The sequence below is a fragment of the Lathyrus oleraceus genome, chromosome 6 (assembly GCF_024323335.1).
Source record: "Lathyrus oleraceus cultivar Zhongwan6 chromosome 6, CAAS_Psat_ZW6_1.0, whole genome shotgun sequence".
Classification (NCBI taxonomy): Eukaryota; Viridiplantae; Streptophyta; class Magnoliopsida; order Fabales; family Fabaceae; genus Lathyrus; species Lathyrus oleraceus.
The window spans coordinates 1,726,186-1,798,274 of NC_066584.1; the positions used below are offsets into that span (position 1 = coordinate 1,726,186).

The 72,089-nt window shown below is 33.7% G+C and overlaps 4 protein-coding genes, 1 non-coding gene and 1 pseudogene across 7 annotated transcripts; 5 read left to right on the top strand and 1 right to left on the bottom strand.

The window, feature by feature from the left end:
• Nucleotides 1-3,740: 3,740 nt before the first annotated feature.
• Nucleotides 3,741-4,520, top strand: LOC127091451 (uncharacterized mitochondrial protein AtMg00810-like). Its single transcript, XM_051030094.1, has 2 exons — nt 3,741-4,055; nt 4,386-4,520. The coding sequence occupies exons 1-2, from the start codon at nt 3,741-3,743 to the stop codon at nt 4,518-4,520; spliced, it is 450 nt and encodes a 149-aa protein (XP_050886051.1).
• A 3,791-nt stretch (nt 4,521-8,311) lies between these two features.
• On the top strand, nt 8,312-17,093 carry LOC127093449 (vacuolar protein sorting-associated protein 35B). Its single transcript, XM_051032375.1, has 22 exons — nt 8,312-8,645; nt 8,729-8,825; nt 8,946-9,069; nt 9,526-9,714; nt 9,959-10,046; nt 10,245-10,301; nt 10,395-10,484; nt 10,588-10,710; nt 11,158-11,232; nt 11,298-11,357; nt 12,151-12,267; nt 12,387-12,626; nt 12,704-12,769; nt 13,009-13,098; nt 13,188-13,277; nt 13,742-13,831; nt 14,062-14,130; nt 15,089-15,169; nt 15,255-15,362; nt 15,773-15,876; nt 16,567-16,680; nt 16,757-17,093. Exons 1-22 carry the CDS (start codon nt 8,553-8,555, stop codon nt 16,965-16,967), a joined length of 2,376 nt encoding a protein of 791 aa, XP_050888332.1. The 5' UTR covers nt 8,312-8,552; the 3' UTR covers nt 16,968-17,093.
• Nucleotides 17,094-31,265: 14,172 nt separating this feature from the next.
• On the top strand, nt 31,266-35,419 carry LOC127093450 (UPF0329 protein ECU05_1680/ECU11_0050). 2 transcript variants are annotated; one of them, XR_007792555.1, is made up of 4 exons: nt 31,266-31,502; nt 31,597-31,995; nt 34,102-34,348; nt 34,729-35,419. XR_007792555.1 is itself a non-coding variant. In XM_051032376.1 (3 exons), exons 2-3 carry the CDS (start codon nt 31,612-31,614, stop codon nt 34,270-34,272), a joined length of 555 nt encoding a protein of 184 aa, XP_050888333.1. In that variant the 5' UTR covers nt 31,266-31,502; nt 31,597-31,611; the 3' UTR covers nt 34,273-34,622. The 2 variants fall into 2 exon arrangements, 1 of the variants encoding a protein (XP_050888333.1); XM_051032376.1 differs by lacking the exon at nt 34,729-35,419 and having other exon boundaries at nt 34,102-34,622.
• On the bottom strand, nt 34,102-39,865 carry LOC127091466 (ABC transporter B family member 13-like; annotated as a pseudogene).
• A 4,454-nt stretch (nt 39,866-44,319) lies between these two features.
• Nucleotides 44,320-44,392, top strand: TRNAK-UUU (transfer RNA lysine (anticodon UUU)). Its single transcript has one exon. It is a non-coding gene; the product is annotated as a tRNA-Lys (tRNA).
• Nucleotides 44,393-47,977: 3,585 nt separating this feature from the next.
• On the top strand, nt 47,978-52,678 carry LOC127093451 (synaptotagmin-2). 2 transcript variants are annotated; one of them, XM_051032377.1, is made up of 12 exons: nt 47,978-48,250; nt 48,410-48,508; nt 48,596-48,646; nt 48,746-48,869; nt 49,646-49,764; nt 49,861-49,962; nt 50,042-50,116; nt 50,419-50,495; nt 50,593-50,839; nt 51,358-51,708; nt 52,015-52,146; nt 52,252-52,678. In XM_051032377.1, the coding sequence occupies exons 1-12, from the start codon at nt 48,140-48,142 to the stop codon at nt 52,378-52,380; spliced, it is 1,617 nt and encodes a 538-aa protein (XP_050888334.1). In that variant the 5' UTR covers nt 47,978-48,139; the 3' UTR covers nt 52,381-52,678. The 2 variants fall into 2 exon arrangements, with proteins under 2 accessions (XP_050888334.1, XP_050888335.1); XM_051032378.1 differs by lacking the exon at nt 48,746-48,869 and having other exon boundaries at nt 48,223-48,250.
• Nucleotides 52,679-72,089: the final 19,411 nt, after the last annotated feature.

A 72,089-nucleotide genomic window follows, 5' to 3' on the forward strand; every position in this document is an offset into this window, starting at 1 on the left:
TGTCTGAATTGAAAAAGAGTATTCTTGAAGAGGGCCATAGGAGTGGATTGAGTATCCATCCAGGTGCAACTAAAATGTATCAAGATTTGAAGAAGTTGTTTTGGTGGGCTGGTATGAAAAGAGATGTTGCTAAGTTTGTGTATGCCTGTTTGACCTGTCAGAAGTCAAAGATCGAACATCAGAAACCGGCAGGTATGATGCAACCTTTGAAGATTCCTGAATGGAAGTGGGATAGCATTTCCATGGATTTTGTGACGGGATTGCCGAGGACGGTGAAAGGTAATGATTCTATTTGGGTGATTGTGGATCGATTGACTAAGTCGGCGCATTTCTTGCCGATGAAGATTAATCACTCTTTAGAGAAGTTGGCAGAGTTGTATATTGAGGAGATAGTGAGGCTGCATGGTATTCCATCCAGTATTGTGTCTGATAGAGATCCCAGATTTACTTCTAGATTTTGGGAAAGTTTGCAGAAAGCGTTGGGGACTAAGTTGAGGTTGAGTTCAGCTTATCATCCTCAGACTGATGGTCAGACTGAAAGAACTATCCAATCCTTGGAGGATTTGTTGAGAGCTTGTGTGTTGGAGCAGAGTGGCTCTTGGGATAGTTATTTGCCGTTGGTGGAGTTTACTTATAATAATAGTTTTCATGCTAGTATCGGTATGGCTCCATATGAAGCATTGTATGGTAGGAGGTGTAGAACTCCATTGTGTTGGTATGAATCAGGTGAGAGGGTTGTACTCGGACCTGAGATTGTACAGCAGACGACTGAAAGGGTTAAGATGATTCAGGAGAAAATGAAGATTTCTCAGAGTCGTCAGAAGAGTTATCATGATAAGAGGAGAAAGGCACTTGAGTTCCAAGAGGGAGATCATGTGTTCTTGAGAGTTACTCCGACGACAGGTGTGGGTAGAGCTTTAAAGTCTAAAAAGCTTACTCCGAGGTTTGTGGGTCCGTATCAGATTTTGAAGAGGGTTGGGGAAGTGGCGTATCGGATAGCTTTACCGCCGTCGCTTTCTAATCTGCATGATGTGTTTCATGTATCTCAGTTAAGAAAGTATATTGCGGATCCTTCGCATGTTGTTCAGTTGGATGATATCCAGGTGAGGGATAATTTGACCGTTGAGGTGTTGCCAATTCGGATAGATGACCGAGAAGAGAAGACCCTGAGAGGTAAGAAGATTGCTCTAGTGCGAGTTGTTTGGGGAGGTCCAGCTGGTGAGAGCTTGACTTGGGAGCGTGAAGATCAGATGAAGGAGTCGTATCCGGCTCTATTTGCTTGAGGTATGTTTTCGAGGACGAAAACTTCTAAAGTGGGGGAGAGTTGTAACACCCCGATTAAAATAAGAGAATTATTTAATTGAGTTAATAGTATTTTATTAATTTAATTAAATAAAGTTGAATTATTGGATGATTATTATTATTATTATTATTATTATAGATATTATTTATTTTAATAATAATTAAATAAATAATATAATTGGAATATGAAGAGTGGAAGGGTAAAAGTGGAATTGGGTAAAAGAGGCCAAAGGAGATAACTGAAGGTTTTCATTTTCACGTATTTTGCCTCAGAGTCAGAAAAGGGAGAAGCGCTGAAGAGAGAGAGAAGGAAGAGGAAAAGGCCAAAGATTGCTCAGAGCTTCCTTCAATCCAAAGAGGTAAGGGGTCTGAACCTTATTAAACAATAATATGCTGAAAATGATGGAATATTGTATGAACGAAATTGGGATTTTAACCGAAGGAAATTCGTAAGAATTAGATGCAATAGTGTTAGAAATTGTGAGATAAAATAGGGTATGATTCGTGTTAGGTGATATGAGTGATTTTGTGTGAAATTGGGACTGTGAACGGTTGAATTGGACAGGTTCGTAGCAGAGAAAACCCATAGCAGATCTGGAAAACTGGATTCTGGTCATACGCGTATGGCACTAGGCAATACGCGTATGGGAGGGCTTAGGAAAGGGAGTTTTGGCGCTGGTACGCGCCATACGCGTGTGATACGCGTATCCCTGGATGTGGTACGCGTATGGGGTATGTCATACGCGTATGAGTGAAAGAGATGGAATTTTGAACGTGAAATGGTCTCTGGTGGTACGCGTATGGGGAAGTGATACGCGTAGCATACGCGTATGGGAATGGCCAATACGCGTATGGATTTGGCCAAGCGTGGGCAATACGCGTATGAGCATGGGCAATACGCGTATGGGCAGACTTGTGGTCTTTTCTAGCTGTTGTGGTGCAGTTTCGGTTGTTTAGGCTGAGCAAGGTAACTTAGCTGATGCATAGTATACGAGGGATCAATTCCCGTTGCTTGAGTGGTATAGATATTAGTAGAGTGCGATAATACTATGTTTGATTATGTGGCATGATGTGATATGCTCTTATGATAGAATGTGTTAATGATGATGATAATATGACTATATGATGCTGTTGTTGCTATGTTGATTATGATGAATGCTTGGTGTGCATGCATTCATGAAAGGCCGATGCCTAGTGATGAACGGACTGAGTTCCAATGATGTTGTTGACTCCGGGCTTGTTGAGAGGCTTGGTTCCTTGCGGGGAACTCGGATTCTATGGTGATGAATCTGGGAGTGGTGATCCTGTAGTGGTCACAAAATGGGTATACCGAGTCGTGTTGAGTCATGCATGGGTGTGTGCATTGCATTTGCTGTGTTGTGTTGTTGATGTTCATGAGTTTATGGATTATGATGATTATGATGAATTGTGTTGGCATATGTGAAATATATTTATGTTTATATTTCTGTCGTTATATTATTATTTAATAATGTAGTTCTCACCCCTTCTGCATGTGTTTATGTTCATCTATGATGAGCAATGTGCAGATAAAGTGGAGTAGCTATTGTTGAGGTTCGAAGAATAAGTGTAGAGTTATTCTACAGAGTCAAGTCAAATGCTCTGGTCATGTGACACCGGGGATTATGGGATTCGATAGCCAAATTATCTTTATTTATGTTGTTTATGTTGAATAATTGTTGAGATGTTTCGTTGAGATCATGTTGACACATTATTATAATAATTATGTTGTTGTCCGCTGCGAATTTTTAAATCAAATAAATAATATGTTTTATGTTGTGATGCGATAAGTGTTATGTTTTAAGAAATGTAAACTCTTCTACATGTTGTACTCTGATAATCAATTTAAATATGTCGTTTGGGGTAGAAGGGTGTTACAGAAACCACATTAGAAGGGAAAGGAGAAACTTTACAAGAGAATGGTTCAATGCTACTGTTGTAATATGTTTGACCACTTTGCTAAGGATTATTGATCAAACAAGGATAAGAAGTCAGAAGAAGCAAATATAACCAGATGAGATTATGATGATGAACATGTGTAATTGATGGCTTATGAATCTGATGATGATGATGAACCTGTACGATTGACGATTTCTAATTTTGAAGGAGACTCTGAATATGAGTATGACTCTTAATCTGAAGTCGAGTTTGATTCTTAATATGATTCAGAAGCAGAAGATGAGTTAGAATCTGAAGGTTCTGAAGAAATGTTAAAATCTGAGGGTTCTGAAGATGAGTTAAAGTTAGAAGATGACTCTGAAGCTGGAGATGGAGCTTATGAAGGTGGAGCCTCTGAAGGTGGTCTAACTTCTGAGGGTGATAAAGCATCTGATACTGTTCCATAATCAGAAGGAGATTCTGAACAAGTTCAGAGGCCACAAAGAATCAGATAAATTTTAATAAGATTTTCAGAGTTTGACATGGTGCAAGATATTGAAGTAGACTCTGAGGGAGAAGTCATTCAGTGTTTCATGTTAGTAGACTATGAAACACTGAGAATTGAAAAAGCTCTCAAGAAGAGAGTGTGGTTGAAGGCCATGAAAGAAGAACTTGAGCTTCTGAAAAGATTTGAACTGCTGAATTGTAAGGTTGTTGTCACACCACTAAAAACAAATCACAAATTGGATTCTGATTCTGAAGGTGATGTTGTAGATGTCACAACTTTCAAGAAATTGGTTGGTTTTCTGAGGTATCTGTGTAATACTAGACATGACATTTGTTATGCAGTTAGAATGGTAAGTAGGTTCATGAGTAAGCCAAAGTGATCTCATTACCAAGCTATTGTCAGGATTCTGAGGTATATTAAGGGGACTCTGAAGTGTGGAGTTTTGTTCCCTTATGGAGAAATGACTAGTCCAAATATGATGTGTTACTCAGACTCTGATTGGTGTGGAGACAGGTTTGACAGAAAAAGTGCTTATAGATATTTGTTTAAATATCTTGGAGGTTCTATTTCTTGGTGTTCCAAGAAGCAACCAGTTGTTGCTTTGTCAACCTGTGAAGCATATTATATTGCAGGTATTGTGGTTGCATATCAAGTTGTTTGGCTTCTGAATTTACTGCAGGATCTGGAGATCAAGGTAAACAAAACTCTAGAGTTGATGATTTATAACAAGTCTGCAATCAATCTTGCCAAAAACCCAGTGTTGAATGGGAGAAGCAATCATATTGAGACTAAGTATCATTTTATGAGAAATTAGATTTAGAATGGAGTGCTATAAGTTATGCATTGTAGCACCCAAGAGCAGCTGATAGATGTTCTGACGAAAGCGATCAAGGCTAATCAATTTCTCCACTTAAGGTATGGAATTGGTGTTATTAATTTTGATTAGTTAAAATTCCTTAATTATGGGTTGATGTTGAAGGGTAATTCAATATTTTAGTATTTTGCCTATGTGGCATTATTATTTTTGTACATATAATACTGTAGTTGTCAAAATTTGTATTCACTGAGTGGAACTTCAAATGTCGAAGTAAGGTATGGTGCTACATCAAAGAAAGTATGCCAAAGAGATACTTAAGAGATTCTGGATAGATGATTCGACAACTGCATCTTCGCATGTTAAACCAAATTTAATGTTGGAGAAGCATGGAGAGGAAGACAAAGTCGATGTTACTTTGTTCAAACAAATTGTTTGATCTCTGAGATATATGTGCAACAGTCGACCGAATATAGATTTCTCAATCATATTAGTAAGTAGATACATGAGTAAACCAAGGGTGTTACACATGAAGGTTGCAAGAAGAATCCTGAGATACTTAAAAGGATCGACAAACTACATAGTTCTATTTTGAAGAGACTCTGAAATCAAAGAAACTATTGTTACTTGCTATTCATATGTTGATTGGTGTGGAGATAAGGAAGATAGAAGAAGTAGAACTGGTTATTTCTTTCAAGTATTTGGTGCCCCAATCTCATGGTGCTCGAGAAAGCTACCTGTGGTGGCATTGTCATCGTGTGAGGCTGAATATATAGCATAATCATATGCTGCATATCAAGCAATTTGGATCAGATATGTGCTTGAAGATATTAAGGTCAAAATGAAGAAACCTCTAGTCTTTGGTGGAGGGTTGAGGTTACCACACCATCCGAGTGTATCCATGGTCGTCCTAGGAGACAATTATAGGCATGCTATATGTCCATTAAATAAAATGTAATGAAGAAGATATGAGGCCCAATCTTCATAGGAATGTCAACCTCTCCCACCACTGATTGTCTCGAGCCATCAAAGGATCTCACTATCAGTGAGCTCGACTTCATCATCAATCCTTTAATAGTCAGCTTGGATAGCGAGTTCTTAGGTGGAACATTCAACGACGAGTCAGTATCCATCAACACTCTGGATAAAATTGTATCTACACATTCAATTGAGTTGTACAATGCCTTGTTGTGGTTCCTACCCTCAGGTGGGAGTTCGTCATCGTTAAAATCCAAAGAGCTAATTGAAGAAATATTGGCCACCACTGCATCAAATTGGTTCATTGATATCTCTTAAGGGACATATGACTCCCTTAAGAACTTCATAAGTGCCTCCCTGTGGGCCTCATAACTCATTAGCAATGCTAACATGGAAATCTTTGAAGGTGTTTGGTTGAGTTGATCCACCACCTTGTAATCACTCATTTTTATGAGGCGAAGGAATTCCTCAACTTCGTCACTAGGAGTTGCTTTCTGAGCTACATTCTGCCCTTGGTCCTCATTCACCACTTATTTACCCTAGGCCTTGTTCGAAGATCCATTGTTGTTATTGTCCGGGGAGGCACTGGTGCAAATACCCTACCACTTCGGGTTACACCGACTGCTCCAGCAATGTTAACACTAGCTTCTCGGGACTCCACCGGTTCATCCTCTACTTTTTGTCCATAAATATAAACCGTAGAGTCATAATTCCACGAAGCTGCCTTCATCCTCCCGAAGGGGAATGAAGTTGGTACAATAATTACAAGCGGTGTACCTGAATATGCTTTTGCCGGTATCGAAATCGGATCGTAAGGAATCTCAAAAGGCACATGAGTCAAATCATAAGGGATCTCAATAGTATCCACTTCTTCCATAATAGACAATTGTTCTACTAACATAACCCAATGGTTCATCAATCTCTAAACATCAACCTTCATATTTAAATAGACTTGAGGATTCATCAACTAGTCTTCACAATCCATATCACAACCAGGGAATACCTTATTCATCAATAATTGCTCCTTCACAGTAGCCAACAGAGTTTTTATATTGTCTACACTGGACATCATATTTTTACCTCCATATTCTTCTAACATACTGACAGAAGGGTCAGCATGAGGTGGCATATGATTGTTGTTTATGTTGGGATCATTAGGTCTGAACGTAATGGCCTTAGCGTCAAACAAATCCTGCACCTTGTGTTTAAAGGCCTTGCAATTCTCAATCTTATGATCGGGTACCCTTGAGTGGAACTCACAATGAGCATTGACATGATATCCGAGAGGAATAACAATTGGAGGCTTCAACTCCCTCAACTGTACCAAAGACCCCTTAAGCAGATATGGAAGTAAACTACCTTAGGTTATAGGGATGAGATCAAACTTCCTCTCATGCCTCCTCTGCCTTTGTTAGCCTATATGATAATATTGTTGTTGTTATTGACGAGCGTATGGTTGCTGGTGCGGAGCTGGCTGCTGATCGGCATTATGCTCTACAAGGATGGTATGGGTTCATTGTTGATATGGATTAGGTGCCACGACAACTACTTACTGATAAAGCGCCTGATATGCTTTACCTTTTTCCTTAGAGACTGATGCATTATTGGTTTCTCCCTCCTTTTTCTTAGCAAAACCAGAATACAGTTTCTTGGCCCCATTAGACGGACCAACATCACTATGAACTTTACCATTTTTTAGACAACTCTCGATCCTTTCACCGACAACCACCAGATCTGAAAAACCAGCAGAAGTACTTCCTATCAACATTTCCAAGTAGGGCCCATGAAGAATGCCCATGAACATGTCTACATGTTCTTTCTCAAGAAGAAGAGGTTGGACTATTGCAGCCAGCTTTTTCCATTTTTGGGCGTACTCTTTAAACGACTCATCCGTTTTATGTGTCAGGCTTTGGAGCTTGGTTCCTATTCGGAACCATATATGTATTATACTGATAGTGTTTGAGGAATGCCCCATCCAATTCCTTCTAGGTTCGGATAGATGTATTATCTAACTGCATATACGATTCCAATGTATTGATTTTATTGAAGAAATGCTACTGTATTGGTTTTGGATTGCTGATAAAATTATTTGTACTTTTGATTTGAACAGTTATAACAATGAGGCGGTTGGAGCTCAATTATTCTATTTACACTTTTGCCTTTTTGAGAAAGTAATGGTAGACTTTTATTTGGTAGCATTAAGAATAAAAGTTTTCTTCTCACTTTGTTTGTTCTAATTTGATATATCTATTTGATTTCAGATCTATGTGTAGGAAACTATGTGAATATATATATATATATATATATATATATATATATATATATATATATATATATATATATATATATATTTTTTTTTTTTTACTTATTATTAACGATTTGCAAGATTTTTAACCTCCGAAAACAAAACTCCTGCAATTTAAATATATTTTTTTAATGCATATACTGCTTCAGATTTGTACAAATTGTCTTCTTGTCATGCCACGTCAGTCGAAGTTAACGATTTTTCACAAAATTTAATGAAAATAATCAATTTGACTAATATAAATATTCTTAAGAGATTAACCTGAAACATTTTCTTTTATCAAAATAAGCTCACTACAATTTATTAATCAAAGTTGAATTAAATTCTTAATTTATCATATAATATTTTTTAAATAATAAACTAAAGTAAAATATTAAATTAACCTATGAGGCTTCTTAATTAAGTATACCTAAAAATTAACACTTATGATGAAGTGAGTAAAATATCAATTAAATTCAATCAATTAAAAATATCGTAGAGGAAAGTGTCTCATTGCTCAATGCACTTGAGGTTTACTTTCACCAAAAACAGTTAAACATAAATCACTTTTGTCGCAAGTAGCAGTTAGCTTGGCGTGTCACGCTGTTGGGTTGGGTGGCCTTCGTATTTACCACTCCATTCACCGTGATTCAAACGGCGTCACGTCAACTATCTTCTCCATAGATTCAATTCAACTGTTCATGTTTTGAAACCCTAACCTCTTCTCGTGGTGTCGTCTTCTCCGAGCGATCTCACAAATTCCATCAGAAATGATTGTAAAAGACATCCACGACGAAGAGAAATGGCTCGCCGAAGGGATCGCCGCTATTCAACACAACGCATACTTCATGCATCGCGCTCTGGTAGTTCTAGTTATAGCTATTGTTCATAATAAACTAATTCTCAATTTGCTATTCTTTTTTCATGAATTGAATCGCATTTTCAGGATGATAACAATCTCAGAGATTCACTCAAATACTCGGCGCTGATGCTTTCTGAACTTCGAACTTCTAGGCTCTCACCTCATAAATATTATGAACTGTGTAAAATTCTTCGCTTATTCATTTACTACATTTTGCTCTATCTTTTGATTAGGTTTGATTCAACTGTTGTTCATATGTATTTTGTGTTTTTATTTTTATTTTTTTATCCTTCTGCTTAAGATATGAGAGCCTTTGATGAGTTACGGAGGTTGGAGATTTTCTTTAAAGACGAAAGTAGACACGGAGTTTCAATAGTTGATCTGTATGAGCTTGTTCAACATGCTGGGAATATATTGCCTAGATTGTAAGTGGTTTTTGCAATCAACTTTGATTTTTGATACTTTCAAACATTGCCTGTGCTTCTTAATTGAACTTGAATATTTTTGATATTTCAACTATATTCTTGCGGTTATTTCTGATTGGCTTCGATGAATGAAAAGGATGCTTGATTGTGTGATCCGAGTGGGGTTACACTACAGAATTTAGAGAGAGAAGTTAGAACTATGAGAAATGAAAATGATAATATTATTCATTTGTTTATAATTATGAGACCATACAATGCATGTATAAGTTGATGCGCACTCAGAGTAAGATAGCTACATCAACCACCCAATAATCGTGCTACCAAATAAAACTAATATGATATGCCTAAAAGATCTTTCTAGAGTAAAGTTGTCGAGTCATTATTCTTTTGGTTTCAAACACCCTATCACTGTGTTTCTGAATGAATGTGACACTATTGCTCTTAATGTACTATCAGATATCTTCTTTGCACGGTTGGATCCGTTTACCTTAGATGTAAAGATACTCCTGTGAGGGACGTTCTTAAAGACCTGGTGGAAATGTGTCGCGGTGTTCAGCATCCGATCCGTGGTCTGTTTTTGAGGAGTTACCTTTCTCAAGTTAGCAGAGACAAGTTGCCTGATATTGGTTCTGAATACGAAGAAGGGTGAGGCCCTTTTTACTTGGTTGTAGTAATGCATTAGTAGTTTTTGAATATGTTGTGTTATTCTATATTCCTAATTTACTTATAGATAGCTGTTGAAATAATAACATTTGATTCATAATACTTCCCCTTCTACATCATACATGTAACTATGTCTTTGGTTTCAATTTGAATGTGGAAAATTTTATATTTTGGCAAAGCAAGAATTTAATCAAAGAGTATTGAGTATGGATGCTTTTGCCTGCAGGGATTATGGCAGTGTGAAGGATGCAGTTGAATTTGTCCTAGAGAATTTTTCAGAAATGAACAAGCTCTGGGTTCGATTACAACATCAGGTTCTTTGAGCTTCTTTCACTCTTATCTTGTCTTACGAGATACATAGCACCACAGTACTTGCATGCCATAGCCATGGAGGTAAAAATAAATCATGAAAACATGATTTCTGGCCATGCAGGTGTTATGGTGCTTGTGAATCATGCTTAATCTTTGGTGCTCCTGAGCTCAGGACTTCAATTGGGCTTTCTGGTCTGCAGGGACCTGGTCGGGTAAAAGAAAAGAAGGATAAAGAAAGGAACGAACTTCGTGATCTTGTAATACAAAAATATGACACTATCTCCTTATGAAGCTGTGTGCTAGACCTTTGTACAGATAAGTTACACATTTTTCTTGTTTCAAATTATTAGGTAGGGAAAAATCTCCACGTTCTGAGTCAGATAGATGGTGTGGACCTTGAGATGTACAAAGAGACTGTCCTTCCGAGTGTTCTAGAGCAGGTCTATTAAAGTATTTTTTCTCCCCAAAAAGTATATTTTCCCTCTTATTTTTATTAGCCTTGATTTTACAATGGCTCTCAATGGTCTAAATTGGCTTGAGCAGGTTGTCAACTGTAAAGATGAGCTTGCCCAATTTTATCTTATGGAGTGCATAATCCAGGTTTTTCCAGATGAATACCACTTGCAGACACTTGAGACACTCTTAGGTGCTTGCCCTCAATTGCAGGTGAGCAACATGCTTATATTGGAAATAAATGACCCTTTATGCGTTTGTGATTTGAAAAGACATTCTAGTGGTGACCGGTCAACCTTGCGTGTGAGGAGTGAACTTTTTTGCCGCGTGTAATCTTCTTCACGGAAGAAATTTCAATGATCACATCTATTATCCGAACACTTTTTGAAGAAAATCATTTTAATGAAATTCATTTTATTGTATTAATTTCTGAAAATTTAAATTTCTCAATCCAAAACAATCCTTGTATATTTTTTATTTCTTTAATGTGCTCCACTAGTGGTGGGTTTCCTTGCATGGATGATGAAGAATTTCACTGAATGCAGTGGTCATTCATATGTGGGGATAAGTGAAAAGTGAAGGCAGTGCAATGTTCTTTTTTCTTCCTTTCTTAATGTTGAAACATTTGCCCTGCTCTGACTGACTGGATTGTCTTTGCAGCTCACAGTAGACATCAAAACAGTGTTAGCTCAGTTAATGGACAGGTTGTCAAATTATGCTGCCTCAAGTTCTGAAGTAAGTATTGTGCAACTTTGTCATAAGTTACGCTCCCAATTGTTTATTGATATAGTTTGTCTCAGGTATTACCCGAATTTTTGCAAGTGGAAGCATTTACCAAACTAAGTACTGCAATAAGCAGGGTAAGCTGCATTTTCTCATGTTCAAAACTTTTACACAAACCTGCTCTGTGAGAACTAAGAAAAAGATATCCCGATATAGCTACAGACTATGAATGAGGGAACAAATGTGATGATTTTCTCCAATGTATTTTTTTCCCTTTGTGATTAATTTTTTGCAGCAATTCCTTTGAACCAAAACTGAATCATAAAATTGTACCTCTAGAATTCATGAAGCATGGTTTCTGTACTAATATTTCTTTTTCTTGTTTCAAAGTTCTTCCTCTGTTCTTTAATAACTGCTGCATTTGTTGGGAAAAAGTTGCTCCTGTTTAGTTGTCGTTCAAAATTCATTGCATCATTAATTACTAGTTTGTCAATAATGCCCTTAACTATTTATTACTGAGAGAGAAATCAATGAAGTGAGATAATATAGTTAAGGGTATCATAGGAAAAACAAATAATTCCATTAAAAGTAACAAAATTTATTGATTGTCCTAGTATGTCTAAATAATCTTTAAACAACCACTTAAAAGGAATGGAGGGAGTATTAGAAGTTGTATGGGTTGGCAGTGCACTCATGGAGTAAGCCAAAGCTATATAATGTTGTCATCCTGCTTTCAGTTGGTGTCACATTATAGTCATTTGGTTTTAATAGGATTACACCATGTTCCATTTGGACCAACCTCCCAAATAAAAGAGAAAAGTCGGAGAGAAAGAAAGGGACAGTGTCTCTTCTTTGTGCCTGCTAATTATGCTTTTTATTGTGTGGGCTGTGGATTTGTAGTCCAAGACCATAACCTGCATTTGACTGCAGGTGATAGAAGCACAGGTTGACATGCCTATTGTGGGTGCAATAGCTTTACATGTATCTCTTCTTACATTTACTCTCCGTGTTCATCCAGACCGACTTGATTATGTGGATCTAGTACTGGTATGTTATTTTTCAAACATCACTGACAACATCTTCTTGATCTGCTATTTTCATATGATATTGTGTGGATAGCATTTTCATTTAGTAGCTAAACTGCCTCTTTTCTGAAATTAATGCAGGGATCATGTGTCAAGAAGCTGTCTGGAAAACCAAAGCTTGATGACAGTAGAGCAACAAAGCAAGTTGTTGCACTGTTAAGCGCCCCACTTGATAAATACAATGATGTTGTGACTGCACTGACACTTTCTAATTATCCTCATGTAATGGATCATCTTGATAATGTGACAAATAAAGTCATGGCTCTGGTTATAATCCAAAGCATTATGAAGAATAACACTTACATATCCACTGCTGATAAGGTACATTACATTACCTTGCTGTTGGTTAATCATAACAATTTTATCTCTATGTAACAATATTCTATTTGCTTTTGTAGGTTGAAGTTTTATTTGAATTAATAAAAGGGCTTATAATGGATTTGGATGGAACATCTGAGGATGAGGTATATGCCTGATACTATCATTGTTTTTTATCTTTTGCTTGTAAGGTACAATTGCTATATGTGCAACCTGTACATTTTCAAATGTATCTTGAAAATTCTTTATTTGACCAAACCAAACTTGTTAAATATATCTGTGTATTTCTTGAAACTTGTTAAATATATCTGTGTATTTCTCTAATAAGCATATTATTTGCTCAACCTTGACCCAATTTTGATACTTTTTTTTATCTTACCCATAGATCGACGAGGAAGATTTCAGTGAGGAACAAAATTCTGTTGCTCGCCTCATAAACATGCTTCATAATAATGACCCTGAGGAAATGTTCAAGGTAAATACAAGTGTATTAAGAGTCTTATTCAGTTCTCAGGTGTTTCTCTATCAACTCCTACACCTAACTTGTAACCCACTCTACTTCAGATAATATGTACAGTAAAGAAACATATTATGAGTGGAGGACCGAGGCGCCTACCTTTCACTATTCCTTCTCTTATATTTTCTGCACTTAAGGTATCTTTCTTCCTTTTTCATACAATACTTTAGATGTCTTCATTGTCTACTATATTTACTTAGCATGCTTCTTAAGCAGAACTCTACATTGTGAATTATTTGGATGGGGCTGCCAGGCATTGTCGGGTCCATGTTCCATAATAAATACATCAATCGATTATATATGGCTTCTTTAATCAACCCCTTAAGTTAAGCTTGTGAAAGCATTTTGTACACATTTGCAAAATGTTGTACAATGGCAATGACTTCAACTTTAGAGTGTCAAAGTTTTATATTTATGATTTAATGGTCAAATCTCAAATTCTCTTAATGTTGTGTGGCTTTTATCGTGACAAATATTATGTCATCATATTAGTTATTACATAAATTGTACGCCTCCCTTTCTAATTAGATTTACATATTATGTGTAAAGAGCTCAGCTCTTTCTGTCTTGTTTTTCAATTTTGAATCATGCTTTACTGCAGTTGATCAGACAATTGCAAGGCCAAGATGGAGACATAGCAGGAGAAGAAGAACCTGCAACACCCAGAAAAATATTTCAGATTTTAAATGAGGTGAATTAAAAATGTACTCTGCACTTCAAGAGTAATTTAGTTTCGCATCACAAGCCCATACTTACAACTTTAAAACATTCTTCATTGAACTATCTTGAAACTTTTTTTTTTATAAAATTTATCACATTCTGTGTAGTACACTAAGTCATATCTGATGTAGATGTTTTTTTTTTTTTGCATCATATAGTATCATCATCATGTGATGGAATAATAACAGTATTTTGATACAGACCATCGAAGTTTTATCTTCTGTATCATCGCCTGAACTGGCCCTGAGACTGTATCTGCACTGTGCTGAGGTATGCTCGAACTTACAAACTTAAATGGTCAAATTTGTTTTGCTTTTGTTTCCCCCTTCACTATCAAACAGCCATCACAATACAAAGAAATGGGACTACATATTAAATTGCGACTTGAACTTTCACTTCTCTCCAGATTTAAACTTCTAGTATTGTGATAACTGATAAGTATCTAAGCACCTCTAGAACCCATCCCTTAAAACAAGGGGGAAGAACCAAGTCTCTAAATCACTTCACCAAGCACCCATTCTATTTGAGGCGGGATTCCCATAATATACCCAAATCTCTATCATAGCACCCGATCATATTGGGAATGGAAATAATGTATTATTATTGAATGAGTAGCAACAAAGTGGTTGACCTTAAGTGGTTAGTGAGTGGAAGTTAAGATTAAATCGAAAGCGTTTGTTTGATCTCTGGCTGGAACAATCATTAACTAGGTTTTACTTATCCCTCAACTGAACTCCAAATTACCACAACCCTTTTCTCCTAGAAACCTGAGGATAAATGAATATTAAAAAGAAATGCATAATAAGAACATACAAACTCCTGAATTTTTGAGAGATCCAGACTCCCAATTGTAAACTCAATAATTTCCTTCATGTCCTTCTCAAGCCATATTCTATTTATAGTCCACATGCCTAGTTTATTCCTTCTAACTAAGCCCAACAAACAAAGTCTTTTAGCTAACATCTCAATTCACTAGCCTACCATATTGTTGTAATAAACTCTTCTGATAACTGTAGTAGGGGTTATGGATTAATTGGGGCGAGGGAAAAGTTCAAGATGCCAATTTGCAAAAAGGCACAATGTTTATGCTCTCTTTGTAATCACATTAATATTAACTTTATTGTTTTCCTGACATTATTATGGTTTCTTTATCCCAATTAAGATAAAGTCAGTCATTTGGGACCATTGTTTTAGTGACTTCTTAATACCTATTTTCTGTGATTATCAGGCTGCTAATGACTGTGACCTTGAGCCCGTTGCTTATGAATTTTTCACTCAGGCATTTGTATTATATGAAGAAGAAATTGCGGTACTTGCTAATATGGCCATCTTTTTTATGATTTTCTTTGTGACCAAGATGTCCTTCTCTAATCTCTCTGTATATAATGATTCAGGACTCTAAAGCCCAGGTAACTGCAATACATTTAATTATTGGGACTCTCCAGAGAATGAACATCTTTGGCATTGAGAACAGGGATACATTAACACACAAGGCCACAGGGGTATGTTACTGATTACTTGTTTTCCTTTCTCTCTTTTCTTTTTCTTTTTCTTTTTCTTTAAAGGTGTGTTTTGTTGTGAGATGATAATGAGAAGAGAGAAAGAATGTGTGAAGAGAAATAAATGTGAGAAATAGAGTAGGTTATTGATGTATCGATTGAAATAAAATAAATATAAGAGGAATAGAAGAGAGATAAATGTTTTTATCTCTTTCTCTGAGCTTGTCAGAATAATAATAAATGACTATATTGAAATGTTACACCTCCAGTAACTCATTCCCTTCCTTCACCAATCAGTCATGCATTTGGATAAAAATTCATTATAAGTTAAAGTTGTATGATGAATTTTCTCAAGATTACGTCCATTAGACAAATGGTCTGTGAACCTTATATGACATTCTATCCTTTTGCAGTATTCAGCAAAGCTTTTGAAGAAACCTGATCAGTGTCGAGCTGTCTATGCATGCTCACATCTCTTTTGGGTTGATGATCAAGACGATATTAAGGATGGAGAAAGGTATGATGTTAAATACTCAAGTTGGTTTAATTGGGATGATTTTATTGATTTCATTCATTGATGCCTATTGTGTTTTCTGAAGTAATTATGTCCTATATACCCTATAGCATTGGGGTTCATGAAGCATTATGTTATGGCCCTTTGTCTTGGATCGTGTTGATACAGTCCTAGTCGCGGTAGAAGCTTTGCTTCGACCTATGGCGAAGGCAGAAGCGGGCTCGACCTTGACAGAGCCTCTTAAATTCACAAATACTTTTTTGATAATAATTATTGATGATATTTATTGATAATCTGAATGCCTTTAAATAGGCTTACAGTAGAATAAGAATCCCTACTAAATTAGGTCAATAACTACTTTTCTCTAAAATTACTTAATAGGTAGATTCTGTTATGACCCCTAAATCCTATCCTAAAATTACTTAAATTCAAATTTAAAAATTCTGTTATGCTAACTTATTAAAATTAAATAAATAATTAAATCCTACTCGGCAGAATTAATTCTAGTCAGCAGCAGAATTAGAGGTCTTCCTCTTTTGATACTGCTTTCCCACAAATGCATCCGTATCATATTATTGCATTATTTATCAAATGTAATGTCACTGCATCATTGATGTATGGGCTTATGAGCTACCACTTTTCTTGTCTTGTGGTTTTTGTTTTGGAGATGGGTTGTTGACAGTCTGATTACAGGGTGCTGCTTTGCCTCAAGCGAGCTTTGAGGATTGCAAATGCTGCTCAGCAAATGGCCAGTGTAGCCAGGGGTAGCAGCGGCCCAGTTACGCTTTTTGTTGAAATACTGAACAAGTCAGTCACCTTCAGCTATTAACTGTTTGGTGTACTATTTTCATGGCTTTTTTACTGACGGATAGTTATGTTCCAGGTACATATACTATTTTGAGAAAGGAAATCCACAGATCACTAGTGCTACTATTCAGGGGCTTATAGAATTAATCAAGACTGAGATGCAGAGCGACTCTGCATCGGTTCTTCCAGTTTCAGATGCTTTCTTTGCTAGCACACTGAGGTACATTCAATTTCAAAAACAGAAGGGCGGTATACTGGGTGAAAAGTATGATTCTATCAAGGTTTAAATCACTACTTTGTGCTGAACTAACTTATTTTAGATGATGCTCAAATGTATAATTATGCGGAATACCCATCATGTATATCAGTGTTCATCTTTATCCCAACAACAAAAAAAGGTTTATCAATGTTCATCACTTATGCCTTAAAATTGCATTATCATCAAGGTCATTTCTACAACACATTTCTACAACACAGTTTGTATATGCATTTGAATGGTTCATAATGGGATGTCTCTTGACCGTGCATTTAAAATGTTTGCAGTGGCAACAGGGTCATTTTACAGCATAATTGACATTTGCAGTTTAATTGAATATTTGCAGTTCTCTCGGCAAAGATTGGTTCGAGTAATAATATGCCAGGTTCATTTAATTAAAAAAAAAATTGGGTTAAATAATCATTAAAAATATGGTTAATATCCTATCTTTCCACTATCATATGCCATTTAGGGCGAATACGAAAAAAGTCCTCGGTTAATTACATCTGTCATATATATTTTTTCTCTTCTTTTTGGCCTTCATTCGAGTCATTCACCATCGATGACGTGACCTTCACACGTGGTTTGGATTTTTTAAACAATTTTTATTGGATATTATTAAGATACCTATGAGCTATCGTGGGTCCCGTCTAATATTCCCTCCGTCCCGGTCCAATTCCCTCCGTCCCAGTACAAGAATAAGTGATTCATTTGAAATAAAAGAGTGTTTCAAAATGAAGGATTCATTTTAATTTTCAATGTATATTTTTCAATTTTACTCTAATTAATATTATTTTTATCATTCTCAATACTCCCTCCAATCTTATATATAAATAAAATTTTCTAAATTTTTTTGGTCTTAAATATAAACAATTGTCAATAAATTTATGCTCATTTAATGTTTTCATTCTAAAATTATTTATGATTAATTACTTAGATGGCAAATTAATTAAGGATATATTAGTAATTGAGTTATTTTTTTTTACATAAAATCAAGAAAATTAAATGCATTTAACTATCATTCTTAATAAATGTGAAAATTGTCTTTTTTTTTTCTTATAAATCAGATTAAGGGTATTTTAGTAAATATATTATTCTCTCTTTCAATTTTTTTTAATATGTTTGAAATGGTTAGGGTATTTATTATGAGACCGAGGGAGTATAAGGATTCTGTTTTGAAAAGTGTTTTATTGTTTATGAATTTCATAGAATTTAAAACATAAATCAGTGCGCATAAACCATTATCCATTGATCCAAATATTACTTTCAAACAAAATGAAAATATAGCTAAACAACTTAAGAAAAACGAAGATGTTCCTTTTGTTATCTTCTAAAATTATGTTTTCTTATATTCAAAATGTTAAAATAATAAAGAATATCAACTAATTTAATCTGTAACTTCAACACCGTACTTAGTCATTGCAATTTTTTTTTCATCCTACAACTAACTGCATGAAGAAATATGCTAGAGTTAATCCAATTTTCAAAATGCAAAATACATGAAGAAATATGCTAGAGTTAATCCAATTTTCAAAATGCAAAATATATAATCTGAGATTATGAAACATATATATAAAATCTTATCAATTATGAAACATATCAATTATCAAAAGTCTCCATTTGAATCAATATGATATGTGAAAATCAATGCAGTCTCATATAGAATCAACAAATCTGTTAAAGAGTAAGTATGACAATATCAAACATTTTGAAATGAAAAACATTTACATTTATTCATCAATTAAAAATTTCTTAATGCGTATAAAATATATAACTATTTTTCTTAACTAAGTATTCATAAAAACAACACTAACAAAAAGAAACATAGTCAAGATTTATATTAGTATTGGAGCATCAAACAAAAAGAAAAACTTGTTTAACAACTAAGTTAGTGTTTGGAAGACCTCTTTGTACACTATATTGGTAGTAGTCGTACATGATTCATTGTCCTTGTTGTGTATTAGTATTTTTAGATCATTTTTACTCTTCACTCTTGGAAGTGCCACATACAATTGACCATGATTAAAAATAGGAGTATGCACATATAATACAACATTCGAGGGATATAAATTATGTTACCAATGTCCTTTCCAGACATAATTTGGGCCTCAATGACGTGATTTGCTAACCTTGTCACGATCAACCTTGTTTCATTATATAAATCTTCGACTTGATCCAAATTTTTCATTAGCATAATGGGGTTTCAACTTTCAGTTTAATCTTGTGATTTGATAAACCTGATGTTCTTAGAGAACTAATTTTTTTTGGTATTAGAACCTCATAAGCTTGATTGTAATTGACTTCAGTTATATCAATTCAATCAGAACTTAGATACTCTTTTTCTTCTCCTTCAAAATTGAATAAAAAGAAAACATTAAAACGTTACTAATATAATATGATAACAAAATTGTTAAATGCAAAAATTAATGTAACTAAACAATTTGTACCTGGAGTCAATCCTAATACATAATGATTGATTTTTTTCACTACTTCAATGGTTAAAGCAAGTATAGCTCTGCATTGTAGGAACTCTTCACTTTTGTAATTTTCTAATAGATTAGGATAAATGCTCTCAACAATTGACCTTATAGGATCCTCAAAGATGAATATTGAGAGATCTTGAGAAACTTCTCGGACAAACCATCATTTGGTTCACAAATCTTACCATCACCCATATTTAGAATTCATTTTGAGTTTCCGAACCTTGTTAGAGTCGCATATTTTTTGTCAGAGTAGGAACTTGACAATAATCCCATACATAAGATGAGCAAATGAAAGCATGAACTATTAGATCGACCTCCTCTTAGAACAAGAAGAAGAATTTGTCTAAAATCTCCTCCAAAAACTACTACTTTTCCATCAAATATGGTATTTCCAAGACCTTGAAGCTCATGACATCTTTAAGGGTTTTATCCAAAGCCTCAAAACAATTTTTATGAGACATATGAGTTTCATCCCATATTATAATCCTCTTACCAATAATTGTGAATGCTCACTATTTTTATCAATGTTGCAAGTAGAGTTATTAAGTGTTGGCACAAGAATTTTGAACTTTGAATGTGTTGTCCTTCCACCTGGAAATAATAACGATGTCATCCCACTTTAAGAAACAACAAGAACAGTTTTTTTATGCGAACGCTGTTAGATGCCCAAAAGTGCTTATTTGAGCTATCATATGTGGGCATCTTTCACTCTATTTCCCTGCTAAAATTGTCAAAATCACCTTGGTTTTTGATGAAATGCATTACATTGATAAACAAGCTTGGTGCCTTTGATTTGTGTGTTATTGTGCAGAAAGAAGACATGAAATAATTGAAATTGAAGACACAAGAAAGTTGGCAAAGGAACCAAAGCAAACAAGCATTCATCAGCCTGCTCGCTAGGCGAGGGCTGTGGCGAAGCACTGGTTCGCTAGGCGAGCGCCAAGCGAAAAGCTCCAGTAAATTGTCAATAAATTCGCCAGGCGAGCTGACAGCGAAGGTGGTAGCGAGTTTGTTCTGTTTTAGTGAAAAGCGCAGCCAACACTCACTCGCTAGGCGAAGCTCTAGCGAGTCCCCAGCGAGCATTCCAGTAGCAAAACCTCTCAACCTCGCTGGGGCGAAGGTTGAAGCGTGTCCTTCGCTAGGCGAAGGTATGTTCGCTAGGCGAACATGACAGTTCAGCAGACCCTGTTTCTCTGGGCGCAGGTGCCTTATGTGCCCATATTAGACCCTCGCTAGGCGAGCCATTCTGCTCGCCTAGCGAGCATAACAGCCCAGCAGAGGTCTATAAGTAGCAGGTGCCACTTTTGAGCACCATACCTAGTTTTTACCTCATTTTTCCACTTTTGTACTTTTGTTAGATATTTTTACAGCATTATTCTTGGGAGCTTTTATGCCCTAATTTTCATTTCTCTTCATCTTAGAACCATCTTCTACAAAAAGAAGGTGGATTCCCATCCAACTTCGATTATCCGACTTGGATGTTGATCAACCTTCTTTCCTTACTTGCCGACCAAGCTACCATGAAAATGAGTAGCTAAGTCATCCATTTGTCAAGGTTAGATGTAGGTGATTACTAGCTTTGTGTGTAAATGTAAGGATCCTCATATGTAAACTCTTTAATGGTAAATATATGATGAAAACTTTGTTTCTATTTAAAACTCTTTGTGTTGGTTTATGATCGAGAGATGTTTACCGACTCTTGACCTAGGTTTTCATCCAAACTTGTTTGTTAGCTAGAGATAGTAATGAATGATTTTGTTCACCATAAGGTTGAACCAAAAAGTTGTCATTTTGATAGATTGTGTTCGAGAGAAACAATGGATCAAAATGGCAAAACTCACAATGTGTGTTCGAGAGAAACATATTGAGAGGACTTTGTGAAATGATTTATCATCTAAAGGAGTTTATAAGATTGTTGACCGAGCAAATACATGCAAAGTGATCATTGAAACCTAACTTTGGCAATATTTCTCATTTATTCAAACCAAAACTTTTACCGCAATTTATTACTTTTTATGCAAGATAACTTGATTAAAACCAAAACCCTATTGTTACATTGAGCTAAGATTAATACAACCATCGAACGGCGGTGATATCTTACAATCCCTGTGGATACGATAACAAAAACCCGACACGAAATATACATTCAACAAAATGGCGCCGTTGCCGGGGATTGTAAATTGATATTGCGAGCATCGCAATGGTTGTTTAAGTTTTAGCTTGTGAATTTTTGACTTGTGCTTGTAATTTGTTTGGTTTAGTGTGCAGCTTACGTTTTATGCGAGGGCAAATCCCTGTGGATGAACTTCTTTTTGATCCCGAGATCGAGAGAACCGCAAGGAGGCTCAATAGCAAAACGAGACGTAGGAGGCAACAGGCTAGACAACGCCAAGAGCAAGGAGAAAGTTCTTCAACCACAAATCCACCACCATTCATACCAAACATGGAGCCACAACCACCACCACCTATTTCTACTCCATGCATCAATAGTCCAAGGAACACCGCTCAGTTTGCCAACCACACAGGAAGGCAAGCTGAGATGAAAACGGGAACTCTGAATTTATTATATGGGAGTCCATTCACCGGAATGGACCATGAAGACCCATTTGCTTTTCTCACAAAATTTTATGAGATAGCATTGGCTGCCGGAGTGGATCAGGCTCAGGAGCTTCCGTTGTTCAGACGATTATTTCCCCACGCTTTGCTCGGTAAAGCAAAGGATTGGTACCTAGATCAAACACCAGCCGTAATGACAGACTGGAACGTGTTAGAAGAGAAATTCATTGAAAGATTTTTCTCCCATAACCGATTCATGGAATCAAAGACGGCCATCTCGGTGTTTTCACAAGGAACCAGTGAATCTTTGAATGAAGCGTGGGAAAGATTCAAGTCCATGCTTCGGAAATGTAAAGGGCATGGATTTGATGAAATGACTCAAATCCATATCTTCAGAAATGGACTTCAACCAAACTGCAAAACGTTGTTGGATGCTACCTCGGGTGGCTCTTTATTGTCAAAAAGTGCCGAAGAAGCCACAAACATCATAAATCGAATGGCTTTAAATGATCTTCAGAGTCAAAGTCGAGGAAATTCTTTGAAGAAGGCGGGAGTGCTTGAGCTTGGGACGAATGATGCCATCCTTGCCCAAAACAAGCTCATCTCACAACAAGTGGAACTCTTAACGCAACAAATCAAAGAGTTAAGAGAACCGTCAAAAGCTAAACAAATAGCTTGTTGTGAACTTTGTAAAGGTGAACATGACACCGGATTTTGTCCACCTCCCGGTTTTGACGAAGTAAACTACATGGCCAATCAACGGGACTATCAACCGAGACCACAACAACAACAACAACCTTATCAACCGCACCCTCAAAATCAACAACAACATTACCAAGGGAACCAAGGGTTCCAACCTAGAAGCAACTATTATCATAACCAAGGTTATGGAGGTGGTTCTTCTAGCCGTCAAAACCCTCCGCAAAATCCTTATCAACCACAACCTCAACAACCGCCGGTCGTAAATTCTAAATTGGAAGAGACATTGACGCAATTCATGCAAATGTCAATGGCTAACCAAAAGAGCAATGACGCGGCCATAAAAAATCTCGAGACTCAAGTTGGGCAACTTGCTAAGCAACTCGCGGAACAACGGTATGTGGCCAAATATTGTAGAGCAAAGACTACCGGTGGCAGTGCAGCCTCAGGAAGTACCCGGGCTTCTGATGGTCCTGGTACTTCTACTCCTAGACTAGATCCATACGTCCAAGCTGTGTGCAATTACAGTTTGGAATGGATGGCGGCATCCCAGAGAGCTATGATTGATATGCACGACTCTATGCAGCGGTTGCAGCTGCAAGGAAGTGGTGCCCATGCTTTGATGACGCGTGAGCAGTTTCTGCTTCACGCCAACTGGCCTGTGGACACGCCAGTGTATAGTGAGGGGGTGGGCGCTGATGCTGATGATGCTGATGATGATGAGGATGTTGATGATGAGGCTACCGGTTCTGAGGCCGGTAGCGAGGAGGAGTCCTGAGCCCTTAGTGGGTTAAGTTTTTGTATTTTTTCAGTTTTTATGTCATTTCTATTTGTATTTTCGGATTTTGTATCTTGATTTTGGTGTTGTACTATTGGGGTGTTTTGTCCCCCATGAACAAATTTATATTTTCAGTTAATGTTATTTATTTATGTTTTTAATTTTGTGTGTTTAATAAATTTTTGGTTGATTGAGTGGCAAACCCTTCTAGATTGGTTGCTCCTCAAGAAGTACCCAATGAAGGTGCATCCGAGCTTGGATGGCAATGATAAGAATAAACAAGTGAATGAGGCTAAGGTACATGGTTACCTTCGGCTAGAATTTTAGAATGCATTAGGAACTTTACTCTTTTTGGTAAATTGAATATTGTCTTTTTGCAACATAATTGAATGAATGTTTCATCTAGAACTTAAAACCACAAATTGTGAGGAAACCTCCATTGTACACTTAAATGCTGGATTCTAATAAGTTTTGTTGATTCATGAGATTCATGCTTTGTCTTTTATTATTGTGAAATTGTGGAAGCAATTAGAAATGATCAAGGCACTTGTTTTCTTTCGAGCACAACTACATCCAAAAACAACTTACCTGTGAGCAGAGAGAGTATTTGTTAACCCCTTTGAGCTTAAACACTTGAATCTCGGCTTGAAATAAAGCGAGATCTCAAAAATCTTTTTTTTACAACCCGGAAAATCTTGATTATTGTTCTTTTGCCGTAAAAAGTTAAGAGCATTCACTTAGGGTGAGTAAGAAATAAGTTGGGGAGAACGAAAAAGAATCGGTAAGTACCACAACTCTTGAAAAAGAAAAGAAAAACCGAGCAAGCATAGAAAAATATATGTATAGAAAATATAGAAAAAAAAACATCTGTTTTGTATATTTGATGTGATAGAAAAGAACAAAAATAGAAAGAATGAAAATGAATGCTTGCTTGGAAGAAAAATAGTGAAAAATAAAAATTGAGTTGTGGAATATGTGTTGTGAAGGTTTCAAATAAGAAACAAATGAAACAAAGTCGAGTAGTGTGAATAATACTGTGAATGTCTCTTTTGCATCGGCACTTTTGTTTCAATGGCCTTAGAAATGACCCTTGTTTGTTAACCTAACCAAGCTTCAACCGAAAAGCCCTTAGTGATCTTTATGCTTCCACAGTACCATTTATAATTGTTAGACATTGTATGAATCTATTTGATTTCTTCATTGTTTGTTAGAGAGTGAGATTAATCCCGCGGTTGCAAAGCGTAAAATCTTCATTCCTTATTCGAAGAGGAGAGATAGGATGATTCATTCAGAATAGTACTGTTGTAGATAGATAAATATTTTGCATTGCTATTTAAGTTTTAGTTCTTGTGTATTATTTTATTCAAACCGTTGGAAACTTGTATTTGCTGATTTCACTTGTGTTTGAGCCGTTTATCCAACTTCGGAGAAACCATTTTCTTATTGCAAATCCTCTTGTCCTTCAAGAGGCATACTTTGCTTGAGGACAAGCAAGAATCTAGTTGGGGAGAGTTGTTAGATGCCCAAAAGTGCTTATTTGAGCTATCATATGTGGGCATCTTTCACTCTATTTCCCTGCTAAAATTGTCAAAATCACCTTGGTTTTTGATGAAATGCATTACATTGATAAACAAGCTTGGTGCCTTTGATTTGTGTGTTATTGTGCAGAAAGAAGGCATGAAATAATTGAAATTGAAGACACAAGAAAGTTGGCAAAGGAACCAAAGCAAACAAGCATTCATCAGCCTGCTCGCTAGGCGAGGGCTGTGGCGAAGCACTGGTTCGCTAGGCGAGCGCCAAGCGAAAAGCTCCAGTAAATTGTCAATAAATTCGCCAGGCGAGCTGACAGCGAAGGTGGTAGCGAGTTCGTTCTGTTTTAGTGAAAAGCGCAGCCAGCACTCACTCGCTAGGCGAAGCTCTAGCGAGTCCCCAGCGAGCATTCCAGTAGCAAAACCTCTCAACCTCGCTGGGGCGAAGGTTGAAGCGTGTCCTTCGCTAGGCGAAGGTATGTTCGCTAGGCGAACATGACAGTTCAGCAGACCCTGTTTCTCTGGGCGCAGGTGCCTTATGTGCCCATATTAGACCCTCGCTAGGCGAGCCATTCTGCTCGCCTAGCGAGCATAACAGCCCAGCAGAGGTCTATAAGTAGCAGGTGCCACTTTTGAGCACCATACCTAGTTTTTACCTCATTTTTCCACTTTTGTACTTTTGTTAGATATTTTTACAGCATTGTTCTTGGGAGCTTTTATGCCCTAATTTTCATTTCTCTTCATCTTAGAACCATCTTCTACAAAAAGAAGGTGGATTCCCATCCAACTTCGATTATCCGACTTGGATGTTGATCAACCTTCTTTCCTTACTTGCCGACCAAGCTACCATGAAAATGAGTAGCTAAGTCATCCATTTGTCAAGGTTAGATGTAGGTGATTACTAGCTTTGTGTGTAAATGTAAGGATCCTCATATGTAAACTCTTTAATGGTAAATATATGATGAAAACTTTGTTTCTATTTAAAACTCTTTGTGTTGGTTTATGATCGAGAGATGTTTACCGACTCTTGACCTAGGTTTTCATCCAAACTTGTTTGTTAGCTAGAGATAGTAATGAATGATTTTGTTCACCATAAGGTTGAACCAAAAAGTTGTCATTTTGATAGATTGTGTTCGAGAGAAACAATGGATCAAAATGGCAAAACTCACAATGTGTGTTCGAGAGAAACATATTGAGAGGACTTTGTGAAATGATTTATCATCTAAAGGAGTTTATAAGATTGTTGACCGAGCAAATACATGCAAAGTGATCATTGAAACCTAACTTTGGCAATATTTCTCATTTATTCAAACCAAAACTTTTACCGCAATTTATTACTTTTTATGCAAGATAACTTGATTAAAACCAAAACCCTATTGTTACATTGAGCTAAGATTAATACAACCATCGAACGGCGGTGATATCTTACAATCCCTGTGGATACGATAACAAAAACCCGACACGAAATATACATTCAACAAACGCAATGCACTTGATAGAGTTTTTTACATGAAAGTTTTTTCAGTGCCTCCGTAACCATATAAAAATACCCCCGACCTCTTATGTTATTCACTGCTTGCAAACAACATCGACATTATAATCATGTTCTTCATAAATTAGTCTATTGCCTATGTGCCTTGTGACATATGAATTTGGGTAAGGCATACCGTTAAAATCCTTCAAACTTCTTCGATTTGCTTGCAATAGATTTTCAATTTCAATAAGTGTAAGAGTTCTTAACTCTTCCTCTATCAATTCCAACTCTATGAATATAAAAAAAAAACATAACTTCATTTAAATCAGAAATAATAAGGATAGATAATTAGTAAAATAACTATGAATTTTATAATTATATTTGGTTCAGAGAAGTGTTATACATATTTTGGTTTGAAGTCTACTTTAAAACAATCAAAAATATTAATAAATGTGTTATGCAAAATCTCTTAGAGCCTACATAAAGATTCAATATAGTGATTACTATTATAATCTTTCATAAAAACAACAAATTATAAATAAAACTAAAACAATACATCAAACATTAATCAAACACTTCACAATGCCAATAAACTATAAGCATCATATAAAATAGTATACTATCAAAAATATAATAATAATGTATCCCTGTTACTTGACTTGTTTCTTTGTTTGTAGAGAATACTTTCACCTAGCCAAAACCAAATTCACTCCCATACTTGACGTGGTATATTGATGGTACTTGATTGAAGAATAGTCACAAATAACTTCCTCAAGAAATGAATGGAACAAAAATGGTGGTCAATGCAACTTTAGAGGTGAAAAGAAGAGGTTTGACAAAAGTAAAGAGCAATGCTTTAAGTGTCAAAGGTTCGGTCATTTTGCAAGAGAGTGCAATACAAACAAGAAGGAACCTCAAGAGGATAAAGCTAAGGTTACAAGGTAAGAGTTTGATGAAGATAATACACTCTTGGTCATGATCATAGAATGAGAATGCAACAGCAGCAAGTTGCGGGACAACAACATCAACAATTTTGGGAATGCTGCAAAATTGAGTTGTAATCAGTTATATGATACGGTTAACCAGTTACATGCAGAGGAAAACACCATGATGAGTACGAAAGGAGTTTAGTGTAGAGAGGAATGATACTAGGTCTGGGTTGCTCTACTCATATGACGAGGAGAAGTGTTTGGTTTTTTAAAATCAATCATTCCATGAAGAACAAAGTAAAGTTTATAAATGAGACCACTTTAGCGACCGATGAGATCAATGATGTTTAGATCATGAGAAGGAATGTTGGACATTCCTTGATTAAAGATGTATTGTACATTCCATAAATCAAATATAACCTTCTAAGTATTGGTCAATTGCCTAAGAAGGGTACAAGATTCACATGGAAAACAAGGGGATGAGCATTATGGATGCAAAATGAGCTTTGGTACTTAAAGTGCCTATGGATGCAAATATAACCTTTAAGGTTGAGTTGAAGGTTTTGGAGCATAGATATGTCTTGCTACAAGAACATGTAGAGAAAAGTGGATATGGTACTATCGTCTTGGGCATCTCAATTTTAGAGATCTCACAGACTTGCAAAAGAACATAATGGTAATAGGATTTCCATTGATAAATATATCGGCTGAAATTTGTGAAAAATATGTGCAAGCGAAGCATTATAAGGGTAAATTCAACAAGGATACAAGTTGTAGAACCAAGAATAACCTTAAGGTGGTGTATTCGAATGTGTGTGAAGTGATGCAAGTAGATTGAATTGGTGGCGATAAATACTTTGTCACATTTATCGACGATCATAGTAGAAAACTATTGTCATACCTAATCAAGAGAAAGGATGGGGTATTTGAAGTGTTTAATAAGTACAAGTCCATGGTTGAGAGGCAATGTGTTCACAAACTCAAAGTGTTTAAAACAGATAGTCGAAGTGAATATATCTTAAATGACTTTGAGATGTTTTGTGATCAAGAAGGGATTGTACATGAGGTAGTACCACCCTATACACCACAGTGAAACAATGTTGTTGAAAGGAAGAATCGATCGATCATGAACATGGTGAAAAGCATGTTATAGGGGAAGAACTTGTTGAAAGAGTTATGGGGAGAAGCAATATCCACATCTGCCTATTTTTTGAATAGGTGTTCTACATAGAAGCTTAAGAAGGTAACACCGGAGGAAGCATGGTCGGGATTCAAACCGAATCTGAACCATTTGAGAGTTTTTGGCTCTGTAGCGTATCGACATGTTCTGGGACAACATAGAAAGAAGCTAGATGATAAAGGAGAAGTGATGATACTTGTAGGGTATCACTCTACTGGTGGTTACAAGTTGTTTGCTGAAGCTAAAAGGAGGGTTATTATTAGCCGAGACGTCATTGTCAACGAAATCAAGGAGTTGTATAAGCCTGTAACTAATTACGCAAAAGCTGTAACTGGTTACAACTTTGAAAATTTAGATTCTACAGAAACAAAAAGAGAAAAAACTCTCGTTGTCGTAGCCCGAATTGAAGAGAATGTTAGAAGATCAACAAGACAAAGATGTTTGCCTCAAAGACTCCAAGATTGTGAGTTGTTCTGAGACAATGGGATCAATAGTGATGGTGATTTCGTCCATTTTTCACTTATGGCTGAATCCGAACTCGTTAAAACAGAAGAGGCTTTAAGTGATCCAAAATGGATTTGTGCTATGAAGGAGGAGATGGAATCCATTGAGAAAAACAATACTTGGGAGGTTGATTTACCGGATGGAAAGTAGCCAATTGATGTGAAATGGTGTTCAAAGCAAAGGAAAATCCCAAGGGTGAAATAATCAAGCATAATGCTCGATTGGTTGCTAAGGGATTTTTGCAAAGAGAAGTCATAGCCTTTGAAGAGGTATTTGTACTGGTTGCTAGGATTGGAACCATTAGGCTTGTTGTTGGTATTGAAAATAACCACATTTGGTCCATCTACCATGTCAAATCTGCATTTTGGAACGAACTGCTTGAAGAGGATGTATATGTAGGACAACCCCCTGGTTTTGTTATGAGAAACTAAGAGATGAAGTTCTACAAGTTGAAGAAAATGTTATATGGTTTGAAGCAAGCTCCAAGAGCTTGGAATAAAATAATATATGGTTTCTTAAAGGAGGTTGGCTTTAAGAAATGTGTATTCGAGCATGGAGTGTATGTGAAGACGGATACGAGTGAAAAAGTGATTATCCCTTGTCTATATGTAGATGACTTGTTGATAACGGGAAACAACACAAATTGTATTTCTAAGTTCAAAGGTGAACTTATGACAAAATTTGAGATGGTCGACCTTGGTCTCATGACATGCTTCCTTGACATTGAGTTCCACAAGTCTAAAAGAGTGTTGTTAATGCACCAAAGAAGGTATGCTATTGAGATATTGAAGAAGTTTGAAATGGAACATTGTAATATTGTCATTACTCCAGTTGAACTAAGGTTGCATTTGTATAAGAATGAGGATGAGCAAGATGTTGATCCAACTCAATATAGGAGGTTGATTGGATCCTTGCGTTATTTGTGCAATACGCGATAGGACTTGGCTTTTAGTGTCAGTATTGTGAGTAAATTCATGGGGAGATCGAAGGTGTCTCACTTGGCAGTAGTCAAGAGGATCCAAGATTTGTCAAAGGTTCTGTTGGCTGCGGAATTCTCTTTCCCGCAACAAATACGGGAAGAAAATGTAATTTTCTTGGTTTTATCGATTCCAATTGGTGCGCAGATAAAGATGATTGAAATTCTACATTTGGATACATCTTTATGTTCGGTGGAACACCAGTCTCATAGTGTTCAACGAAGGAATCGGTAGTTGCACTCTCATCTTATGAGACCAAGTACATTGTCGCTTCGTTATGTGTGTGTCCAGTTGTGTGGCTTATGAATCTATTGGGGGAGGTGGGCAACAATGAGGGTGGGGTTATCACACTCCTAGTTGATAACGTTTCCGCGACTAATCTTGCTAAGAACCCAATTGTACATGGGATGGGCAAGCATATTGAGATGAAGTTTCATTACTTGAGGGAGCTTGTTAGTGAAAGAAGGTTACGGTTGGGACATTGTAGAAGTGAAGACCAAGTGGCTGATTTATTGACTAAGGAAGTCATAAATTATGTATTCAAGAGGTTGAAGATGAACATGAGCATGGTAGACTTAGATCACTTGAATTAAGGTGGCGCATTAAAATTTATATTGGTAATTCAAGTGTTGTAATCAGTTAACACGAGGGTGTAGCCTGTTACAGCAAAGTCAATTTCACTCCTGAGTTGCAAAGAAAGACAAATTTTTGAAGTTGTATCTGGTTAACCTCCGACGTTAATCTGTTACCAATGAATGTAGTTTAATTCACTTGTTAGCCGTAACCGGTTAACCAAATGGTGTAACCGGTTACAAGTCTGAGTTTGCTATTTTTCTGTTTTGCAATTGTTTGTTTTGGATTCCAATCAATTTGTAATACTCTTATAAATGTGTTGGATGCATTCGCATCCAAGAGTAATGCAATTATCATTCTCATCCTCAACTCTCTCTCTTAATTTTCCTTATTCACTTCTCTAATTTTAAATTTCTCCACCATTATTCACCAATTTTATGGTCCAAAATTCTAAAATAGATGTTATGATATTTATTCTTTAAGACAACTTTATATAAAAAAAGATTTTAAAATCTCTAAACTCATGAATACAATTACACACTATTCTAAACTAAAATTTCACTAATTTGATCATCATAGTATTTGCATATTCACCCCTAGTATCAAAGGCATACAAGAATGATCATCTCACTAAAATTAGTCAATATCATCACCATTGTCATCAAAACATGTAAAAAAAAATCCTCCAAATTAAATATCAACAAACTTATTTATTTAATAAAAATGTTGAAATGAAACTGAATATGATAATATTCTTTTCTTAGAAAATCTTTAAAGTTCGTGAATTGAGAGAATTGTTGTAGAGGTTTCATTGCTCACGAAAACCCAAACAACCCAAACCCGTAGCGCTCAGAACTAGGGTTTCGAATTTTTCTTCTTCCAAGGTAAGTAAATTCCTCTCCTTCCAGAGCTAGAGGCAATCGCTGCAATATATTTTTCTATGATTTCTCAAGAGAAATTTGTTATTATATTTTGCAGTACGATTTCAATTCAATGGTGTGGAGGACTTTGTTGCGTTCACACGCGCGTTCATTTGCCACACGCGCGTCACAGTCCCACCATAACAACCACCGCGAAAATCACAAGTTCCTATCGCCGAGCTCCTTTGTTGGAAGCTGGCAAGCTCCGAAGGATCCTAAGGAAGCCGAAGCAATGCTTGCTCAGCTTCGGAGAGACTACGCAAAGCAAGTGAAAGAGGTTCGGAAGGAATACATAAGAGAAATGGAGGCTATGGCGTTGGAGAAGCAACGGAAGGACGAGGCTCGGCGGGAATCGCTTAGAGTTGCTAATGAAGAGCGTAAGAAACTTAAGGCTCAGGCTGCAGAACTTAGAGCTCAAGAACGTAACATTGCTCAACAACAGTTTCGAGAAACCCTTGTAAGTCATCTTTTCAATTTATTAATGAATGTGAGGATTTTTTTTAGATGAATTGAAGATGATGAAGAGTTTATTATGGTTTGGATTAGGTATTGTTTGGATAAACAACTTAATTAAGCACTTATAGCATAATGCTTATTAGTATTACATATCTAATGTATGCTATTTATATAGCAAAATATAAAATAAAGGCAAACTATTTTTATATTTGCAATAAGCTTTTCTCATCTGCTATACAAAAAAAACTGTGGAACTAAGCTACAACAAGCTTATGGACAAATCATAAGTTGTCTGCATACGCTCTCCTAAATAGTTTCACGAGTGTTTATGTTGGTAGATAAACTCAAATAAGCCAATTGAAACGGATAGAAGTAAGCTGAAAACAACTTATGGACAAATCATAAGCTTTTTTCATAAGCTATCCCAAACAATTTCCCAAGTGTTTATGCCAGGAGATTAGCTCAAATAAAACAATCCAAATCCTTTTCATTTGTATGCATTGTGAGTGTAACTTATATTCAATTACATATTCCTGTAGACATATTTATGAAGATATTTTAGGAATGATCTGACAAAGTGATACTATGGTGTAATTTGTGTATAAATATATTACATTGTCTGCGTATATAAATTAATCTCATTACAATTTTGCTTCAAATATACAACTATTTATATAAATTAATCTATCATTACAAATTTTGCTTGTAATGTAATGGTCAAATAGGGAGACATCTATTTAGATTTGCTTTTCCTTGGTTTGAAGTTTGGATATATTGTTTGAAAATTCGTTGTTTATGTTTGATTTTTTATTTATTTGCACTTGTTTGTTTTCATTACTTGTTATTAGTTAGTTTAGTTGTTCTTGGTTTTCATGAGGTTTATCACTATGATGTCTGCTGATGTTGACCAGCTATTTAGGAAACGTAGCATTCTCATTAACTAGTAAAGATCTCGTACAAGAGCACGGATCTAAGAAAAATAGTGGAAAACATCTGTCTGAAATTTGAGCACGTGTCATTAGGGTAAACTTTTTGTATGATAGGTAGTCTCCTCCTTCTGACGGCTATGATAAGCTTTGTATTAGTGTTTCATTAGTGCTGTCCAAATCCTAAGCATGTCTTTTATACTGTCCCTGTTTTAATTTGACATGATATTAGACTCTTGTAGTCTTGTTGTTGCTAGTTTACAATAGGCTGGTCACTGTTGTTTATGGGCTGGGTATATGTATCACAACTCAAAATCACCTGCCTAATGACTTCGATGAGAGTATATGTCTCATTTCATTACTGTTTAATTTAATTGAGAAGGTAGCTGTTAAATATATAAAACCAAATGGATGTTGGGGTTGTCTAACTCTATAGTTAACTTCCTAGCAACATGTAAGCGAGTGCAAATGGTCATAAGCTGGACAAGAGTAAAATGAACCTGAATTAACTTGTGTCTCCTTTTTTATGTTCATATTTGAGATTTTTAAATTCAACTTGTTCTTTTTTAACTTGGTCTAAACTTAAAATTTTAAACCTTGAAGTCTACTCTTGATGCAAGATAATGTTCTGTTAATATTCTTGTCCTCTAACTAACCCCTAAATACATTTATCATGCCTTACTCTCTGAAAAGTGAAAACATTCTATATCTACAATATGTCTCTTTGGTTTAATACTTACATAGACCTATTTTTGCTATAGTTAAGGTGGATTTCACATTGATAATATGCAGGTTGGAGAGTCAATGAACTTTAATGACTAGTTTTACAATCATAAATTAAGCGTCCATGTTGTGTTATATGCATACCTCACAGTTTACCAGTCTTCATATTCTAACCAACATTATTGGTATAAAATTTCCAAGACAAACCAACCACATTTTTTTGTCTTTGTACTACAACTATCTCTTAATTGATGCATTTGTCGTCCATACTGAAAATCTATATTCAGATAAGTTATGTAAGTTGAACTTATTTCTTGTTTCCTTTAATTTTATGTTTGAGAGAAACTTTGATCTAGTTCCTCTACACAGTGTTTGTTTCATATTTTTCAATAACCTAGTCATTGTTGGTATAGATTTTGCTTATTGCTATTGATATATTTCATATGTTCGTGAATCAGTTAAAAGAGAGAGCAGAGAAACTTGAAAATTGGAGAATGAAAGCCAAAAAGCATGATGAGAAGAAGGCCGAGAAGAAAGAATTATTGCATAAGCGAAGTTCATTGTGGGTTGATGAAGCCGAACTAGAGAAGGAAATAACGAACGTTGTAATTGCTACAACATATCTTTGAGCGGTTGAGCCCCTTGCGGTTTCATATCTACTGGGCGAGCCCCAATGTTCAAAGAAGCCTCAGCAAAATAATTCTTGTATGTTGAGTATAATATTATGTGCTTAGTTGTCGTTTTACACTAGTTGCATGATAAAGCATGAACACAAGTCTTTAGTGGGTTGGTTTTTCGAATTTTGAAGTAAGTGCATAAGCATGAATTGCAAACCATGCTGCAATCTTTTACATGACTTGGTAGAACAATCAGGTGGTGGATCTCATGCAGATTCCCTTCTGATTGGGAACATTGTGAAACAGTGCTTTGATTATTTTCTTAATGGCGTTTTGTTAATTCAAACGGGTTGTTTTGTGGATGATGGGTATGCATAACATGTGTTTGAATCTAAAATTCAATATTTACTTGGAGAACTCCGAATGAATTCACTAACTGTCTTCTTCTTGATGCATTTCTTGCTGTAGACAAACCAATTGCTTTTAGATGCTTCCGGGGTTAGCCATCAGCCTCTCATGACTTCCCATTTCTGCAACCTTTCTGTGTTGCAGCACTGCAATGCTGTCTGCGTCTCGAACAGTCGAGAGCTTGTGAGCTACCAAAATTTGTCATCCGACCTTCCATAAGCTTATCAAGAGCTTCTTGGACAACTCTTTCTGATATTGTGTCCATGGCATTTGTTGCTTAATCTAACAGAAGAATGGATGGGTCTTTCAGAATAGCTCTAGCAATTGTTACCCTTTGTTTTTGTCCTCTTGATAACTGGACTCTTCTCTCACCTACCTCGGTTCTGTACCCTTCAGGCATTCTACTAATGAATTCATGAGCATTTGCTGCTTTGGCTGCCTTCATTTAAACAAAGAGACATGTCCCGTCTATGCTCACTCGCACGTTCCGCTTAAGCATGCTTAAAAATGGGTCGGAGCCGAGTCAACTTAGGAAGTTGATTTCAAAATCTCACTCCGTCCTATTTATTGGCTGGCTAGCGAGTTGACGAGTTGACCGTCGAGCAAAATATATTGTAACACGTTTTTCAATTAGAAATCAAATGTTTGGTAAAAAAAATTAGAAATCAAATTTAACATTTAGAATTTTGATATAATTGAACCTGTATTAGCAGAAATACAAAGATAAGTGATATGTTCAGATTCTTTTCTATATTGGTAGTGATGAGGAGAGTGTAGAGATAATTTTTCAAGATTGGAAATAACAGTCGAGTACAACAAAATATGTATGAAACTAATCCAAGACAAACTACATAATTAACAAATTCAACATCATATTATTTTATTGTATGGTTCATTATTAGACAAATAAATAAATTAAATAAAATAAATATTATGAGATTTTTTTAATGCACTCTATAATTTAGCAAGGCATCTTGTGAAAAGTCAAAAATACCTCTAAAATTTAGAGATTATCTGAGATTATCTTCAAAAACACTCCATGTACATTTTCTTTATAGATTTGTTTTTGAGTCAGGTCTTAATTTTATAATTAAATTTAGTTCAGAAATGTATTTTCTTTCGGAATGTCTAAAAAAATAGTATATGTTTTACTATAACAACTTTTATTTTCAATTGATCGTTATATAATTTAATATGAATAACAACTTTTATTCCCAATTAATCGATATATAATTTAATATGATGTAGAATATTCACAATAAATAATTATGAGATTTTAAGCATTATCACATTAAACTAATTTTTGGACAATTGAAATTGAATGTTTGCCTATTGACATAATTACATGGTTTCATTTTTCAGATTGATGTAGAAGAGTTATTAAAGCGAAGAACAATTATCTAAATTGATGAAGAATTTAAATGTTAATTAATCATTTTTTCATTGTTATTTTTCTTTGATTTAATTTGTTTTATTTGCATTAAAAATTGAAAGTCATTGCTAATTGTAATATCTGATTATAACTTATTTTAAAACTTAAGAATGTATATGGGTTTATTTACTAAACAACTCATTTATTTTTAAGAATGTGATTTGTTTTTATACAAATTTAACATATACAGGTTTTGGAAACACTTCAGAAATGTATTTTCAACTTAAATTTAATTATAAATTGAAGGTGTAACTAAAAAAGAACGAGTTGTGTGTGTGCATGAGCTACGTCTAGAGATATATCTTCGAAATCTGAGGAGCGTTTTTCTATTTTTTATAGGATATTTTTCCATCCATAAAAAGAACGAGTTGTGTGTGCATGAGCTACGTTCAGAGATATATCTTCAAAATCTGAGAAGCGTTTTTCTATTTTTTATAGGATATTTTTTCACCCATAAAATAGAATGAGAAATTCCTAATATTATTATTTTATTTGATTCGCGGGCCAGCCCGCCTTGTCTTCGTCCTGACCCGTTTTTTCAGCGAGTTGAACGAGCTGAGTCAATTTGTTTAATTAAGTTGAAAACTTCAGTTCAACTCAAATTTAACATGCACAGGTTTCAGAAACATTTTTAAAATGCATTTTCGAATTAAATTTAGTCATAAAATTATGGATGTGAGTAAAAAACGAATGAGTTATGTGTATAAAGTGCGTTCGACGATATTTCTCTAAAATCTGAGGGATATTTATTGATTTTCCATAGGATATTTTTCTACCCATAAGGTGGGATAAGAAATTTTCAATATTATTATTTTATTTGATTCGCGGGCCAGCCTGCATTGTCTTCGTCCTGACCCGTTTTTTGAGCGAGTTGAACGAGTTGATTTAATTTGCCTAACTTCGGTCCAACTCAGTTAAAATTGAGACCTATTTTATTATCTCTAATTTCCAATTCATCCTCTTTTCATACTTTAGGTTCTCATAATTTGTTATGCCTGTTTGAATAGAAACATGATCTTAGATGAAATATTATAGTGAAAATTGATTTATGTAACTAATCCTATTAAGTAGGATAAAACTGTATTGTTGTTGTATATTTTTATAATTTGTTCCTGTGAACAAAACAGGTTCTTGTTGAACCAATCTTATTCTTTGCCTTAATGATCCTCCTTAAATTTAATGTTTCTATCGCATTCATCCATTAAAGTTAGGGTTGTGTAAAAATATGATTAATCAAACTATATTACTAAATTGAATTGCATTGCACCATAAAACAACTACTGAACCACTTGAATGGTTAATGAATTGAACCATTTAAATCAAACAATTTAAATTCAATTTAAAACCGATTCATAACCATTTTTTTTTATAAATTGCTTTAATTATATAAATAATTTTTTTATTAAAATAATAATAATAATTATTGAGTGTGAAAAAATAATGAAAATTAAAAAATATTTGTAATTATGAAAAATAAAAATAAAATTAGAAAAAAAATATAGTTTTTTTAGAAAAAAAAATCTGAAAATAAAATAGTTTTTATTCTATAAAAGTAAAATTGGAAATAATTTTTTTTATTCATTAAAAAAATATAAAAAAATTTAAGAAATAAATTTTTTTAAATAAATAATTTTTTTTTCAGAAAATAAAAAATTTATTTATTTTTTATAAAAAAGATTTTTTTAAATAAATATTTTCAAATATAATAAAAAATTAATTTTAAATTAATTATTTTTTATAAATTTAAAAAAATGATTTTAAAAGAAAGCAAGTTATAAATTTGGTTTATAATTGTAATTTTATTATAAACTAGTTTATAAACACAAACCTGTTATAAATTAATTTTAAACTTAATTGAAACCATTTTAGCAGTTAACTGCATTTTTATTGAAATGGTTATTATAAACTGAATTAAATTATAAATATGGTTTGGTTCAGTGCAGTTCATGAACCATGAACACACCTAATTAAAACTGACTTAGAAGTATGGTCATAAGATATCATTACAAGAGCAATCACAGTGCTCTTCCCCGAGACATTTTGGCACAGTATTGCAAAAACCTTTCCTGCTGTGACTTTGAGGTTCAAGTTGTGAAATATGATTTATAAACACAAACCAGTTATAAATTAGTTTTAAACTTAATTGAAAGCATTTTAGCAGTTAACTGCATTTTTATTGAAATGGTTATTATAAACTGAACTGAATTATAAATATGGTTTGGTTCAGTGCAGTTCATGAACCATGAACGCACCTAATTAAAATTGACTCAGAAGTATGGTCATAAGATATCATTACAAGAGCAATCACAATGCTCTTCCCCGAGACATTTTGGCACAGTACTGCAAGAACCTTTCCTGCTGTGACTTTGAGGTTCAAGTTGTGAAATATGGTTATATCAAGTCTCACTGGAAATATGGTTATATCATAGCCACAACCACTCAGACAAAAATAAGAGCTACAATATCAACTTCTTGCTTGATCTTGGAAGTTTGAGTAGAGCAAAATACAATCAAGTGGAATATCTATATGACTCGTTATCGATTAGATTATGTCTAACAAGGATTTGTTTTCCTTTTAAAATCACCATTCTACTGCGGCGTTTTAGGATGAATGAGTTAGGATATGACCCCACATTTTTTAGATAGTCATCAAATTCTATACATTAATATTTAACACATTGATCTAATCAAAGTATTTTAATATTCTCACAGAGTTGATTTTATACTTCATTCTTGAATTATTTGAACATCATATGTTCATTAGATACTCATATTCATATCCATATTTATTATAATCACTAGTTAATATGATTTGAACATCATATGTTCATTAGATACTCATATTCATATCCATATTTATTATAATCACTAGTTAATATGATGAAGTATTGAAAATATCCTATGTCAAATGTTTTCACTGATCCACATACATCAATATGAATAAGGGGCAAAATATTATTATCTCGTTTACATTTTTTTTTAATTGAGTCTTTGATTCTTTTTTTAATAAACAAGATTCACATGACTAAAATAATTTCCAATCAAAAAAGTATAAGAATCTATAGATATGGAGTTTGAAAATATGTTTCTCATCTATATTTCCTAAAGTACAATGCTAATGTGATTCAACTGGTATGATTTAATCCTTTTAGAATTAGTATTATAGATTGGCGTTTTGAGATCAAGGATATAAAATTCATTACTCACTTGTACACTAGTATTGGAAATATCATTCAAATAAAATATCAATATTTATTTTTTATTATAAATGAAAAATCAAACTTTTTCAAACTAAAAATAAGTTTCATGTTAACTGCATGTACATAGTAGCAGTTCTCCAACCGAATAATGAAACAACTAGGTAAAGTCAATTCAGAAATTTCTATGGCTAAAACAATAATTTTGACTCCATTGCCGACTCTGAGATCAACTTCACCTTTTGAAAATGTTGTACTCCTTTTGAGTTCCGACATATTAAGAAAAATATGAAAACCATATTCAGTATCTAATACCCATGATGTACTTAGAGAATATCTTCTTCCAATCTTTAGTCTTACCACAATGGAGGAAATTGCTCTCCTTAGCCACACCACTACGAGGGTTCAAAGCACGACTAACATGCTTAAGCTTGGAGACTTCCTTGTCATTTCCGTTAACCATATATATGTTGGGCTTCTTGTTATTATTATTGGATTTTCTATTGTCGACCATCAATGTGGCTTTTTCCTTTCCTTTGTCAATGTTCTGCTCAGCTGCTCTTGACATGCCTAACAATTTTGACAAATATTTTCTCATGTCATTCATGCTGAAGTTTAGAAAAAATTGATTGAAGTTGTCATACAACGATTGCAGAATCAAATCAATTACAAGATGTGTTATAAGTTAAAATTCCAATCATTCAAGATTCTCAACATACCCAAATATTTTAATTATGTAAGGATCTTAGTGTCTTTAGGTGTTCGATCATATTGTATGCCTTTATATTCTCATATTACTTATGAAGCTCGTAGTTCATGATAGCCAACATGAGGTAAGAAACTTTCACAACTTCATTAACATTTTTTTTATAAGCATCCATTTAAGCCAGGGTAGAATTATTGGATAGTTCCTCTTCAGAAAGGGCCCCTCGAGAACATATAACTTTTTCTCATGCTTGAGGACAATCCTTAACTTTTTCTCGAGACAACTCTTTATTCTAATTTATCATATGAATTGTTCCCAACTATTGCTTCTAAACCTTTCAATATTACTTTTATTAAGTTAGATCCAAACAATATTAGTATTAACTTTATTCCACCACATCTTACTATTTCATAAAATTTACTTTGCATTGGTCGAACTCACTTTTATGATATTAGTCTTGATGAGTGCTAATTATAAGAGAAATAGTTGAGAAAGATCTCGAGATTAACGAATTGAATAGAAGCATGATCTTGAATGAAATATTACGATAAGATTTGATCCATGTAGTCGACCCTAATTTTGTGGGACAAAGATCAATTATTGTTGTTGTTGATCTCCCTGTAACTATATATCAATTTCACTGGCTTTTATATAAGCTACCTCACATGTTTATGTATCTTATACAAAACCTCTCTCACAATAACTATATATCATGAATCATACATACACATATATAGAAAATAAAAACAATATGGTTATGGACTACAATTGTTCTCTCAAGCTAATGAAATATCTTAATTAAATCTCCGAACGTTCTTGCTTCTCAAAACTTTGACCTTCATGGTTGTTCTCTTCAGATTTTCCTACTTGTCTTCTCCATTATATTACATTAATGAGAATACTTGTTTTATGTAGGAGGATGTAAGATGAGAAAAGAATGTGCAAACATAATAATGAGATAAAGATATAACACACATGCATTATTTTAATAATTGATAAAACAAAATTAAAATTAAAATACTAAGACCATAGTCATTCTTCATACAAAAAATGATAGTAACACATATTTTTTTATCAATAATTTTTATTGTTGTGAAAGATCAAAGAACACACTTCACGGAGTTAGCAGGGGTTACTTTGTATGCTTCCATATAATAATAATTTTTTTCAATTGTATCATTTCTATGACTAAAACAATTTTTAGTAAAACTAAATAACAAGCCGTCTTATTTCAGCTGGTAGAGCACGTGGCTTTTAACCATGTGGTTGTGGGTTTGATTCCTACAAATGGTGAGATGAATGTAATTTGATGTTTAGGTTTTTTATTTTGGTTTTGTGCCATTCATTATGGAAATAATATTATGCATCAAAGTGAGTTCGAAGGAATTCTCAAGAACTACAAAGAACCCATTCCAAATGTGCAAAGCAAAAGAGCATTCAAAAAAAGATGACGAGTCTCTTCAAAAATATTGTTGCAATAGCTACAACATGACACTGTTAAATATGTAATTATTTGTGTTGAAGTCGAAAATAGTGTATTTGTATTCGACGGATGTCGAAAGGTATTTTAGTGTGTGTTGAAATAACATGCGTCGAACAGAGTATGTATTAATTGTATTTGACAGAAAGTTAAGTACAACCTATCGAAGCATGCAATCGAAGCATGTAGCTGTCGAAGGAGTCGACAGAGTCGAAGAAGATTGACTTAGCTTAGTTTTAGTTGAGTTATTTATTTTGTGATTACTTAGAGTGCAAATAATCTCATCTATAAATAGAGATAAACTTTATTTTATTTGTATTAAGCGAGAATAATAAAATTTATAATAACTTTACGTAGTTTCACAAATCAAAGTTGTGATTAATACACATTGTAGCAAACACTTCGAGTGCAGTTTGCACAACAATATATTTTTCTTCTTTCTCTAGAATTTATCTTTTATCTTACTTTCAATTGTATTATTTTCTTCTTTCAATTTTCTGTGTATTGTAGAATCATCATGTAGCCAAGGAATGGTTGTTTCACATGGATAAAGGGTGAAGAACAAGAGGCGTGATCAATCAAAAAGATTTATTCTTGTTCATCAATATTTATTCGGTTAACTTCAAGATTGGAGTTTTCACAACATATGTTATCTAGAGCACTGAATGTGTAATCTTTCGGATGCATTGAATCAAGATGAATAATTCGAACGAATATTTTCCAACAAATCTTACAATCTTGAATGGTAAGAATTATGAAAATTGGTGCAAGCAGATGAATGTTGTTTTCTATTATCAAGATATTTGGAATCTCGTTAAGAATGGAGTAACACCAATTAGAGAGAACGCTAAGGATGAACAAAAGGTTGCACATAAAGATTTAAAGAATAAGGATTATAAGGCCCTTTTTTAATCCATCAATGCGTTGATCCGAAAAACTTTAGGAATATTGGTAATGTGGATTCAACAAAGAAAGCATGGGAAATTTGGAAAAATAATTTTGAGGCGTTTAGAAAGTGAAGGAGGTAAAGCTACACAAAATATATCTGAGCCCATCGCATGCTCAAAGCTACAATAAAGTCGCCATAAAACTTTATTTATTCTCGAAGGAAAGGAAAAACATCGATAAAACTCAGGGGAAAAGAAACGGGTAAAGAAGTTAGATATATAAGGGGAAGGTATTAACATCAATCACATCTATTGTACTCAACGAGAACCGTTTTGATTTTTCTTTGGAAGAACGAGTGTTACTATCTAAAGATTACTTGCGAAAAGGATAAAGTGAAAAAAGAATAATAAATAAATATGTTGGCAGAGGATTCAAATCCTCGTGCCTACGTATCCTCCTCATGCAATAAAGAAGTCAGAGCTCCATAGTTATGGTAGGAAATACGAATGCGTTAATTGTTTTTAATGAACAATGTTAACGTTTACGTCCTACAGTCAACTTGCTTGTATGCTCGAGCATGAGAGACTTAAGAGTTTGTTTATTTACAATAGAATTGATGCGCTTGGATCAGACTCTAGTAGTTAAACATTACTTGTATGCTCGCGCATGGAGACTTCAAATTCGTTCACGGTAGAATGGAAGTAACATATCATTTCTAAAAAGGTTTGAAAACAAGATGATTCCCAAAGGCAAAAAATGAGTTTGATGAGTTGAGTTTGTTTTTATTTTGAAGAGAATGTCTTGATTTGAATTGCATTAAAATCTATAAATAGAAATGAATACTTTGAGCGACTGGGTCATTCGTCATTTACCCAAAGATATTCGTAATGAGGATAGAAATGCTCCCTCTCACCACTTCTTCATTGCTTAAGGCTCGTGGCGTACAATTCTAATCGTATTTTTAAGTTTTTTTGAGTTTATATACAAAATGGTTTTAGTCTTAAACTGAACAAAGAAAAGAAAGGGGAAAAGCCAAGAAGGTTGAGAGATTGATCTCCGGTCTGCATGCCACATCTGTATAAAAGGACTTGTCAATTATTCAATTTAAATTACACTAAAGTCTATGAGTAGAGGTGAATACTATGAGCAACTGCGTCATTCATCCCATACCGAAAGATGTTAATCTTGATAAGTGTAAATTATAAGAGAAATAGTAAAGAAAGATCTCGGGATTAATGAATTGGATAGAAGTATGGTCTTGGATGAAATATTACAGTAGAATTTGATCCATGTAGCCGATCCTAATTTTGTGGGACAAAGATCAATTGTTGTTGTTATTGATCCCCTATAACTATATATCAATCTCACTGGTTTTTTGTATAAGCTATCTCACATGTTTATGTATCTCATACAAAACCTCTCTCACAATAACTATATATTATGCATAATACACACATATATATAGACAATGAAAATGATATGGTTATGGACTACAATTGTTCTCTCAAGCCAATAAAAAACCTTAGTTAAACCCACAAACGTTCTTGTTTTTCAAAACTTTGATCTTCGTGGTTGTTCTCTTATGATTTTCCTACTTGTCTTCTCCATTATATTACATTAATGAGAATACTCGTTTTATATATGAGGATGTAAGATGAGAAAAGAATGTACAAACATAATAGTGAGATAAATATATAACACACATGCATTACTTTAATAATTGATATAACAAAATTGAAATGAAAAGAGTAATACCATAATCATTCTTCATACAAAACAATGATAGTAACACATCTTTTTTTTTATCAATAATTTTTATTTCTGTGTAAGAACACGCTTCACGGAGTTAGCATGGGGTTGAGTTGTATGCTTCCATATAATAATAATTATGTTTTTCAATTGTATCATTTGTATGACTAAAATAGATTTTAGTAAAATTAAATAGCAAGCCGTCTTAGCTCAGCTGGTAGAGCGCGTGGCTTTTAACCACGTGGTCGTGGGTTCGATTCCCACAGACGGCGAAGTGATTGTAATTTGATATTTAGGTGTTTTTGTGTGTGTCGAAATAGCATGTGTTAGTTTTATACTTTGTAGATTCGGCTTTGAGAAAGTGAAGGAGGTGAAGTTACGTGAAATATATCTGAGCGCATCGTACGCTCTAAGATATAAGATACAATAGAGTCGCCATCTAACTTTATTAAGAACCGTTTTGATTGTTCTTTGTAAGAACGGGTGTTAGTATCTAAAGATTACCCATTAAAGGGATAAAGAAAAAAAAGAATAATATATAAATATGCTGGCGGAGAATTCAAACCCTCGTGCCTATTTATCCTCATCGTGCAATAAGGAAGTCGTAGCTCCGTAGTCCGTGTTCTACAATCAACTTGCTTGAATGCTCGAGCATGGGAGACTTATGCGTTTGTTTTTTTGCGATAGAATGAATGCGCTTGGATCATACTATAGCAATTAAACATTACTTGTATCCTCACACATGGAGGCTCAAGCTTCATTCAAGATAGAAATTCATATCATGATCCCATTGAGTATCGTAGTTTTTCTAGAACACTTAAATACTTTACTTTTACAAGACCTGATGTCGCTCATGTCGTGGAACAAGGATGTTTGTTTGTGCAGGATCTGAAACACAACATATGTTTCTTTAGTGTGTCATTCAATATATTCATGTCACTCTTGATTTCTCATTACATCTATATATTTCATTAATTTATAAGTTCGTCACATATAGTGATGCATATTGGGGTTGATGTACAAAAACTAGAAGGTCCACATATGGGTATGGTGTATATCTTGGGAACACCCTCATCTCTTGATTTGTCAAACAACAACTTACATTGTCTCATTTCACTATTGAAGCATAACATCGTGGAGTTGCTAATATAGTATCTTATTCATGTCGGCTTAAGAATTTTATTTTGGAACTACATTGCTCTATGTCGAATGTTACATTAATCTATTGCGATAACTTAAGTGTCATCTAACTCTCTGGTAATCTCGTTAAACATCAACCACTAAGCACATTGAGATAGGTAATTTCTTTTTGCGTGAGAAAGTTTCCCGTGGCCAAGTTTGTGTGTTACATGTCGCTTGACGATACCATATAGTCGACATCTTCACCAAAATCCTTTCACAACAACTCTTTGATGATTCTCGACTTAGTCTGAACAACCGACAACCTCCACTTTTGACTACGAGAGTGTATTAGAATATGTAAATATCTTTTATATTTAGCAAATATTTTCTATATTTATTATATATTCATTTGTATTTATTTAGAAAATCAATCTTATTAATCGAGCGATTACCAATGGGATTTAGTAATGTATTGATAGTTAAGATACTCTTCTATATATAAGGCAAATATTCTCAGACATTGCGATTGGAGACTCGCAATATCTAGAGGATTGCAAAGTCGTAATTTCGTATTTTGTAAAATTGTCTTCTTATTTTACATGTCATAAAATATCCATTATTGCGATTGCAGACTCTATATCTAGGAGTTTTATTCGACGAAACAAGTCGTCTTGCAATTGGAAACTCTTAGTATCTAGGGGGTTGCAAAGGTTGTAATTTCGTGTTTTGTAAGAGATCATAATTTAATAGAATTGTTGTAGGATCCGTCATGGGAATTATCACATTTAAGGGTATACAATTCGTTGTTATAGGAAGTGTTAGTTAGCAACTTAAAATCAATCAATCGCACTCTGCGCACATTTCATAATCGTCACACACTCACCACCCCGAATTCACAAGTGCAATCACATTGGTAGTTATATGAGATTAATGTGATTCTTGTGTGATGATAATTTTACTTGCCACATTGTAATTTTTGTTGGCACAACTACTACAACAAATATTTTATATCCACAAATAATGTATGAGACTTTTTCCTCTAGCATGATCAGATATATCCATTTTTGGAAAAAAAAATCAACAAAAACATAAAGAAAACAATACATGTGAAAATAAGAAATGAAAGAATGGTGATGTCTCATGTGTGCGAGGTTGATATATAAGACATCAAGCGAGATTATTTTGCTGGAGTTTTTAACTTTTTTTTTTTTTGAGATTATTTTGCACAGAGTTTAAAATTTACACTAAATAGCTAAATAAAAAGAAAAGGAAAAACTTGGTCTCTCCATGATAGACCTATCAAGGACACATCGCCATAAAAGAATGCAGTAAACAATTCAAAAACATGGAGAAATCAACAAATACATGCATTAAACATCATTTGAGATTATATACATTTAGGGGAAAATAAAACAATACATTCAAATACATGCATTAAACATCATTTGAGAAGATTATATACATTTAGGGTAAAATGAAACAATACATTTTATCCTTAGTCATTTTTCTAGGGTACTATTTGAATTCCTTCTAGGAAAATCCAAAAATTAGTTCACATAGTAAACAACAACACTCGCTTGCCCTGATACAATAAAACTTCATGCAATCCTAATGCTTTAGCCTCTTGACCCCAAAGTGTTTTTAGCTTTTACATATGAAGCAATTATTTATTTTTGGCATAAACCATAAAATTTGTCTGTTGCTTAGGACACATAAGGGGCCAAAGTCAAGACATGAATAATAAAATGCCAAAACCCAAAAAGGCAATAAAAAAAGCACACTGTACCTATCTTTATGGATCATTATCTCAGGAAATCATGCATTTAATACTTCTCGAATTTAAACCTCAACATTTTTTGTACTCACAAATACTAATTTCATATATTTTAAATAAAATAGCATATCAGCTAATGATGTGGAATAACCCATAGAAATTAGTTAAAAAAATTAATATTAAAATTTTATCATTTAATATACAGTGTAATTTTAAATATATGTCATATTATTTTAGAGTTTAAACAAAAATAGAAATATCAAATTATAATTAAATTTAAGAAAATTAAATTTAAATATACAATTAAAAAATATTTTTTTAAAATTATTAATTTATAAATATTAATAACTTATTTACATTATAAATACTAAATATCATAAACCATCAAACTATATTAATTTAACTCAATTATTATATATCAGTTGAGCTACTCTATCCATTTCTATTTTTTTTCTAATTCATAAAATAATTTGTTTAACTTTGTACCTTAAAAATAATTTTTATTTTATTTTTTCTTTTATCTTTTATTTTACTTTTTTGTAGAATTAATTGATTATAACTAATATTTATCGGTAATTTATAAAATAGTTGATTTTAGTTTTTATATCAGACGTATTAGTGAATAAAAATAAAATATTTAAAAATTGAAATAATTTATTTTAATATAAACTAATTTTACAATGATTAAAATAAATAAATAAATCAAAGATAAAAATACTATAAAAAATATTTACAAATACCAAAACAAAATTTAAAAAAATATATATATTTTATGAGATGAATCACAAATTTAAATTAATGCTGATATCTAAAATATCTTGAAAGAATAATGTTGCCGACAGTGATAACAAATTCGTTGTCAACTGTATATGTGGATATGAAGTGGCCTATGATATAAGGTAAAGAAACAATGCCCAATTAATTATATACCATTTTGTTTCACTTTCAACATTATTATTATTATTATTATTATTATATATCTTCCTTGATTTTTCTTTTTCCAATTTCAGAAACTTAATTCAAATCACTCATTCACACAGCAATTACATGTTCACTTCAAACTTTCCACTTTTGCTATGAAACCAATTTTTGTAGCTAACTAGAAATTGAAAGTGAAATTGGAATGGGAATTTTAAGTACCATAACTGGTTTCTTGGGATTTGGAATTGGAACTTCAATTGGATTATTCATTGGTTATTATATTTTTATATACTTTCAATCAATACATGTTAAGGTTAGTTACTTTTTTCAATTTAAATTTTTATTGCTGTTGACTTCTTTTTGTATGAGATCTATGAATTTAGTTTTCAGATGGACCAAATTGAAATTTGGATAACATAAAGGACTGGATTGAAATTAATATGACTTTATTTTTTTATATGATTTTTTTCAGGAACCTACATTTAGTCCTTTGGTTGAACAAGATTTGAAAACTGTGCAACAATTGCTTCCAGAGATACCTCTTTGGATTAAAAATCCAGATTATGATCGTGTATGTATTCATTTTTTTGAAATTTTTTAAGTTTTTTGGAAAAGTATTATGTGATTATTGATTAATATTTTTGTTTTTTTGTTGCAGCTTGATTGGCTTAATAAATTTGTTGAGTATATGTGGCCTTATTTGAATAAGGTATTAAGATTTTGTATTGTTAATTTGTTATTGATGCAATTATTTTGAATTTGGAATTTTGAAGAATTAGTATTAATTAGCAGTAGTTGAATGTTGTAGGCAATTTGTAAGACTGCAAGAACTATAGCAAAGCCAATTATTGCTGAACAAATTCCAAAGTATAAAATTGATTCTGTTGAATTTGAGGAACTTAACTTGGGTTCTTTACCACCAACTTTTCAAGGTTCTATTTTCACTTTAAATTTTTCTATTTGTTGGTGATTTTGTGTTTACTTTGTTTTGCTTTCCGTTTGTTTTGTTAGTTTTAGTCAGTTTTAATTTTGCATCTAATGTGTTTGTTAAAAAGCCCCAAAAGTGTTTGGCTTTTTTGGATACTGTGTACCATGTGGTTAGAATGGTCATATTTGAGATCACTTTTAGTCGAAATGAGATGCACAAGTTAAAAAAATGATTCGTAATTGGATAGATTTTAGACCATGTTGAATATTTTGATGTGAACAGAGCGGAATAGAATAGAGCTGGGTGGAATGGAATGGATATTTAATGTTTCATATGTTTCATTGTTTGGATATTTAATGACGGGGCAGAGCAAGTTTCTCATTCCGTCCAAACTGCTTTGGTTGTTAGTATTCAGATTTTGGTATTGTAATGCCCTTTTGGCATCTATTTCGTTTGTGTGCAAGATTGCTGCGTATTTGGTGGCTTAGTTATTTGTGCTATATTTAAAATGTGAATGGAGAGTGTCTCAACACAATTTGCTTCAAGCTTGTGATGTATTGACCTTGTTTATGATGAAGTTTGTTTACAAACAACTTTTTTTTAGAGCTCTCTGAAAACAGCTTTTTTAAGCATTTTGTGCATGAATCTTTTTCAAAAATTAACTTTCACGATCCAATTTTTTTCCTATCTGATCCATGAATATGACCCTTTCAGCGATGAACTAGTGTAATAAGTTTAGACTTATAATGCTTATGTTCACCTAAATATATACTATGGCAGGAATGAAAGTTTATAGTACTGATGAAAAGGAATTGATTATGGAATTATCAATGAAATGGGCTGGGAATCCTAACATTATAGTTGCAGTTAAAGCATTTGGATTGCGAGCCACAGTTCAGGTATTTCATTAATACCTTCACCCGTGCACCTTTTTAACAGCAAAAAATGCAAACATTTTGAAGGATCTTTATATGCTTTAAATTAAACGATTGCAGGTTGTTGATCTTCAAGTATTTGCTTCTCCGCGCATAACACTGAGGCCTTTGGTTCCTAGTTTTCCTTGTTTCGCCAATATTTACGTGTCTCTCATGGAGAAGGTATATATGATGTTTATTTCTTAGGTCTTGTTTGGATAAACAGGTTAATTGAGCATTACATGTTGATTCATCGTTGCAGCCACATGTTGATTTTGGACTAAAACTGCTTGGAGCTGATGCAATGTCTATTCCGGGTCTTTACAGGATTGTTCAGGTAGTATATACAATAGCACTTCCATTAATACCATGCCTGTAACTCTACAAAAAAAACTGTGATATAGTGATCGACTTAACAGCTGATTTAAAGATCGAAATAGTCAAATCAGTCTCTAACATCAGCAGTTAGTGGTCGATTTATTTAGCAAAATCATTTAACAATTGATTTAAAGACCGGTTTGGAAAATCAGTCGCTAAAGACACTGAAATATTTCGGTCGTGATTTTGTTTGTTAAATAGAATTTTTTTTAGTAGCGTACAATTTTAGCATTGATATCTTCTCTTGCCTCTTCATTTCAGGAAATTATAAAAGATCAAGTTGCAAAAATGTATTTGTGGCCTAAAGCATTAGAGGTGCAAATAATGGATCCAACGAAGTATGTATCATTTTTTCTTCCTGTAATCTATTTATTATACATTATTATTAGGTGTTAATTTGATTGCTTAATTTAACTTATTTATATAATTTGTCAGGGCAATGAAAAAGCCAGTTGGAATCCTTCATGTGAAGGTTGTGAGAGCATTGAAACTTAGAAAGAAAGATATAATGGGAGCATCAGACCCTTATGTGAAACTTAAACTTGAAGATGATAAACTTGGTTCAAAGAAAACAACTGTAAAATACAAGAACTTGAATCCAGAATGGAATGAAGAATTTAAAGTGGTGATTAAAGATCCAGAATCTCAAGCCTTAATGCTTACTGTTTTTGACTGGGAAAAGGTATGTAGTATATGAAGATGCAAATCTAGACTATAATTGGATGTGAGACTACATTTAAGAAAAACTTAGAGGGTGTGTTGATGGAGTGATTTAAAATTTTTGGGAACTCAAATATTTTAATTTAATTCTCTTTATTTATTAATATTTCTGGTTAGTGTAATTAAATTCTTCGTTCTTTAACTATGTTGGGTTATTTTTATACAAGTTTTCAGGTAAAAGTGATTTAAATTGAAATTGTTAAAGTTTTGGGTCAAATTCAAAATTCTACAAAAGTTGAGGGACTAATTTGCAAAATTAAAATTTTAGAGACCAGTCTGTATTTTATTTTAAAAAGTCCATCCAAACAATGTACTAATTTATATTGAAAATTTTGAATTAGCCCGAAATTACACTACCTTGTGAAATTCTCTCATAAATATATGCTCAAAATGCTAATCAAGCAACTAATATTTCATTGCATAATAATTTCTTGTAACATATTTTTGAGCATGTTATTTTAATTTCTTATGGTCAATTAGGTTGGGAAGCATGAGAAGATGGGTATGAATAGAATTCCCTTGAAAGATCTTACACCAAATGAACCAAATGAACTTACTTTAAAATTACTCAAGACAATTGAACCTAATGATCCTGAAAATGAGAAGTCGCGTGGAGAGCTCGTCGTGGAGGTTACTTACAAACCTTTTAAGGAAGATGAGTTATCTAAGAATGCAGAAGACACAAATGCAATAGAAAAAGCTCCTGAAGGAACACCTGCTAGTGGTGGTTTGCTTGTGATTATCATTCATGAAGCTGAAGATCTTGAAGGAAAACACCATACAAATCCGTTTGCGCGACTTTTATTTAAAGGAGAGGAAAGAAAAACTAAGGTATTATATTGATTTATAGTTTGTTGATTTCTGATTTATTGTTATCAAAGTTATTAAAATTTCTTAGTATGAACAACTTGATTTCTAGAAAATATGCATCACGTTTGAGAGAGTGATTCAATCATTGAAAACGACTTATATTTGTTCACTTATATAAAAAATACGAGTATATTTTATTGATTTCTTCATTTTAGTCTCTACTTAGTTTAGACTAGTACTCAAATTCATTGTTAGATTCATTGTTGACTGAGTTGTTTTAGACTTTATTTGAATTTAGTTTGACAATTGTTTATGGAAATTGAACAGCATGTAAGGAAAAATAGAGATCCAAGATGGGGTGAAACATTTGAATTTACGCTAGATGAACCCCCCACAAACGAGAGGATTTATGTTGAAGTGATAAGTGCCTCCTCAAAGCTAGGTCTACTCCATCCTAAGGTAACACTAAAGATCAATTCATGCATAATAGATTAGGGCTCTATTTCACTATATATGTTTTTCTTATGGTTTTTAACATTATTGTTAATACCTTGTTCTAACCAGGAAACACTAGGATACGTGGATATAAATTTATCTGATGTTGTTAGCAACAATAGAATCAATGGGAAGTATAATCTTATTGACTCTAAAAATGGAAGGATTCAAATTGAGCTTCAATGGAGAACTCCCTAATGAATTAATGGCAATATTGTGGTACCATTGTGAGTTTGTAATGTAAGTAACATTTAAGTTTGTAACATTTTGTTACTCCCTTTGATCTCTTTTAGTTGTTGTTTTTTAGAAAGAAAAAAATGTTTTTATTTGCATGTTGTACATTAATACAACATTAAGTATTATTTTGTCAATAATACATTGACCTCTATAGGGTCAAACACATTTAGAAGAATGGGGTAGCTTGGCTATATCCCAAAAAAAATTGAATAAGCAAGCACTACTTGATCGCAATAATACTACTTGATTGTTGAATTTATTTATATTTTATTTTGACACTTTTAGTCTCTATTATAATTATAGAAAGAAAAAGTTTAGCAAAAATATTACATTTATTTCTTCCCGTCTTATAATAGATGTCATTTTTTTTTATTTGTCTTAAATTATTTATTCTTTTAAAATATTAATGACAAAATATGTTTTTATCTTTAACTATATCATTTGATTTAGATTTGTTTTCTTAATTATTTTTTGTGTTAGATTAGGATAAATTATTTTTGTCTTATTAACGAAAAATTTAATGATTGATTTTTAAAAAAAAATCGTTAATTAGACAAAAAGAATCAATATGAGGCATTTTAAGAATTAAGATATCAATATAAATAATTAAGGAGTGAATCTAAATTCAATAGTATAATTAAGAGATCAAAAAAAATATTTTATAAATATTAATTTATGATTTATTATATTTTTCACTAATTTACTCTTGTATTTTAATTTATTAATAACTACTCCACTGTTATTAATATGATCATATTAGTTTTATCTAAAATTAACATAGTTAATCACTATTTTAAAAAGTGAAAAAAAAAAACACTTGATACGAAACTAATGGATGACTTTAATGTTATAGTTTAGTGATTTGATTCAACTTGAATTCTTGTCATCACACTCCCTCTTCCAACAATTGTGCTTATTTAGTAGTGGTTTGAAATTTTATTTTCTTTGTTGCTTTAATTTAAATAAGAAGTTTATTATATTCTTTATTGATTAAGTTGATGGTCAAATATACTTTTTGTGCCTACCAAATTCATGAATTTTAAGTTTAGTCCTATAAAAATAAATCAGTCGGCCATATTTTTTATACAAGGATTAAATATTATTATAAAAATTAATATAATGAAGAATGTTCATGTCTAAGAACAACAATAACAAGTAAAATAAATATTTTAATATTTTTAAATTTGAATAAAAAAAATTAAGTTTCTCAGCTTCCGAATATTTATAAATATGGTTTTTTTATATTTTTATGTGAGTGGTGAAATCCAATTGATATAAATTTAGAGAGATGATGGAGAGATTATGATTCTTTATTCTAAAAATTTAAAATATAAATTAGGATATCTAAAGGGATTGATAAGCATTTTATATTTGGGTAGAAAATAAGAGATATTTTTATGATTTTGGAAGATTAATTCTTTGTTATTCTTATTGAAATCTCTTATAACAACTCCTAAAGTAGTCTCTCTCTCTCTCTCTCTCTCTCTCTCTCTCCTCTCTCTCTCTCTCTCTCTCTCCTCTCTCTCTCTCTCTCTCTCTCTCTCTCTCTCTCTCTCTCTCTCTCTCTCTCTCTCTCTCTCTCTCTCTCTCTCTCTCTCTCTCTCTCTCTCTCTCTCTCTCTCTCTCTCTCTCTCTCTCTCTCTCTCTCTCTCTCTCTCTCTCTCTCTCTCTCTCTCTCTCTCTCTCTCTCTCTCTCTCTCTATATATATATATATATATATATATATATATATATATATATATATATATATATATATATGATGTGTTCTCGTCTTTTATCTTCTTCTAGTTTGTTTTCACTATTTAGCCTATTAATTTTATTTAAGGTTATTTATTTTGATTGTCATTTGTTTTTGTCCCACACATCAATGATTTTATGTGAATCATTATTTCAATTTTCACAACAAATATAATGACTAAAGGCACTCCTTTTTTTATAAAAGTGTAAAATTGAATAAAATTTATGTATGAATTAAATTTAAAACATATTTAATATTTAAATTTAAAATATCAATTAAAATAATATATTATTTGGGTTAAATATGTTTTTGGTGCTATAAATTAGACAATTTTTGATTTCTTAAATATTTGATCTCCTCGTTTTTTTACTATGGTTCCTTAAACACTAGTAGAGTGGAAATTATACTGATTTAATGACATGAATTATATTACAGTGTGAAACAGAAAATAAGTAGTAATTTGGTGATGACCACCGTGAAAGTTATCGACACAATAATAGGCTTCTTCGGTGATCATATAGGGGGTGTATCTGCAAAACTAACACTCAAACACTCAAACCAACAAACTTATAGGTGAAACTTACAAGTATGTAGTGAATTGAATCTTGGTGCGACGAAGAATCTCACTTACAAAGGAACATCGGTTAGAACTATCCCTGATGAATGTGGTGTCTTGTACGAGGGACCATTGGATAACCCATAGTTGAGATGAACAGGTGTCTCGCTTTTCTGCATGACTCTCCAACGCGAGCCCACCTGTTTGATAACTTGAATGAGTATGGTTGGTGGATATGGCCTTCTAGTTTGGTCGGTTTGATTGGGTCATTTGACTAGTCCAAACCAGTCCAAAACAACTTTATCTTTTTTATGATTGTATTTTACAGATGGGAGTGATGAGTCAACACTTGCTTTCAAATAATAAATATGTAATTCATTTAAAATAAATAAATAATATGGTCATTTTATTAAAAAAATAATCGAACAAATAAACCCTAAAAAAATTTGCATTGGGGAACGAAGAGACACAACTTGAATAAACATGTTTCTTGAAGAACATTATATAGAAACTTTGGAACGCATACCCAAAAATTAGGAACGATTTTTTGTAAAGTGACCGAAAACAATTGTGAGGAAGAAATTTTGGAACATAAACATAGAAATTGGGAACAACCTTGTTGTTGATTTTGAAAAAATTGTGAACAACATTGTTATCGGGGTCCATCCCGGTCCCTTAACTCTTAAAAAATCAATTTTTGTCGCTTATCTCTTCAAACAGTGTCATGTTTGTCATTTTTGTTTGCTTTGTTAGTCAAATTCAAATCTAATGGTTACGCATTATCCACATGGAGCTGATGTGGAAATTAAATTAAAAAACACATCTAAATAAAGGATTAGGTAGGAATATATGTTTTATACCATTTGCAAATTTCTATTCAAAAAATCTGAAGACACGAGCACTCATGAAGAAGAGATGAAGACGCTAGAGAACACAAATGCCTATGCGAAGTTGAAGGTGAGAAAAGTGATTTGTGGAGAATACGACGACGTATGCCCATTTGAAGCTACAACTTTCATGAAGGTTAGTAATTTCTATCCCCTTTCTAATTTAGATTTTAGGGTTTTCACGTACATATGTTTTAGGTTTTAAGGTTTTTGTGTACATTTGTTTTAGGTTTTACTATTAATGAAGAAGCTTATAAACATATGATGAAGACTCCACCCATGGCCTGGAGTAAATCATAGTTTAAGATAGAGACAAAATGTGACTATCGACATAACAAGAGCGTCATAACCATTTAATAGTGTAATTCTTAAAGAAATGGCTAAGTCATTAGTGACAATGTTAAAGAAATTAGAACCTCCATAATGGAAAAGGTGGGCAAGTAATAGGATGATACTTTCAAACTCAGGTTATGGGGATGTTTTATCCAACAATAAAAGGAATATTGAGAGAACTAGCACATATACCAACATGTGAGTTGTAGGGTAATTCTTCATTATTTGTTCCTCATGTGTTACTTTTGACACATTTAATCATGTAATTTGATTCAATATAAATTGTTGTAGGATGCCAACTGAGACATATTTGATGTCAGGCACATTGAAAATCAAGGAGACAAGTTTTCAGTCAACATGAAGGAATATGTATGCTCATGTAAAAAATGGAAGCTCACGACCTTGCCATGTGTTCATGCAATTGCATAAATAAAAAGCAAGAATCTTGATGGCTAACCAATTTGAATTTAACCATTTTCTCATACTTTGATAAATTTATGAAACTTGTGATTTTAATGTGATAAGATGGAGAACGGTCGTGAATTTTAAATATTATTTTAGTTGGGATAAAATTGAAACACAATGAAATGAAAAAGTAAATTAATGAAAAGAATAGAAATTGGGGGGGGGGGATGGGGGGGGGATACTCTTTATATGACTTAGAAAGTATGATAAGCCTTAAGTGAAGATCACCACAAGAAACTTTGTTTCTTTATAAGGTCAAAACATGGTCCAATCCATAACCAACGGAGCAAAGCTATCAAAATCACACAATGTATTTGTTTAACAAAATTCAACTTGATTTTTTATTCATGATAAGTTCCTTATTTATAGGTAAATTATAGCTTGTTGGATTCACAATAGTAACTCATGAATTCATAATAGTAACTCATGAAATGCTATCAATTTTAGCCCGTTATTCTATCAATATTGGTTTGGGGAAGAAAGGTATCACACTAAAAGGTAGTGGAGAAAGTGGATATTGATTGCCTTGATGAATAGCAATTTATAGCCATTTTGATCAATGCAACCTTACATTTCTCCATCTCCCTCCTTCAAAGCTTTGTTTTTCTTTTCTTCTTCCCATTATTTGAATGGAAAGGGAAATGCATGAGTTTTAAAGCCTAGGAGTCTTTAAAATTGTTTTAAAAAACACAAAAAAAAAATAAAGTGTTTTGGGCTAAAATTGGACAAGTTGGCCCTTACACATTTTATTATAACATGATAAATTAAAATATTACAATGGGACCTCAAGCCCACAAGTCACATCATCTTTGTGAGTTTTAATCAAATTGACAAGTCTTGCCCAGTTTCCTCTCAATTTATTTATTGCTCCCATTGTTTCGATCCTAAATTGTATTAGGGCACCATTGAATCTCCTAGCACGTTCCCTTGTCATATGACCTCATAAGCTTTGGATTACTTCATTTAAGTCTTGGTGTTCTATGTCCTTATCATACCCTCCCTCTTGAAGAGAATTTGACCTCAAATTGAGCTCATCATTACCTACATCAAAAAGAGATAAATCAGAAACATTAAAATGGCACTTACACCATACCCACCAGGAAGTTCAATCATGCAGGCATTCTCATTTATCTTAGAAAGCAATTGAAATCAACCATATCCCCTTGGTTTTAATTAAGACTTTATTTGTAAGGAAAACCTTTCATTCCTCATATGAACCCAAACCCAGTCTCTAGGTTCAAAAATCACTTTCTTTATGCCCTTGTTGGCATACTCGGCGTAACTTTAATTGTTCTTCTCAATTTGTAATTTAACTTGCACGTGTAATTTATTTACAAATCCAACCTTAGCTTTCCCATCCTTATGCTTGAAAAGAGAAGTGTTAGACAATGGAAACAAATCAAGAGGTATTGGGGGATTAAAACTATACACAATTTCAAAATGTGAATATTGTGTAGTACTATCAACATCCCTATTATAAGCAAACTCTACATGAGGAATCCATTTTTCCCATATTTTTAAATTCCTTTTAAGGATGTCTCTAAGAAGAGTAGAAAGAGTTATATTAACTACCTATATTTCTCCATCCATTTGAGGATGACAAGTGGTGGGAAAAAGTAATTTAGAACCAACTTTATCCAACAAAGTTCTCCAAAAATGACTAAGAAACTTAGTGTCCCTATCTGAAATAGTGCTTCTTAGAATCCCATGAAGGTGTAACACTTCTTTAAAGAAGAGATCAACAATGTGACAAGCATCATCTACTTTCTTTCAAGGTATAAAATGTGTCATCTTTGAAAATCTATTAATGACCACAAAAATAGAATATTTTCTATTCTCTATTCTAGGTAGCCCTAAAAAAACTTCCATAGAGATTTCAGTCCAAGGAAATTCAGGCATAGGCGAGGGAATATAAAGTACATGAGGCATCACCTTAGATTTGGCTTTTTACAAGCAATACATTTTTCACAAAAAATTTGCACATCAATTTTCATGTGAGGCTAATAAAAATGTTCCTGTAACAAATTTAGTTTTAAAACCTCCAAAGTGCCCTCATTAATCCTTCCTCATGTGCTTCCCACACAAGTAATTCTCTAATGGATCCTTTGGGCACACATAGTATTTTTTCATTAAACAAATAGTCATTGTGCCTAAATTATCCATTTTGGGTGGCATCATAAGGGAAAAAATTATAAGAAAACTCAGAGTCATTCCCATATAAATCCTTAATATGCTCAAGACCGAAAACTTTAGTTTCAAGAGTATAAAATAAGACATGCCTTCTTGAGAGTGCATCTGCCACAACATTTAGTTTAACTTTCTCATGCTTGATCATATAGGGAAATTGTTCAAGAAGCTCAACTCAATTTCCATGTCTCTTATTCAACTTACATTGTCCCTTCAAATGTTTTAAGGACTCGTGATCACTATAAATGACAAACTTTTTGGCCAACAAGTAATGTTACCAATTTATAGAGCCCAAATTGTGCCTAAAGTATCCATTTTGAGCAACATGCTCACAAGAGAAAAAATTAGAAGAAAACTCATATCCATTCGCATACAAATCCTTAGTATGCTCAAGACCGAAAACTTTAGTTTCAAGAGTAGAAAACAAGACATACCTTTTTGAGATTTCATCTGCCACAACATTTATTTTACCTTTCTTATGCTTGATCACATAGTCAAATGTCTTAAGAAACTCATCCCACTTGGCATGTCTCTTATTCAAATCACATTGTCTCTTCAACTATTTCAAGGACTCATGATCACCATGAAAGACAAACTCTTTGGGCGGCAAGTAATGTTGCCAAATTTGTAGAGCCCCCACCAAGGCATACAACTCCTTATCATATGTATAATAATTAAGTGCAACTCCTTTTAACTTTTCACTAAAATAAGAAAACGAACAACCTTCCTACAATAAAATAACTCCAATTCCCATATTAGACGCATCACATTCAATTTCAAAAGATGTAGAAAAATTAGGCAAGGCAAGAATGAGTGCTTGAGTGAGATTTTCCTTTAGTGCAACAAAGGTCTGCTCTTTTTTCTCACCCCATTTAAAACCAATATCTTTTTTAACAATTTCATTAAGGGGTGTTGCCAAGGTACTAAAATCCTCATATAAAAACCATCCATACAATGAAAGCTTCTTACTTCACTTACATTTTTGTGAGGTGGTCACTCTCTTATGGCTTTCACCTTTCACTCGTCTATAAGCACTCCTTTAGAGCTCATTATGAAACCTGAGAAAATTACATAATCGATGCAAAATGCACACTTTTCTAGTTTGGCATGCAAACCTTCTTGTTTTAGCACTTGCAAAACAATCCTTAAATGAATGCAATGATCATATAAGTTCTTTCTATATATCAAAATATCATCAATATATAGAACAAAAAAACTAACCAAAAAAATTCCCTTAACACGTGTTTCATTAGTCTCATGAAAGTGCTAGGTGCGTTAGTTAACCCAAAAGGCATAACCATCCAATCATTCAAACCATATTTTGTTTTAAAAGAAATTTTCCAGTCATCTTATTCCCTTATTCTAATTTGGTGATATCCACTATTCAAATCAATTTTAAAATATAAGCATGCACCAAAAAATTCATCAAGAAAATTATCTAGTCTAAGAATGAGATACCTATATTTAATGGTAATATTAATAATGGACATACAATATGTGCACATCCTACCACTATCATCTTTTTACTTATCAATTTAGCCATTTGTCTTTGTATATCTTAATTTTGTTATGGAATGCTTTTATATGTTGACCTATAAGGCAAATATGCTTATGGATTGTGATCAATATGATGTTCAATACCTCTTATAGGTGATAATCCACTTAGTACCTCATTTGGAAACAATTTTTTATATTTTTGCAAAGGAAACTTAACACAACTTGGCAATTTGTTTCATTAGAAATGGTGGTTAGTAAAGGCACCTCCTTGCAAAATAGCAAGTATAAGTATAAGTGCTGGTGTGACACAATTTCTTTCTGATGCAACCGCAAGTGCACGGTTGTACGAAGTAATAAAATAAATATCGAACCACATAGACCAATGGTTTAAGCGCCACAATCTTGTCATATCAGTGTATATCCAGAGAAATCGAGAATATGGAGTTTGGTAAACAACTTAAAAGAGAATCACTTAAATGAAAATAGCTTAACAGATAAATCACTTAAATTTAAATTGGGGCAAATAGGGTCTAAGGTTACGGTTATATTACAAGAGTTCTACATAAATTATAGAAAATAGATAATTATGGGAAATACATGCTTTCGCCAACGCATTGCCCCTATCGACGGTGAATAATTTGTCTGCTTTCACACGGCCAGATTATTCTTCGACGAGTCATTACTTTTTCTTAGCTATATGCTTTCTCAAATTCGTCCAAGTGATTTCCTTAATTTGGACTAGGTTGTTTAAAAATCAGCACTCAGGTATCGACACATATCCTTTCAGACTACGATTGAAACCTGAGAATCACTTACTTTCGTAACGAAGTTGGAATGCATGAACTCAGATTATAAAAAATTTAATTAAAATTCTCACAATTGATAGTAGCGATCATACAATAGGTCATAAAATAATCTCGATAACCCCTAGTCTCTAATGAACTACTCACTTATGGTAAGTGCAAACATAATCAAATCAGTTTTCATCATCAAATTCATATCTAACAATTATAACATATGAATAATTAAAATAGAATGGATAATAAAACCTTAATTATGATTAAACCTTGACCCACAATTTCTCCCCTAGAGACTTCATTTACATAGAAAAAGCAAATTGCAAATACATAGAAACTTGGAATAAAATCTGATCAAAAGTTGGAATCCTAAAACTATTAACAAGCTATGAGTTTTACAGAAAAAAGTAAAATTGCACAAAATCCTTGGCTTAAATGAGTATTATTTAGATTTGTATCAGTTCAAATATTGCCTAAGAGCCATAATAAAAGAGAATCGATCCACACTAAAAGAGAATCTAATCAAAATTTGAAATCCTAAAAGTCATTACAGGCTATGATTTTTATATAGAAGAAAAAGTAAAATTGCATAAAATCCTTGGCTAAAATGACTATTATTCAGGGTTGTATCAGATAAAATATTGCCTAAGAGCCACAATAAAAGAGAATCAAATTTTGTTATGTAATGCTTCTATTTGTTTACCTATAAGGCAAATATGCTTATGGATTGTGATCAATATGATGTTTAATTTCTCTTATATGTGATAATCCACTTAGCACCTCATATGGAAACAATTTTTTATATTTCTGCAAAGGAAACTCAACACAACTTGGCAATTTGTTTCATTAGAAATGGTGGTAGTGCATGGTTGTACGAAGTAATAAAATAAATATCGAACCACATATACCAATGGTTTGAGCACCGAATTCTTTTCCTATAAATGTATATCTAGAGAAATCGAGAATATGGAGTTTGGTAAACAACTTAAAAGAGAATCACTTAAATTAAAATAGCTTAACAAAAAAACGCTTAAATCTAAATTGGGGCAAACAGGGTCTAGGGTTACGGTTATATTACGAGAATTCTACATAAATTACAGAAAATAGATAATTATGGGAAATATATGCTTTCGCCAACGCATTGCACCTATCGACGCCGAATAATTTGTCTACTTTCACACGGCCAGATTATGCTTCGACGAGTAATTACTTTTTCTTAGCTATATGTTTTCTCAAATTCGTCCAAGTGATTTCCCTATTTTGGACTAAGTTGTTTAAAAACCAGCGCTCTGGTATCGACACATATCCTTTCAGACTACGATTGAAACCTGAGAATCACTTACTTTCGTAATGAAGTTGGAATGCATGAACTCAAATTATAAAAAATTTAATTAAAATTATCGCAGTTGATAGTAACGGATCATACAATAGGTCATAAAATAATCTCCATAACCCCTAGTCTCTAATGAACTACTCATTCATGGTGATGGAAAACATAACCAAATCAGTTTTCATTATCAAATTCATATCTAACAATTACAACAGATGAATAATTAAAATAGAATGGATAATAAAACCTGAATTATGATTAAACCTTGATCCACAATTTCTCCCTTGGAGACTCTAGTTACATAGAAAAAGCAAATCGCAAATACAAAAACTTGGAATGAAATCTGATCAAAAGTTGGAATCTTAAAACTCATAACAGGCTATGAGTTTTATAGAAAAAAGTAAAATTGCATAAAATCATTGGCTTAAATGACTATTATTCAGATTTGTATCAGATCAAATATTGCCTAAGAGCCACAATAAAAGAGAATCAAATTTTGTTATGGAATACTTATATATGTTGACCTATAAGGCAAATATGCTTATGGATTGTGATCAATATGATGTTCAATTCCTCTCATAGGTGATAATCCACTTAGCACCTCATTTGGAAACAATTATTTATATTCGTGCAAAGGAAACTCAACACAACTTGGCAATTTATTTCATTAGAAATGGTGGTTAGTAAAGGCACCTCCTTACAAAATAGCAAGTATAAGTGTTGGTGTGACATAATTTCTTTCTGATGCAACCGCAAGTGCACGGTTGTACGAAGTAATAAAATAAATATGGAACCACATAGACCAATGGTTTAAGCGTCAAAATCTTGTCCTATCAGTGTATATCTAGAGAAATCGAGAATATGGAGTTTGGTAAACAACTTATAAGAGAATCACTTAAATTAAAATAGCTTAACAAAAAAAACCACTTAAATCTAAATTGGGGCAAACAGGGTCTAGGGTTACGGTTCTATTACGAGAATTCTACATAAATTATAGAAAATAGATAATTATGGGAAATACCTGCTTTCGCCAACACATTGCACCTATCGACGACGAATAATTTGTCTGCTTTCACACGGCCAAATTATTCTTCAACGAGTAATTACTTTTTCTTAGCTATATATTTTCTCAAATTCGTCCAAGTGATTTCTTTATTTTGGACTAGGTTGTTTAAAAATTAGCATTCTGGTATCGACACATATCCTTTCATACTACGATTGAAACCTGAGAATCACTTACTTTCGTAACGAAGTTGGAATGCATGAACTCAAATTATAAAAAATTTAATTAAAATTATCGCAATTGATAGTAACGGATCATACAATAGGTCATAAAATAATCTCCATAACCCCTAGTCTCTAATGAACTACTCATTCATGGTGATGGCAAACATAATCAAATCAGTTTTCATTATCAAATTCATATCTAACAATTACAACAAATGAATAATTAAAATAGAATAGATAATAAAACCCGAATTATGATTAAACCTTGACCCACAATTTCTCCCTTGGAGACTCCAGTTACATAGAAAAAGCAAATCGCAAATACATAGAAACTTGGAATAAAATCTGATCAAAAGGTTGAATCTTAAAACTTATAACACGCTATGAGTTTTATAGAAAAAAGTAAAATTGCATAAAATCTTTGGCTTAAATGACTATTATTCAGATTCGTATCAGATCAAATATTGCCTAAAAGCCATAATAAAATAGAATCGATCGAAATAAGGAAACAAAACAAATCTTTCTCACCTCGTTGCTATGGTGGGTAGCAGCTTCACTAACGGGTGGTCGTAGCAGGTCTATGCCTTTTGTACCAAGAGATGAGCAAGGGGTGCCTAGGGTTTATGGCTGTTACAACCCATAACAACTATTACGGAAGGCTGTAGCAACCCCCTGGTTTTTATATGGGAAAATTTGTCTTTTTGTCATTTTGCCTTGTTTCCTTGTTTTTGATCCCTCTTTGTCTTGGATGCTCATTAGACCCTGAAATTAGCAAGAAAACACAAACCAATGCATAAAGCATGGTAATTGAAAGTAAATTGAACAAAATATGCTAAAATACTAATACAAAATGACTAGAAATAAAGATGCAGATACCACTTATCAAACTCCCCCAAACCTAGACGTTACTTGTCCTTAAGCAACAAAGCTTACATTTATGAGCTTTCAGATCAAGCGGTTAATATCATGATAAAGCATACAAAATTAAAGTCAACGGTACTCATACGCGGGTCTTTGATCCAATCGTCTAGGCCTAGTTCTCTTGATAATCACTTCTCAACAAAGGTATTCGCTGGAACACTAACCGTGGTAGAACCACAAACCTAAGTTTCCCTTTCAAACACCTCTCTAACTATGCTTTGAGCTTAAGTCTCTTTTTCCAATTTTTCCCTTCCCCTTTCATTCAGATAATCAATATTAAGGCACTTTAATTATTTTTGTCGCCGCATACACAAGACTTATCGAGAATTTTTGCTTTAGGCACCTTTTTATTTTTTTTCCGATGAATTTATGCACTTTGGAGTTTATTGGTCCACTTGAGGATTCAACCACCGTTAGGCTAAATAATCGGGTGAGAGTTATCCAACTTAGAAGGTAGTTGCCTTTTTATTGTCTTTTCAACATTTTGGTGCCCAAGATTATGGTTTCCCAACCAATCATACATGTACGTGAATCTAAATTATGTTGGACTATTACTTAGAATTAATCAGGGGGAACTTGTTAGAAGCTAGGTATTATGCCACAAATGTACACGTTGGACTCGCGTCCTACTCCTGAGGACCTAGGGTGTAGGGTAATACCTAATTTTTCACACTTTCTCAATGTACTTAGTCCTAGCCTTTCTTCCCTCAAACTCTATATGATTTCACTCTTTCCCCACAATCGAAGCTTATCATGAAAAAAAATTATACAACCCTAGTTTGGGAAAAGCTGCAAAAAAGTGGTCTTATTGAAACATACAAATTGAAAATAGCTAAAAACAAGTAAGAAACATGAACATAAAAATGCAAGAAAATATAGAAGTACCCCCCCCCCCCCCCCCCCCCCAAAAAAAACATGAATCAAACATTGTCCTCAATATTTTAGCACAAGAAAGAGGAGTGGAACTTGCAAGAACCTCACTCGGGAGGTGGGAACTGCAATATGAGTTGTTGCATCATTACTTGGACGTCATCCAAAACCATTTCTTACCTATTTTATTCTTCCTTCATCCCATGGATTTCCGATTGGACCCACTCCCATTTATCATGTTTTGCATTAGAAGCGCCCACTTCATATTGGATGGGAACTGTGGATGGAGGAACAATGTCCTCATCCATGGTGGTACTTGCTGGATGGTTAGAATTATCGGGTTTGCCCTCATCCTCAGATGAGCTATCCGAAGTGGGGCACCCTCTTGATAAAGCCAATTATTCTGACCATCAATTCTAACCTTTCTTGGATTAGTCAAGTCAAGAATGAACTTGTTTTGGATCATCACCGTATAGGTGTTTTCGTCCATATAAATCAAACCTTGATAAACAAGGGCTTCTATATAAATCTTACTATTCCCCTAAACAACATGGTCTTCAGCCAAATTGAACTTAAAACCAAGGAACTCGACTATTTGGGTAATCATACCCCCCCCCCCCACTGAAATGTCTCTGGTGGCTGCTTGAGCAACCCTGCCAAAATAGTTAGCGCAAAGGCAGTGACATTAAGTATTCTATTAATGATCATGTAATGCAATAAAAAGAGCCCCCTTTGGTGTCAAAGAGATCGTCGAAAATATAACACCAAAAGCTTTTAGCTTCAAACTCCTTTGTGACATATCTCGGCCCATAAATGGGAAATTTAATGATATGCCCAAACTCTTTTACACTCAATTGTTAGTTTTGGTTAAATAGACGAAATTTGATAGTGTCATAGTAGTATATCGTTTCGTCGTTATATTTATTTTGAAACTTAAAGTCTAAGGTTATAAGAAACTCAAGCGTGATACGCTCAAAGATAGGTGTTTCCTTTTTCATGAAATCAAATAAACCAATTGAATGGAACATCCTATCTATTTCGTCTTTAAGGTCAAGACTAGTAAGAGTGCTCTTGCATGTATACCTTGACAGAGTGATCCTCCGGTTGACGAGTGTGAAGTACCGCTTGGCTTTTGAATTGCCTTCAAAGATGAGGTTGTGAGGGGTGGATGAATGGGTGTTTCCTCTCTTGCGAGGCCATGATGACTCTGCCACTTGTTTTCCCTTGTCGGTCCTTTTAGGTCCCATTGATGGATGAAGCTTTGAGAAAATTTTGAAGTGAAGATTTCGGAGAATTTTTACTTGAGAATAAGATTTTGGGTAATATGAGGTTAAAGGTGGAGGATTTGTGTTTGGAAATAGTGGAGTTTTTGTGAAGGTCTGGAAAAAGGTTTGGAGAATTTAGAGAAGATGAGAGATTTGGAAAGAGAATGAATAATTGTAATGATGGTTAGAAAATCATATTTGGTGTATTTAAAGAAAGTTAATGAGTGATGATTGGTTTAATTTGAGGTGTTTGAGGTCCCAGGAAAGATTTTAATTTGAAAAAAAAATCAAAATTTAAGATCTCCCGCTGCATGCCCTACTATGCCCCGTAGGACCTGCTACAGTCGCTCGTAGCAGGGCATTGTCTTCCATGTGATGGTGTAGTGTTTTTAGGGTTTTGTGGGTTGTGCTTGCTACAATCCGCAATAGGTGCTACAGTTTCCCGTAGTAGGCCTATATTTTTTCTATGGGGGGGGGGGGGGGGGTTCTTGGATTTTGGGGTTTTCTTTCGCGCACGATTCCACTAGTGATTTTTCTCAACTTTTCCAACAATTTATTACTTGTATGGATTTGTTCTTGTGAGTTTTTTATTAACTGAAAAAGAAACAAAATAAAAAGAAACAAATTAGTGGGAAAAAGCGTGAGTTGCCTCCCACTAAGCACTTTGTTCAACTTTGTTTAGCTCGACCACTTACCCCTTCAACTTAAGATGGTGTTTCCTTCAAATTGGAATCTTTAGCATGCCCCTTAGCCATTGTTGGGACCCATGTCATGCAATCATCTTCCATTTTCTTCCTCCGATGCGGAGGCTCGTACTTTTGGTTCGGTTTTTCACGAACTTTCTCTTTCACTCCCTCATCTTTCTTAGGTGCGGGGAGAAAAAATAGGTGGATTAGAAATGGATGAAGGTAGAGTTGATGGATGGCTTTCTAAAATAGTAGTATGTCCTAGTTTGTAGAATGATGATATTTGTGGATGGTGGTTGTGAGATGGGAATGTTTTGATATGGAGATGGAGAGTGGTGTGTTGGTAAGACACGTTCATAAATTACAGAATCAGAAACCAGAAGAATCAGAAATTGCAGAATCAGAAATTGCAGAATCAAAAACCAAAAATGGAGGGGGATGAGATGGAAATGGAAAGACATTTAGCTATGGGAGACTTACCATAAGTAGTTTCACTAAGAGCTTTGGTTCATTGCTGAGCAACACCAGAAGTGTCCCTTAGAAGCATCTACCTTTGGAGCTCACTTATAGGAATTTTGTCTTTGTCCAGAAACTATGCAACCTTATTCTTCTTCTTTGGTGTAGAAGTGCCTTCCTTAACATCTTTTCTTTTTCTGCTTCTCTTAGAGAGTTGGCCATGAACATCTAGATAGTCTTCAGGTAGATTGAAAGGGTCTATCAAAGGATCAACATTATCCTTGAGGCAACTTTCCATGTAGTACGCCAAGACTTCCAGATGATCAGTCCTGGTGAAGATATGATAGTTTTCCAATGAGATTCTAATGCAACAGATTTCTTCCTTGGAGGGAAATGTTTTGGATTAGAAATGTTAGAGATCAAACCCATACTCTTCAAATTCTTTCCCTAGAAGACTTTACCATAGTATTTGACTAGTTCATCAGTAAGTCCACTCACAAGAAGGTCATCTACTAAATCATTCTCGACCAGAATGTCTAAAATCAAGCATCCATTAGGAATCAACTTTCCTTTGCCTTTCTTTGACGAACTTCCAGTTCTGAATTCTCTGATAGAATCCCTCAGAAATTTGAACATTATAGAAGGGAGTTCCAGCTTGAGACCCTTCTCCAGAAAGAATAACATATACTTCTGATGAGTGTTGACATAGTCAGAACTATTTGTACTTGGTCTATGATAGATACAACCCAAAATGATCTTGAACCAAACTCTTGGGTTGTTTGTCAAATCATTGGCGCTACGACATTTATCATCATCACGATTAGTTCCAGCCTTCAAGATGACAAATGCTATTTTTGCTTCTCTTTTAGCATTAGTGTTTACATTGTGAACCCTTTTTCCCTTACCATTGTGAGATATTAAATCAACAATGGATTTTTCAGTGATTACGATCTTCCTGTTCAAAACATAGGAAGTTATCGTTTCCTTTTCAACAGTAACATGCACCAAAAATTGCTTTACAGGCACTGGGTAAACTAGACCCTTTAATCTTTTGAAGAAAGAGTTCCATCCTTGAAAATCCAAAGTCTCGAAGAAATCAAACCCATTTTCCTTAAGATTTTTGAAATCCATGATCGTTTCACAGAGAACCATTAACTCATCAACATGAGTATTTAGGGTTAACTCATGAATCCCTTCAATAACATGATGATTTTCATCAGGAATGGAGTGAATAGGAGATTGTTGTTGTTGTTGAAGAACAACCACTGAAGAATGTTGAAGATGAAGATGAACAATTGCAGAGAGGGTGTTTGAAAGTTTGAAACAATGAAAGTGTGGGAGTAAAGTGTGTGTAGTGTGAAAATGTGAGTGAAGTGAGTTTATATTAAAAAAATTGCAATGATGACAACAAAAGGAATACACCGTTCTATGGGGAGGCATAAGAGATTTTAACCTAATTCAAAGAAATGTGAACCCCAGTGTGTCACGCAAACATCATACATGCTCATAAAGTAGGACAATTGTCACCACTAAGAACCACATGATATCAAACGAAATGACAATCATTTAATGCAACAATTGTTCAAAATCAAAAAGGTAATTCGATAAGATTTCTTATGATCAGAACCTTTATGATTCATGAAACTTCCTCACTTCAAAAAGCTCATGCCTTAGAATAAAAAAATTTCAGAACCTAATCAAGAGTTCTAGAAGCTTTACAATATGAAATTCATCTTTTCATTCTGGACAAAAGTCCATAAATAAGTTTTTTAGAATGAAAACGAATTTATCTTCAGCAAGGGGTTTTGTAAAGATATCATCCCATTGATGGTCTGTGTAGCGGTAGATTCATGATCATCAAGCTATGGATAAGCTAGATATCAAATAACAAGAGTCGTCACCGCGCTTTTATTGTTTTCAAGGGAAAAGGGAAAAGTACGAACAAAACCCAAAAATAAGAAGTTTTCAAATCAAAACTAATAAAATGCCAGAGATTACAGGTAAGGGGGTTGGTTACACAGAGGGAATGTGTTAGCACCCAAAGTGTCTTAGGTACTCCTAGGGAGCCCTTTTTTGTGTGCATATGTATTTTTGTACAAATGATGTTTGCAAGCAAATAGAATGGGGGATGGGAAAAGAATTCATTAATTATATTTTTATGTTTGATAAGACCTTCGGACTTGTGCCTACGCACCAACATAAAAATGAGGGATCAAAACCTCGTAATTTGTGATACAAATTTCAAAGTGGATGCATTGCTTTTAACAAAAATTAAGTTTGAAGGGCACAAAGGCCTAAAAATGTTTTGAATGAGTTAGTTCTTTTTGACTTTTGAAAATTTCAAGTCAAGTATAGTTAATTTTATTTACAAGTTTGATTTAAAAAAAGAAGTTTTAAAATGCAATGGCATAAGGCCAAAGTTTCTAGTTTGCAAAATGGTATAAGTTTAGAAAAAATACAAGTACAAACAAAGAAGTTTTTAAAAGGAAGGAGAGATTTTGAAATTAAAGAGATTGGGAGGAGATGAAGAGACTAATCCTAAGCATAAATTTAAAAGTTAAGAGACGAAAAGATATGACCAATGGGCTGCAATCCAATAGACAAGAATGTCATATAGAAACCCAAATTTCCTTGGACATTAGAATCAAGCAACAAACAATGCACAATATTAACTTGAAGAGCAAGACATCAAATAAAGATAGCCACATCCAAGCTTAGCCATTCCATGATTTTTTTCAAACTTGCCCATGTAGCAGATGAATTCCATAATGCCATAAGTCACTGGTTCAAAATAACAGCTTCACAATGATCATGTTGCAGATGAACTCAAATGGATCTTCAATGATGTATTAGATGAAGTTTCAGATTACAAGCACTTGGTTACATGAAAGTTGGCATTGGCCAAGTCCTTTGCATAGGGAGTGTTGCCTAAATTCTAAGTCCAATTGTCTCAGATCAAACCAACAGTCCACACAAGATGTTTTTTAGGGTTTTTGTTCTTATTATGTACATTAATGGTCAAAGACCACACAAACAAACACAATATACACAAACAAAATATATCACAAAATATGGTCCAAGTGGACAAAGTGAAAAAGACATTAACATAAACAATTAGATAGTATGAATAATGGCAAATGAATAAGGATTAAAAATAAAGTGCATTAAAGTAAATAACTTGAAAGTAAATGTTAGTTGTTAATAAGTTAGAAGTTAGTATTGCTTTTGCTTTTTGTTTTAAGTCATTCTTTGGAGAAAACTCAACCCACTTATCACAAGCATAGATCCTTGAACCAAGACATCTTCCAAAGGAAGGAAAAAAGGCCAAGTTTCCACATAATACCATGAAAGAGGGGAGACTTACAATCTCACTAACTAGAATGTTATGCCTTTTGTGTCAAAAACTTAGCGGTATGTTAAGCAATCGTAATTGGACTTATGTAGAAGTCACAACTATTTGAGGTCGGGCAATAGAATTTTGGTGTTAATGCATGTTAGAGACATAGTATAATGGACTATGCTCATGAAACATACCACACACAAAAAGAATATATAAAATGGGGGACCTAATCTCATTCATACTTATGTTGATTTTCAATCAACTAGCCTTAGGACATTGAGATATCATAGGACCATTACATGAATGCATAAAGAAGGGGAATAAGATGAAGAGGGGGGGGGGGGGGGGGGGGGGGGTGGATAAAACTCAAATTGGACAAAGGAGAATTTTTACCAAATTAAGATCATTCATTCAATTAAAAAATACTAAAAATAATGCATTAAATTAAATATGGTTTGTCAAATTCCTAAAACCTCATCAAAACACCAAAGAAATGGCCATGAGATTTATCATAGGTCAAACAAGGTCAAAGGACCTTGGAGAAAAAAAATCATAATTTTTAGAGACTTAAAAGTATTTTTTAACAATTAAAAATATTCACAAAATCAATTAAATCATGAAAAATATTAATAGTGATCCAAAAAATAATTTTAATTCAAAATATGAAAAAGGATTTTATTTAAAATTTTTTGGTGAAACTCTCATATTTTTTGGATCAATATTAAAATTAATATAAATTAATGAAAATCAAAGAAATAAAATAAAAATTAGAAAATACAAAAAAGCGTGGACCACTTGATCTCCCTCATTAATTGAGGTGGCAGATCAAGTGGTCATCAGTGCGTTTTACATCATAGACTTAAGTCAATGCGCCACAGGGATGATAATCAAAACAAACGCATGAGATTAAAACATTTTGAATTGATCATGTGGCTCAGAACCTGTCAAACACATCACCGGCGCTAAACCTTCGGTCACCTTCTCATGCGAACCTCGCCAGACTGGTTCAGTCATCACCATCACATAAATGAAAAAAGAGGACATGATCTGAAAGAAAAAATGGCGTAGAGCAGGAATCTGACCTCAATTTTAACTAACTCCACATATATAGAAA

What these genes read in the sequence shown, in the direction of transcription:
- LOC127091451 (XM_051030094.1), top strand. Translation starts at nt 3,741, where the DNA reads ATGGTGCAAGATATTGAAGTAGACTCTGAGGGAGAAGTCATTCAGTGT. An exon ending in TTTGTTATGCAGTTAGAATG is followed by an intron (nt 4,056 to 4,385) that starts GTAAGTAGGTTC and finishes AATTTACTGCAG; the next exon opens with GATCTGGAGATCAAGGTAAA.
- LOC127093449 (XM_051032375.1), top strand. Translation starts at nt 8,553, where the DNA reads ATGATTGTAAAAGACATCCACGACGAAGAGAAATGGCTCGCCGAAGGG. An exon ending in GGGAATATATTGCCTAGATT is followed by an intron (nt 9,070 to 9,525) that starts GTAAGTGGTTTT and finishes ATGTACTATCAG; the next exon opens with ATATCTTCTTTGCACGGTTG. An exon ending in GTGCTTGCCCTCAATTGCAG is followed by an intron (nt 10,711 to 11,157) that starts GTGAGCAACATG and finishes TTGTCTTTGCAG; the next exon opens with CTCACAGTAGACATCAAAAC.
- LOC127093450 (XM_051032376.1), top strand. Translation starts at nt 31,612, where the DNA reads ATGGTGTGGAGGACTTTGTTGCGTTCACACGCGCGTTCATTTGCCACA. An exon ending in AACAGTTTCGAGAAACCCTT is followed by an intron (nt 31,996 to 34,101) that starts GTAAGTCATCTT and finishes TTCGTGAATCAG; the next exon opens with TTAAAAGAGAGAGCAGAGAA.
- LOC127093451 (XM_051032377.1), top strand. Translation starts at nt 48,140, where the DNA reads ATGGGAATTTTAAGTACCATAACTGGTTTCTTGGGATTTGGAATTGGA. An exon ending in TGTGGCCTTATTTGAATAAG is followed by an intron (nt 48,647 to 48,745) that starts GTATTAAGATTT and finishes TGAATGTTGTAG; the next exon opens with GCAATTTGTAAGACTGCAAG. An exon ending in CTGTTTTTGACTGGGAAAAG is followed by an intron (nt 50,840 to 51,357) that starts GTATGTAGTATA and finishes ATGGTCAATTAG; the next exon opens with GTTGGGAAGCATGAGAAGAT.